Below are 63,471 nucleotides of genomic sequence, written 5' to 3'. Positions count from 1 at the left end.
AGGTCACGCAGGTACGTCATGGCCGGATAATGCACTAGGGACCCATGGACTCCTTTGGCTATTATTCATTACTGCTGACTGACCTTGACTTCCTGCATAGATGGGGATTATTGAGGCTGGCTAACTTTCATCATACCAGCCAACATCTGAGTACTTAACTTGTCCCCCATACTCTTCTCCATAGACCCTACCTGTGCTGACATACTGGGGCATAAATATCCCCCCGCAGAGCTTCCATATCTTGACCAAGGTCTACCCTGCGGGTGACTTGACCTAACGCCCTCCGTACTCTGTACTTAACCAAGTACCCCTTGAATGCAGTCAACCCCTCCAGGATATTTTTTCTCTCCTAGAGGAGCACATAAAAATCGGACCATCCGGGTACATCCACTGGACCTTGCGAAATAGTTCCCTGAGTGAGTGACATGCCCCCCTTCCCATACTGATTGACACTATTCAGGGCAATGCTCCCCTGGACCATCGGTGTACTAGCGACATTCGGGGAGAACTCATTGAGCAGGGTGGGAGCTTTCTCGTGCCAGTACTTACTGCGACACGGGACCTCGGTATACAATCTCATTCAAAGGACTAGTCTCCACGTCCCACAATGGGATTCGAGCCCGCGACGTAGGGATTGACTGCTTACTTCGCGACTTTAGAATAGACACTCTAACCACAGCGCCAGGCGGGCGACCCAAGTACAGTATAGTGAAAAAATTGTCAAAAGGTTAAAAATGTCGAATATTTTATATAGAATTATATAGATGACTATACAAATTTTCTTATTTAATTACCAAAGAAAACCTACGATTTCTTAATATTTCAGGGATTTATTATTATGTGATTTCAAATCAAAATCAGTAAACAAACATATATACCTATCCATGCATCAAATATTTGTTTGTGTTAAGTACCCTCAAGATAAAATGTTCTATCGTTGAAATAATAAAAACGTTCTGCGGACCCGGTTTAACGATAAATTGCGTTCCGTGTATTCACAATGAAGCAAAATAAACATGGGCGATAACTTTACTACGAACAATCCAAAGAGTTCGGAATGCACATCTGGCGTGTAAATTTGAAGCGAGAAAAAAAAGTAGAGAATATATTAATTGAATTTTCGTTTTTTTTTTATTTAATTAAAAGGTTGGTAATAATTAATATTAAAGTTATTTCCAGTGCAAATCCTTTTGTTTTCTTCAAAATCGTTTCGGTGCGATTCTTCAATTTTTTTCTACATTGCGAGTATATGGGTGGTATACTAACTATGGTGAGGGCTTGTCTCGAGAGACAGGTTTTCTTAGCTCCCATAACCCTAAATTTGATGTACGACTTGACAATTCTCATTTCCACTTATTCGGGCCATCATTAAAAAAATGTCACTAACGCGACCGACCCAATTAAATCACACACCGACTGAATTCTTTTTGCCAAGATTATTCAAATATTTTTTCAAAATGTTTATCAACTTTAACAAAATACAAACCGTTTTTATTAGAACGGCCGATTTTGTTCTGCTGAGATTCTCAAGCGCCCAGAACATGCGATCACGGAGTAATTTGTGCTATAAAACAACGGCAACGTATCAACCTTATGTCTTTAGATTATTAGAATTCTACATTCTTGAAACATTTCGTTGATAAAATATGTCATGGCTTATTTAAAGTTAAAAGTTTGTGGTTTTTATCAAATTGTCCTTTAAAATAAAGAAACGGGAGTAAGCATGGTTAGGCCTGTCTCATTAGCAGACAAGCTAGGGGCTGCATGCAACTCTATACCTATACCCAGCACTCAGGGCCATTGAGCACTGAGGAATCTTTTTTTGCCAACACCTTCTGCGACAAGGGACCTCGGTTTAAATCTCCACGTCCCGCAATGGATTCGAATATGGGGCCTCCTTTTTATGCGGTCTCATCCGAAGGTCCAGCAGTGGATTTTTACCCAAAACGTAAGGATCAGCTCCTTACTTCTCGACTTTTGAGCAGACGCTTTAATCTCTGCGCAACTCTGACGAACAGACGTCAAGTGTATTTTCCTCAATTTGGTTCTAGTAGATTTGTTGCTTCTTTAACATGTTAAAATTGCTTAAAACGTTTGAGAATTGCTGAGATGAAATTATTTGCCAGGTGAGAGGCTCCAAACCTAGACAAACAAGTACCTTGCAGTATTGCAGTATTTACATGTAACATTGAGCAGTGAGGGGTCTCTTTTGTGCCATCATATTGTTCAACACTGGACCCTGATTTTGGTCAAAGCATCCCTTTATAGAATTTTACAGTAAAATGATGTTTCAAAACCGCCTCCAAATATTGGTCAAAGCCCCCTCCCTGATTATGGTTAAAGCGTCCCTAATTTTAGTCAAAGTGCCCTCTGATTTTGATCAAAGCTTCTCCTAACCTTACATGAGTAAATTTTATCGGCAGTCAGAGTTCACGTTATACTTGAAAGCTGTGAAGACAAAACCCAAGTTCAATTCACCTCTAAATGTACATTGTAATTTTTCATTACATGTACGATAAAATATTATCATTGTGGATTTACTCAGATTTCGTGCATATTGCGAGGAACTGTGAGATATCCTCAGGTAGGTAAATGTAGCAATGCCCACTAATTTTTAAAGAGTAAAAAAATTGTCAGATTTTTATGTCCATTGTGTAAAGTACATGTATGACCCACTGATTCCATATCAGAAATCATTTCTTAAATCGGGTGAAAATTGAGCTTTTTATGAATGTTTAAAAAATGCAGAATTCTTAAAGAGTTATCCATCTTTCCAAGGAAAATGAAAAGTGTATATCAGCAGATTAAAAGCAGATAATGCAGGAATACTAAATCAAAACAATTTTAGAATATAACCTAGGTACCAGTTTGTTAATTTTATCTGAAATTTCATAATTTTCTCGTGCCACTGTTGAGACACAGAAGAAAACATGACACAGAATGTGAAATGCAAGAGTTGTCTTCCTTTGTTTTCCTTATTTATACAAAATAGCTTATGTCTCATTATTCGTATGCTGTGTTGTCATTTAAAGAAAAAAACTTATCAATAAAAATCAAAGTATGATTATAAATGAAGTTCCTCTGATGTTTCGGAGGTCCGTATTTGCTCTGCTCTTATTTTGTATATTGTTTAATGGACGTTGAGATTGAATACTGTTCGTTATTTCCATATCCTTCTTTCATTTGACTTTCACTGTTTTCTTCACCAAAGTAAGTCAATCTTGAAATTTATTCTTGTTCACTTTGAGATGAACCCTACTTTCGTTTCGCGCACGAAATAGCCTTTGAACGAAATTTCATTATTAAAATGCTTCAGTATAGTTCAAAAACAAGAATATAACATTGTATCAGCTTGACAATGAAATAAATAGACCACCAGACGTTCAATTCACTTTGTGTACATTTTTTCTACACACGTGTTGGCTGGCTGCTACAATCCGAATTTGCTCTAGTAGGCCTTAGAAAATTCGTGTGGCGAACAAGAACGGTTGAATACTTTTGTGATATGCATTTGTAGTGGTATATCAGAAGAAGCTATTTTTGCATCTTTGACACATTACTCGTCCGTATATGAAAATCAGAGATTTTTAAATTTTTCAATCTATTTTTTAAACGACTAATCGCGCCATACTTCAAACAATCAGGGTTGGTAATGCTAGGGGGCATCTCAAACTTCATAGAAAGGTCATCAAAACGTTTGAAAACACGAGGGAAAGTAGTGCATTAAGCCGTACTTTTCAAGCTCTTTTCTGATACGGAATCAAAACCAGGCTGAGGAAATCTGGAAAGTTATCTCCCCCTTGCTTGGGCATTGCTAGTAAATGAAACTTGTACATGGACCATTTGTGATATTTATGTTTCTGCTAGGTATTACGTAAGCCTGTTATGCTTCCCTTTCCAAAGAAAATGCTTTGATTTTTGATAAAATACAAAACGACCTTACCCCATTCCAATGCTTTTGTTAAAAAATTACTACGTAGTGCTGAAATAATCTATACACTTCATCTTATTTTAAACCCAACTACTGTAGATAACGTATCCATGATATACCCCCCAACCAAGACGCTATGCACTTTGATTTTTTATGCAATCTTTTGACTTCAAAAGTGTAATGGTCAAGGGGCATTTAAATAAACGCAGAGAAGACCCTAGTCAATGAATAATGGAATGACCTGAATACCCTTGGAATAAACCAGTCCAAGGGTATATAAAGCGATGCTTTAGGGAAGTCAGGCATTCAGAAGGTTACAGCAGAAGCAGAAGGCTGTACTGAGAAGATACTGATTTAATATCGGAGAAAATCAAGAAGTTAAGGGTAAAAACAGAAATAGCACCAGTGGTAGGTAATCTAGGGAATTGATGGTAAGTTCTGAGTGCAGTAAATCTAAAGAAAATTGATACACTCAGTTCTTTCCTATCAAGAGGAACCAAGTGTAGGAACACGGTGCAAAAACAATACCCAGTCCACGTCTCTAGATAACAACAATTTTAATACAGTTTGATTTTCCCTCAGATAGAGCAATCTAATTAAAATTAGATGTTAGATCCGCTTGCATACTCGCTACACTAACATCTAACAAGATGTGTTTGTAAAACACTGATGCCCCCGTATGGCAACATATCAAAGATAAAGCTTTTCTTAAATGCAAATTGAATTAATTGGTACCAAAAGTAGGGTATTCTCACTGGAAAATGATTGTGAAATTTGAAAGTAAGCTTATGTTAAATTTTTTTAATAAGTACAAAAATCTCCAAGGTCAAGGTCAAAAGGTCAATGTTATTAGTATCAAATGAAAGGTCTTGCCACATAAAATACTTATGTAGAGCTTGAAAGCCCTAGCCCTAACCGTTCAGAAGTTATGGTCAACGTTCAATTTCTTAAAAAGTAGGACAAACTCCAAGGTCAAAGGGTGAAAGTTATTGTTATCAAATGAAAGGTCTTGTCATAAGGATTAAATATGTAAGGTATGAAAGCACTAGCCCTTACTCTATAAAAGTTATGGTCAAGGTTTGCTTTTTTCAAAGTAGGTCAATCTCAAGGGTCAAGGTCAAAGTTCTTTGTATCTAATGAAGGGTCTTCTCACAAGGATTACATATATGAAGTATGAAAGCCCTATCCCTTACCGTGAAAAAAGTTTTGGCCAAGGTTAAAGTTTTTTCACAAGTACGGAAATCTACAAGGTCAAGGTCAAAGGGTCAAGGTGGTTGGTATCCAGTGAAAGGTCTTTTAACAAACATTACATATGTGAACTACAAATGTCCTGGTGTCTACTGTTTAAAAGATATGGCCAAAGTAAAATTTTAAAATTTTCATTTAAAAGTGGGTCAAACTCCAAGGTCAAAGGGTCAAAGTTATTGTTATCAAATGAAAGGTCTTGTCATAAGGATTAAATATGTAAAGTATGAAAGCACTAGCTCTAATCTTTAAAAGTCATGGTCAAGGTTTCCTTTTTTAAAGTAGATCAATCTCAAGGGTCAAGGTCAAAGTTCTTGGTATCTGATGAAGGGTCTTTTCACAAGAATTACATATATAAAGTATGAAAGCCCTATTCCTAATTGTTCAAAAGTTATGGCCAAGGTTAAAGTTTTTTCACTAGTACGGAAATCTACAAGGTCAAGGTCAAAGGGTCAAGGTTGTTGGTATCCAGTGAAAGGTCATTTAACAAACATTACATATGTGACGTATAAATGTCCTGGTGTCTATTGTTCAAAAGATTTGGCCAAAGTAAAATTTTCATGTAAAATTGGGTCAAACTCCAAGGTCAAAAGGTCAAATTTGGTGGTACTCGAAGAAAGGTTTTGTCACAAGAAATACACATATGAAATATGAAAGTTATAGCTCAACTAAATCAAAAGTTATGGGCAAGGTTAAAGTTTTAGCGGACAAACAGACAAACAGAGAGACAGACAGACAGACACGACAAAAACTATATGCCCCCGAAACTTCGTTTACGGGGGCATAACAACATCCCATAGAGGGTCACGTCAGAGGTCAAATTCTATCAACCAATCAAATTGTCGCTGGCAAAATCATCAGATATTTGTTGACGTTATCGAAGCGAATAAGTCTAGAGTTGTTCCGAATTTGACCTCTGACGTGACCCTCTATGGGATGTTGTTAGATGTTAGTGTAGCGAGTATGCGAGCGGATCAAACATCTAATTTTAATTAGATTGCAGATAGAGCGGCCCTACAATTATTACTCCTCTATGGCACCTGATCCCACCTCTGATGTTTCAGAGGCCCGTGTTTGCTCTGCTCTTATTTTGTATATTGTTTAATGGTCGTTGAGATTGAATACTGTTCGTTATCTCCATATCCTTCTTAGTCCAATCATTAACTCAGACAGAGTAAGATAAAAAAAACTATATTCATTTCTGTATGTATGTATCACTTGTAAGAACCCAGTCATACACGTTAAATTTGGGTAGCAGCAGGTCAAAGGATAAAGAACACGGCTTTTTCTGGTTAATTTATGACTTGTTAAATCTACTTTGTTAACATTTGTGATATTATTGACACCAGGTACATTGAAGAAGTTGTACCGGGTGCTTTAGTATAAGTATACTGACATCATTTGTTGCTCTGAACTGGGTACAGTGTCCAGCAGTGTTGTGAACGAAGTACTGATACCGGGTGCTATTGAAACCGGGAGCAAGGAACTCGGTTCAGTGTTACCAAGTGCTGTAAAGCAGAGTAGTGATACAAGATTTTGGGTACCAAATGCAGTGGTACCAGGTGCAGTATCACCGGGTTCTCTCTTTACCAGGTATATTATTCTTGAGTGCAGGGTCGTACGATTTATTGAAACTGAGCACTGTGTGTCAAGTGTTACAGCCTTAGGTCTTGTGAAAATTCAATGAGCAAATTAAGAAGCAGAACTGCAAAAGTGCAACAGATGCTAAGTTACTGAATACAAGTTATTTTATTTTTTTAGATCCAGAAAGATCAAGATGACGATGACAAACCCCTGAAACCGGGATTTTTGTGTTCAATTTGTTTACTTCGTCTTTCTTCTCAGGACGAGTGGCGTAACAATCTTTTGGCTTGTGGCCTGGCTGAAATCAAGAAAAGGAAGTTTAAGTGTGAGTTGAGTGAACAAGTTTTCGGCAAGTGCTCTACGGAAGTGAGGTTGAAACGGACGAGGAACCAAGAAGCAACACGGGAGTTGCTCACGAGGTGTCCTCTGAAATTCAGCATTGTCCTTGTTGCAAAGAAAAATGTGTGACAGCTGACTTCGCCACACAGACACAGGTTAAGAGTCATCAGAAAACAATGCGTGTTCTGAAAAGTAACAGAAGAATGGTGAATTAGTAGAGAAGCTAGAAGAAGGGTTTGACTGAACAATATTAAAGATGTGGGACTCTACGTATATACTGTTTGAAATTGTACATAATTCTGTGGTATGTTAAAAAAAGTTTGGTGGTTTGTTTAGCAACAATTATTATTTTTTATTAATTTATAAAGCGCAAAATCACATATAGTTTCGAAATATAGTTCGAAAAAGAGTAGGCTCATTGGGGGCCGCCAGAGAAACCAAAAACTTTACTTATCCATTAACCTTATAGTCCGCCGAAATATGGCTGAAAAATTGCCGACTCGGCGTTAAACAATATAAAATCAATCAATCACATTTATTTTCTATGCGCTGTACAGTGGTTTTGCTAATATTTAAAAACAATATAAATTAATAAAACCTATAAATCTGTTATGGAAAGTAAATAATCGATAAAACAAAGGGACCTTAAAATAAAACATGGTAGTAACAATGTTTCCTGAGTTTCAGATAGTTTCTGGGTTGAAAAAAAATAATATTGTAACTTAAAAAAAAAATTTTTCGTTTTGAATCAAATCACATGCAGTACGCTTGATATCAGAGGCGTTGGTAATGTAATGGTTAAAGGGCATTGAAGTAAACGCCGAGAAGATCCTAGTTAATGAATAATTGAATGACCTTACTGTAATAGTCCAGTCCAAGGGTATATAAAGCGATGCTTTAGGGAAGTCAGGCATTCAGGAGGTTACGACTGAAGCAGAAGGTTGAAGTAAGAAGAAGTCCTACAGTTGTATTCGAACCTGCGACGCAAGGATTGACTCCTTACTTCGCGACAATAGAGCAGACGCTCTAACCTCTGCGCCACGCGGGCGACTCTATGAACAGAAAAATTTGACTTAATGAAAAAGTGACAAGTTAAACACTACCCTGTCTATTACCCAAACACGAAAATCCTATTTCGTGGGGGGGGGGGGGGGGCTAGGTTCGAACTCCAGTACCAAAAATTTTCTTCCAAACACCAACACTTTTCCCAATTTTGACCTATACTTATCTGTGGAAAGTGGGGGGGCTAAACTTACGAAGATATGTTCAATGTCTATACAGGTATATATTTGGAAAAAAAAGTGGGGGGGCTCAGCCCCCCTAGCTCCCCCCCCCGGGTCCGACGCCTATGATTATTTTCTATCAGAATATTTTCGTAAAGTGATCTCTGAACAATTAAACGTGCTGCTAGAGTCATAAACTCTTATGATATAGAAATAATAATCCCAACCTTTCATTTGAAACTTTTATACCAAATTCTTAACGTATTGTACATGAAGTAAGAAAAATGCAACAATTCTGTTAACCATACGATTTTAGCAACACTTTGCAAAAACAATAGAATAGACAAAAAACTTTTAAAGTATGCTGCGTAATGTGGAACTTTTGAATTTTTTTTGTTACGAACGTCAGAGGAAACGCTGATCGGGAAGTTAATACACTGTCTGCTTTGTATAATACGAAGAAGTTTTAGAAATATATAAGCATACATTATTCATAAGCTTTATTCCCGAAATGATTACACATCATATTCATGCTTTTGGCTTTTAAACCCCGATTCATTGTATTTGTTTACATGGTATTCTCGCTACGTTTCACTCTGCTAATACTGATCAACAGTTATGACGTCATGGGTTTAGCATTTGACCCCCATGACAAATACATGCATAGGCGTCGGAAGCAAATTGAAAGTGATTGATTGTATACTGTTTATCGTCCCTCTCCAGAATATTATACTGATATGGAGACGTCACCATTGCCGGTGAAGGGCTGCAAATTTAGGCCTATGCTCGGCACTTATGGCCTTTTGGGACAGCTAATGAGATTAAGGATCAATAGGGAGCGGATTTCTTTGGAATTACCTTATTTTAAGCCTAAATAACGCTGTTAACGACAAAATAAAACATGGTATGATTTATTTTATCGATGTTTAGTGATACTATTTGTCATAATTTTTTTATAGACACCGACACCTACTCTATTAAGGCCTAGTTATTATAAATTTCAAGCGCAAGTCTCGGTACGTCACGCGTGAACTGTCATGGCTGTCGAAGATAAACACCAGATTTATTTTACATGGTTTTACATCGTTTAACTGGCTATGTTGCCGATAGTGAATGACAATCTCGTGGTATTAGAGATCAGTTGAATGTAAAAACTACCTTTTCTGCCTGCAGTCGCCCATATTTAAATCAAAGTACTCAGAAGTACAGAGAGCCGGGCTCATTTACAGAGTAAAATGGATTTCTTACATGAATCACAATTATATTCTGATGAAAAAAATATTTTAAATCTATCAATATAAATGATAAGACACTGACAGTGAGTTTGTCAATCCTAATACCACGGTCTGATTTTGTCAGAATCAGAATTAATCTGGTACCACAGCTGAATGTAAACAAACAAACCAATGCAATCTGGTTCCCTCTCCTGCTTTACCTTGTATGCGTAGAGAACTACGGTAACACTGATTATCAAAAATCCTTATGCTAATGAACTATAATCTTTGACTTATGAAGTTTTCAAAGTCATTACTACTAATGTTTATTTTATAAAGATAAAACTTCGTTTTATTTTTGTTGCTTCATTTAGCGTTTGTATTATCTCAAAAGAGTAAGAGTTGAGAGTAAGAACGATAAGTTTGCTCGTAACTTTAAAATGGCGACTATTGGGTCAACATCCTGCCTTGAACAGGATCACATAAGACGGCAATTGCTCTTGGAGCAATTAGCCCGGCTAAAAATATTTTTGCACCATTACAGAGATGCTGTGGAATTGTAGCCCTCTTCAGAAAACATCAGATAAAAAAATCGGAGAGGGTTACATTATTGCAGCTAGTTCTTAGAGTACGTAGGCCTATCTATTTAGTTTTTAGGGTCAACTGAGTAAACTCAGTAGACCTATTGCAATCCGTTTTCGTCCGTCGTCATGCGTCGTGTGTTAACATTTGAACATTTTCAGCTTCTTCTCTGCAACCACTGAACCAATTTCGACCAAATTTGGCACAAAGCATCTATGGGTAAAGGGGAGCAAAAATTCATGATTTCATGATCCCTGTCCGGCTGGGGCCTGAGAGGTGGGACCAAAAACCACTTAAATTAATGCAAACTTTATAAATCATTTTCTTTACTCCTGAACATCAAGCAGTCAAACTATTTACATGATTGTACTCAGCTTTGAGTCCTCTACCAAAATTGTGAAATTTATGGCCCTAGGGTCAGGGGTTCTAGTGCTAGGGTAGGGCTAAATAAGTATATAGTGAAAATGCATTATTTCTTTGAAAATCTTCTTTTCTGCTCCTGGGTATTATATAAACTAATAAATTCATAGTTATGATGAGTAAGAGTGCCTGTACCAAAATTGTGAATTTTATGGCCCCAGGGTCAGGGGTTCTGGTGTTAGGGTGGGGCTTTATTGATTTTATATAGTGAAAATACATGATCTCTTTGAAAATCTTCTTCTCTGCCCTAGGGTATTAAATATACAAACTTGGTACATAGTTATGATGAGCAAGAGTGCCTCTATCAAAATTGTGAATTTTATGGCCCCAGGGTCAAGGGTTCTGTTGTTGGGGGTGGGGCTCTATTGATTATATAGTGAAAATACATGAATTTTTTGAAAATTTTCTTCTCTGCTCCTAGGTATTAAATAAACAAACTAAGTGCATAGTTATGATGAGCAAGAGTGCCTCTACCAGAATTGTGAATTTTATTGCCCCAGGGTCAAGGATTCTGGTGTGGGGGGGGGGGGGGCTCTATTGATTATAAAGTGAAAATACATGAATTCTTTGAAAATCTTCTTCTCTGCTCCTGGGTATTAAATAAACAAACTAAGTGCATAGTTATAATGAGCAAGAGTGCCTCTACTAAAAGTGTGAATTTTATGGCCCCAGGGTCAAGGATTCTGTTTTTTTTTTTTTTTTTGGGAGGGGGGGGGGGCTCTATTGATTATAAAGTGAAAATACATGAATTCTCTGAAAATCTTCTACTCTGCTCCTGGGTATTAAATAAACTAACTAAGTGCATAGATATGATGAACAAGAGTGCCTCAATCAAAATTGTGAATTTTATGGCCCCAGGGTCAAGGGTTCTGTTGTTGGGGGTGGGGCTCTATTGATTATATGGTGAAAATACATGAATTCTTTGAAAATTTCCTTCTCTGCTCCTAGGTATTAAATTAACAAACTAAGTGCATAGTTATGATGAGCAAGAGTGCCTCAACCAAAATTGTGAATTTTATGGCCCCAGGGTCAAGTGTTCTGTTGTTGGGGGTGGGGCTCTATTGATTATATGGTGAAAATACATGAATTCTTTGATAATCTTCTTCTCTGCTCCTAGGTATTAAATAAAATAACTAAGTTCATAGTTATGATGAGCAAGAGTGCTTCAGCCAAAATTGTGAATTTTATGGTCCCAGGTTCAGGGATACTGGTGTTAGGGCGGGGCTCTATAGATTATATGGTAAAAATTCATGAATTTTTTGAAAATCTTCTTCTCTGTTCCTAGGAATTAAATAAACAAACAAGAATGCCTCTTCTAACATTATGAATTTTATGGCCCCAGGGTCTGGGGTTCTGGTGTTAGGGCAGGGCTCTATGATTATATAGTGAAAATACATTAAATGTTTGAAAAAATTCTACTCTGTCTCTTGGTATGAAGCAGATGAACTACCTATAGAGGTTTGATGAGCAAGGGCCCTAATCTTGCAGAATTGTGAATTTCAAGGTCCCAGGGTCAGGGCAGGGGGGCTCTACTTGTATACTGAAAATGAATTAATTGTTTGAAATCTGCTCCTTTGTATTTACCGGTATAAAACATAATTTGGGTTTGTCCGTCCGTCCGTCCGTCCGTCCGTCCGTCTGTCCGTCCGTCCGTCCGTCCGTCTTTCTGTCTGTCTGTAACGCTTTCGTTTCCACACGATATCTCGAGAACCCTTTGAGCTTTTGCAATGAAATTTAGCATAGCAACTCCCTATGGACTAAAGAAGACCCCTATTGATTTTGAGTTCAAAAGGTCAAAGGTCAAGGTCATAAATAAGCAAATTCTGTCTGTTAAAACACTTTCGTTTCCACACGATATCTCTAGAACCATTTGAGCTATTGCAGTGAAATTTTATATAACAAGTCCCTGTGGCCTAATAAAGACCCCTATTGATTTTGAGGTCAAAAGGTCAAAGTTCAAGGTCGTAAATTTATACATTCTGTCTGTGTGTAATACTATTATTTCCGGGCGATATTTCAAGAAGATTTTGAGCTTCTGCAATGTAATTTATATCAAAACTCCCTAGGACGTCTCTTGCCCCTCTCAAAGTGCCCCGCCCCGTTTGTTTTATTAGTATTTATAGTATTAATTACATGTCGCTATGTATAGCGCAGGGGCATGAGGAGAGTTATTGCGTATAAAACAGGTTCTCGGCGGACTTTATGTTCTTATTACATCTATTAGAACTGTTTAATAAAGGCTAAATAAATCAAACACCATGGATTGTGTAAAATTTTGAGAATACCGAACATGAAAACATGAATATATACATGTATGTGACTCCACTTCCGCATATACTTCACACCAGGTAAAGCGATTCCGTGGTCCAGTGGTTATGTCTCTCGCTTCAAATGTGAGAGGTCCCGGGATCGAATCTTTTTTTTTTTAATAAATGATAGTATTCAGCATGTGATATAAAACAAAAATTATGAGGTTATAAAATCATCATTACAGTGTTATAAAAATTCCATATAAAAAATCTTCTATGCACATAATGAAGAATAAGCATCTTTATATGCATATTGACATACATATATTTTATTTGCTTCAGTATACATGTATACATTTAATAATTCTACAAATTCAGTCAGGGGGAGCCGACTTTTTCCCTAAGCGGGGGACACGAATTCTCTGAATTAGCTTGTTTATTTTTTTGATAGGCAATTTTAAGGGTGCCTTTTTTGTGCTTTGTGTGGACCTAGGGTCAGGGGTTTATGTCACAGTGTTAGGGGCACTACTGATTATTGCTGAATAATACTGATTAGTTGGAGTGCATTTTTGTTCCCCTACCCTGTGTTACCAAGTAACCAAGCTAAGCAACTGCTAAGTGTATTGTGATAATTTTTCTCCAAAGTGTATTTACTCCCTGATTTTCAAATCAATGCAGATTTTGATTTTCAGCAAAATGATTGAAGAGTAATTTTATGTAGAAATGTTTTGACCTTTAATTTGAGCTTGTAATCGAAGTATGCGTTTTTGAAGAGGGAAAAAACTTCAAAGGTCAGTTCCTGCATTTATTTAAATAAATTTTGTAAAAACCAACAAGACATTTTGCTGAGATTGGGAAGCATTCTTTTTTGACAAGGAGGATTATACAATAGGTCAAGGTACACTGCACCACAGAGTCAGGGACACAGATAACTTTTCCTTCATTTAAGACATCGTATCAAGAGTAAAGTGAAAAGTTAATATGGCAAGTTGAGAGAGATGAAAAATTGGACCCGTAATAAAAAAAAGGCGTTATGCCTAGTGCATAGTCTTTCTATACAGAAATTAATTTTATTCTAAATCTCCGATTCTTCCTCCTGAAATGGGGATTGTCGTCGAAATTACTAGAATATTCCTGGTCACTAAAAGGCTTTTAAATCTGTACTTTGTTTTGAGAAAAATCAAACACTGTGTTAACCTCAATTCGTATTATTAAGGAAGTCGTACCTGTTTTCCTCAACTTGTTGTTCGCAGTACTTTCGTGGTGCAAGGCGTATTTTTATTTAAATACGCGTCCTTCTAAAGAGAATAACTTGTAGAGTACATGAAAGACTGATCGGTTCGCAAGATTTTCCTTCTTTTGGAAAGTTTGTTGGCATCGATTTAATTTTATACTATCATTTCAAAGTCGATTAGTTTCTGTTTTTCGTCGAAAAGAGGAGAGGAAGCCCCCCCCCCCCCCCCCATTCCATTTACATAAACTTGCTCACTCTCATGCGCTTTTTTGTAACTATTAGGGCCCACTCTCCTTTTCATCAATTTATCCCCTTTTTAATCAAAATATGCCGCAATAACTAATTCCTTGGCTATATTAATTTTCATATTTTATGAAACTGATTAGAATTGAGGCCTAGTCCATGAAAAAGAAATAAAAACAAAATAATACTTACCGGTATATTATCGTAACGATCATAATATTTGTGCACGATAATACATGTACAAACATTTTACTGAAATGTCCTTGTTAATTTAATTTGTAAAAGAAAAAAACAGTAATTAAAGCCCATACACGTATTAAACGTACACATAAAATCAAAACCTAATTTTTAGAATGTTTATGTGTTACCATGATAGCAGAATTATAAAAAAAAATTACAAAATGATATTTGCCAGACATATATTTTCCGGAATATTTTAGGATCTTGATGAAGTAATTCGGGAATTCTTTAGGATTGATTGTATACTATTTAACGTCTCCTCCAGAATATTTCAATGATATGGAGACGTCACCATTGCCGGTAAAAGGGTTGCAACTTTGGGCCTATGCTCGGCACTCAGGGCCATTGAGCAGGGAGGGATCTTTATCGTGCCACACTTGCTGTGACACGGGGCCTCGGTTTATACGGTCTCATCCGAAAGACCGCCCCATTTAGTCGACTTTTCTAACCCGGATCCCCACGGGACAATTCTTTCCGAGGTCGGAACATTAAGTCTGTGACGACACTGAGGCAGATAGTGAAGAGCCCCCTTTTTCTGAACCGATAGAACCAGAGAAGAAATGATCAGAAGACTTTCTTCAAACTTTTCACAGAGTGAAGAAGGGTCAGTTGTATTTGAGGAGAATCTTAGTTTGGACAATTTAGAAGACACATTTTCACTTGGTTGTTCTTCAATGGGAAATGTTTTGATCAACTTTAATATGAAGAAATTAAAGAACACATACTCACAATGTGCGAACTTTCACGTAATGAAAAAGATATGTATCGAATGTAAGGGTAGTGGAATCGAAACAACTGACAAACAAGAGGCCCATGGGCCACATTGCTCACCTGAGAAGCTTTGGTCATTCTTTACCAGATTCCCCACTTTTAATTCATATTGTGACCCCACCCTACCCTACTTATCATAATTTAAACAATTTGAAATCTACACTACCCCAGTATGCTTCCAAATAAGTTTCAGCTTTGATTTTAAGATTTTTTCTATATATTTCTATGTAAAACATTGATTCCCCATTGTGGCCCCGCCCAACCCCAAGGGGTCATGATTTGAACAATTTAGAATCTACACTACCCGAGGATGCTTCCAAATAAGTTTCAGCTTCTATGGCTCAGTAGCTCTTGAGAAGAAGATTTTCAAAGATTTTTCCTATATGTATTTCTGTGTAAAACTTTAAATCCCCATTGTGGCCCCGCCCTACCCCCGGGGTTATGATTTGAACAATTTAGAATGTAAACTACCCCAGGATGCTTCCACATAAATTTCAGCTTTTCTGGCCCAGTGGTTCCTGAGAAGAAAATTTTCAAAGATTTTTCCTAAATATTTCTAAGTAAAACATTGATTCCCCATTGTGGCCCCGCCCTAACCCCGGAGGTCATGATTTGAACAATTTAGAGTCTAACCTACCCCAGGATGCTTCCACATAAGTTTCAGCTTTACTGGCCCAGTGGTTCTTGAGAAGAAGATTTTTTAATGACCCAACCCCATTTTTGTCTTTTCTTGATTATCTCTCCTTGCGAGCGGATATGTCCCTTCATTTTAACAATTTAAATTCCCCTTCACCCAAGGATGCTATGTACCAAGTTTGGTTAAAATTGGCCCAGTGGTTCTTGAGAAGAAGTCGAAAATATAAAAATTTTCAGACGGACGGACGAACGACGGACAAAATTTGATCAGAAAAGCTCACTTGAGCCTTCGGCTCAGGTGAGCTAAAACCGGGAAATATACAACTATGGTGATAGGGAAGTGTGTAGAGAAGCTTTTCTAGTCATGCATGCTATCGGTGAGGAGTATCTTAAACTTTTGATTAAACACATGAAACTTAATGTACCAGTTCCAAGGTCCTATGGTAACAAGGGTAGAAAGCCAAACCTGTAATTATCTTTTCCGGACATAGAGTAGTCAATTTTTATTGTGCGTTTTAGTGAGGAGTGCGGGTTGTCCAGCCCCGCTGTGCCCCATGGCAATGATACTGTCCAAACTTCCATTCTCTTGCCAGCTTCCTCAACAAAAGGTTGACATTCACTTAATATCAATTCTCTGTAATTATCAAAATTGGTTGGCCACGCATAGAAAAGCATTTTGATTTTTTAACAATAATTTTAAACAACTATGTCATTGATTGTAAAATCTAAAGTGGGTTTATGAAATAGACCCTTGGTTGCCATAGAAACGGGGTGCAAAATCCTAAATTTCGTTAATTTTGAAAAGCGTGTAATTATCAGGAAAAACTGTGTCCAGAAATGAAAAGAGATAACTTAATATGTTTTCATTATTTAAATTTAATACTACAGATTAAAGTAATTATATATGTAGTTTTAATTTAATCTCTCAATAGTAAATGGCCATTTTACACATTATAACATATCAGATATGTGGTTGGTTTAGTGTAGTTTTTGGAGGCTAAAAACAAAAAAGGCACACTGATTACAAATTTAGTAATAATTAATTATGAAAGGCTGATATTTGATTATATCAAAATATGTAAAATATTGATGGGACACTCAAAGATGTAAAAGAAATTCAAAGGTAAAGATTACTTTTTTCTACATTTTGAAGCATTTTTTGCTTCCTAATTACTTCCCTTGAACTACTCTCTAACGTTTGGAGGTACAATGTGTATTTATAAACAGCAATGAACATTTTCTGGCGAAAGATCTCATCAAAGTTTTACAGTCTGGAAGAAGAAAAGAAGGCTAGACATCTTAAACAATGAAGACAGAAGGTAAATTTATGTATATACTGAGCATTACAAAAATTTCAAGATTAACCAATGCATATTTTCTTAATTTTATTTGTCTTACAATGCACAGTTGCTTTACCGGTAGTGGTCAGTGGTCCTTTTCAAATCAAGCGAACTATACCTTTTGACAGTTTGACTTTCTGACCAATGAGTTAATTATTTCTAATAATAAAAATGAATTTGAAGCATATAAACATTACTTGCTGATACAGCTGACCCCCCCCCCCCCGAAATATAAAAGTGAGATTGTATAAAATCTGTGCCATTCAGACATTCAGTAGGTTTACTTTTTATGATTTGCTGAGACTCAGAGAGACTTTTAAGTGAACATTATTTATCTCTATAATATAAATTTCCACTTCTGTCAGTTTTCATTCATTGTTTATCCTATTATTTCAATTCTTTCTTGGCATTAGGCACATATTTTACAGAATTGTGTTGTTAAAATATTAAACTAGAGCAAGTTTGTTTCTATAAAAAAAAAAAGTGCATCAAAGTTTATCAAGTGTGAGCACAAGCATAAAGTAGCTAAGTTTTTTTAAATACCGTAAATCTGGAAATTTTTGCTGTAGATAAATTTTTGGCAAATTTGCGAGTTCTTTGTATTCGTAAAAATATTTTTCTTAAAAATAAAATACCAATAAGAAAATGTAAACAAAGCAGTGGTAATTCGCAAAATTTTGAAACGTAAAAATTAATCAACACCATTTTGACCTGAATTCGCAAAAATAAAATCGACGTAAAAATTCCTAGATTTACAGTAGTATTCTATATTCTAGTGTCAGCAAAATATGGTCATGTGATGTTCATAAGCAGAAAATAGGAAAACAGCATGTTTGTTTTGATGTCATTGTTTTATTTAATAGCTTCTATCATTTAAACTTTAAATTTATCATATATATCCAAAACTGTACTAATAGTATTGACAAAGTAGATTTAGGTTAAGAATGCACTGGAAATATTTATTGAGTTATTTTTGTTTATATAGACTCTTTTATTCGTCTGTGAAGTACCGGTACTGTATAATCTATAGTTCAATTTTGTGCGAATAATATTAATCTTTTCAAATAGCAAACAGTAAAAAATATATATGTACACTTGTACATATGTATTAGTGTTAAAACAAAATTTAACTAGAGGTACCTTGAGCAATGAGCTCACTAAATGATACCCCCTGCCTCCCTTATGGTTATAACTGATGATGAAGTCCATGTTTTACTGTGGCCGGGAAACCCAAAATATGTGTTGGATCAAAAAGTGAAATAGGAGATGCACAATGGCAATATGTAATAAAGATTCTGTGAAAGGTTCATTAAATTTCACTTAGTGGTATAAGAGGAGTTGCGGATAATAAGAGATGGGACCCTAAAGCGTAACAGACGAACGGACTTACAGACAGATGGACGTACAGCTAGACGGACATACCGATTACAGTATACATGTACCCTCCCACTTTTCAAATGAAGGGTATAATAAAACTATATACGTGTACATGTAGAATTTGTTTTATACACACTGACCATGTTTTATAGTATTCTAAGCAAATTATTTGATACTCAGGCAAATATTCACTACTGGGAAGATGACCACATACATGAACATGTCTGTGTATGAATGAAATGAATTTTTCTTTTGATCATGTTCCTAGGAAAATAATTATTTTCATAATTTTTTCATCAAAGGATTTACCATATGGGATGAACAAAGAAAAAGTAAGACCAGTAAACCAAAACAGGACCAAATAGGCCATGACTGAAGTTCAAGTGCATTCTGCAAGAAAGTGGACAGCCTAGATTTTGTTCTTTTCAAGGTAACCATTCTTAAAATATGAAAGTAAATTAAGGAAAGATGATACAAACAAAAAATGGATGCCTGGATTGGTATATATTTTTTGGCATAATTTAATTGCAAATGATGCTATTAATAATAATAATAATATTTCACTGATTTAAACATGACCCAAGTTGTTATTTTCAAATTCTTTGACAAAAGGTTGTTTGTATCATCTGTCATTTCAGTTTATCTAAATTTAAACCTTGCTTATTTCTTTTTATAAACAAAATTTAATACCTGTCCAGTAACAGAACAATTCTTATACTAGAATAAAGAAAATAACTTTCTAAAGGATTACATACACATTTACTAGTAATTAGCTTGAAATCGGTGTATATTGGAAAGTGCAGAAATTATTTACCATTGCAGGTTGAGAAGGGATACCATATTTTAGGTTTGAAACCAGACAAGTGAAAGCTGAATTCCAACCTACTTCAACATACTTGCACCCACTGTCTTCAAGATATCAGTGTTTGAGATGTCAAAGTTCAAATATAATAGGAACATGTTTATCATACATATATTATGTATTATGTGAAGGCATCCTCAAATCTTATGCCGTATAACAAAATGTTTTAGAACTTATCAAGCTTTATCCTGTACCTTGCCAAAAAAACTCAACTCAGCATAATTCTCATTAACTAATTATCAGTTTTACTTGCATATGTCAATGTTGGTCATTACTGGTACATGCCTGACCAACAAAAACTCTAAAATTGAAAAATCATAGACAAGATTTTCAGAGCAGCAGAAACAGTAAAATTTGTCACGTAAATCTAATGATATGTACCGTAGTTGAGAATACAGTATAACACGGTTATAGCGAAGTCCTGGGGACCTGTTAATTTAATTCCCTATTTCCGTAATTTGTTATATCCGTATAACGAATTCGTATAACCATATATAGCGAATTTGCAATATGCATGTTTTCCTTCAAGTGTTACTATTAAATATGTTAGGGAAGCAAATATTACAAAACATATCTTCGATAACTAAGGTTTTATTATGAATTGAATTTTATATACAAATGCTGAGAGAAAATAAAGTCAGTTCAATTATTCAAATTTTGAAATCTTTTAAAGTTCGTTATAAAAGATGTAAAATTCATTATATTTAACCTCAACGGGACTCAAAATCAGTTCGCTATATCCGTAAATTCGTTATATCAGAGTTCGTTATAACCGTAAAATTTAACAAAGATTTGTAAAGAATTTTGCCGGGGACCCAGAAAAACTTCGTTATATCCGTGAATTCGCTATATCTGTGTTCGTACTAAACGTGTTTTACTGTACCTGTACTCTAAATGTTGCATATATACAAAAAATAAAAAAAGCGAAAAGTTCTGGTTTTCAGAATTTATATTTACATGTGAAAAAAAAGGATATAGTCGGTGTGATGAGATGTTGGCAGGAACCTAGTAAAATGAAAGGAAGAACTTCCTTAAAATGATAATTGTGGGGGACAGTGTCTCATGGGGGGGGTGGCATTGTTTCAACTGACTTTACAGAATACAAAAGATCCATTGCAAACCTAATTATTAATTATAAGCCAAACACTATGTTTACAGTTTTCCATTGTTGGATATTTATGTTTCAATCCAAGATAACTTACCCAAGAGGATGTGATTTTTTTTTTAAACCAATGTAATTTTTCTCAAGTTTAAAGCCTTGTTTCATAAGTTTTAAAAGAAAAAATCAGAAGAGTGGGGGGATGAATTGTTGACTTCATTCAAAGTATCTGTGGTTTGCAGTTGCCCATGAATTTAATAAATAAGTATACAAAGTAACAAGTTGAAATGAGTAAAATGTTATGAATGTCCTGCTTGTTTTAGTTTCATATCAGAATTTTTCAAGTTTGACCAAATCTTGAAAAAGGAAAAGCCACAAGGCTTTGCAATTATTTGACATAGCATTAAAAATGAATTATATTTTTGCAACATCATAAAGATGCAAATTTAAAATGCCAAAAAATTTAATTCACATTCACATTTAATTCATTACACAGGTTTTATAAGAGAGTATTTAAATAAGTGTAGTTTTGGGAATATTGTTAAACGCAGCCATTTTGGTTAAAATCTGGTATTCCTGTCTCCATGGTAACAAATTTTGCATTCCTGTTTCTATAGTAACAGAGAATGGATAGGGAAAATTTTATTTCATATTAGTTTCAATCTAAGAGTAGTTTCAGGAAACTTGAAACATGCCCTGGTTAGTCTACATGTACTTCAAAATTGTCAATTTTACGGAAGGGGGGGGCATTTTGTACAAGTTCTCCTATCTAAGAACATACATGTATAAATGCTCTTGGAAATGGGATGTGAGTATTTTTACATGACACTTCTCCTAGATTTGGATTAATTTTACTGTAAATGACATCAAAACAAGTAGAAAGAAACATTTCTTTTCTATATGAACTTAATGAAATGTGCATATGTTCCTTGAAATACAGTAATTTTGCAGATTTTGGGTAATTTTTCATCAGCTTTTTAAAAAAAAACATTTAAGTGTCCCATAAATATTTTAATGTGTTTAAACTAACTTATGTACCCTCTATACAATGCACTGTCTCATAAATTTCAAATCAGTGTGCAAAGTATTAAAAAATCGCTTTGAAAAAGGGTCTAAAATGGTAATTTTCTCAATTTGTTAAAATGCCAAAATCGCCAAAGATAAGCGTTGTTAAGCCACTATGTAGAATTACAGTTTTTAAAAAATTATGTTGTTATACTAAAGAGGAATAATGGTAGTTTTGAAACAAAAGTAGATTTTCCCATTCTCTTGTTTCTTTTAAGCTCATTTTTATTCAGTAAAACCTACAAAATCACGTGTTTTGGTCAAATTTTAGGAAGAATTTTCAGGGGAAACAATAGGTGCCGTTACCATGGCAACGAGGCATTTTTTGAAATAAAAAAATATAAAACCATTATTGATGTCACAATGTGAGTACACACAAAAAGTTTCATTAAAATTGAAAATGTAGCGTGGCCAAGCATTATTGATATTGTTTGATAATTACAGAGAATTGATATTAAAATACAAGTCCATCTGTGAGGAGACAAATGAAAGGTCTGTAATGTCCTCAATATTTAGTTGATTAAAATCAGACACGTGTTGTATTAAATTTTTGAATTTTAAAAATATCAATTTTAATTTGACTAATAACGGTTTCGTTATGTTTAAATGTGTATTATAATAGACAGTTAATATACACCATTAAAAAAAACAAAACTTAGTTCAGTGGAATTGTCAACATTTAAGAACATCTGGTTGCAGTGTGTTCCTCGTATCAAAATTGCGTCCCACAGATCGGATGTCTGCTCAAAATGTGAATTGCTGAGATGCCGCGCTATAAGTGCAGTCTCAGAGGAGGAAAAATTAATTGCCCTGCGTGTTTATAAGCAACATATTGCAATTTCTCGAGGTAATTACAAACTTTACATGTAAGTTTACCTGTTTTTCGTAAAATTTACTAAAGACTCTTTAGGAGGGGGGGGGGGGGTTTATAGTAACAACTCAAGATAGATGGTCTGTGAAATTCAAAAAAAGTTGTGTGATATAAGGCTAACAAGCAATGAGAAACTTTACAAACACACCCACAAAAAACAAAACACCCATCTCCGAATTTTTAGAGGGGGGGGGTCCTTCAAGTCTGAAATTCCTCCATATCCGTTTATACTTAACAATACTAAGTAAAATATTTTTTTAAGAACAACTCTGAAAATTCTGTGGGAATTATTTTCCACCCAACCCTATCATTAGAAATGCATAAGCACCAGAAAAAACAAACTTTTTGCTAAAGGGTAGGGGGGAGTATTTATCAATACATATCGTCACAGACGTGTAGATATAAATTCATAAGCAGGGATAGATTATTACTTTATATGAAATACATGTAAAGGTAGAATGATTTATAATATTCTTTTAAAGTATAATTATGTATTTGAATCATTCTGAGTCCTTCTACTGAAAATGATTTTGTACCTCTTCAGCTGAACATGTGGGCGTGGTTTACCGTCAATGTGTTGCTTGGCTAGAGAAGAACAAGAGACATTCGGGCACAGTCCATTGGGCTGTCCCACATGCTCAAATCAACTGTCTCAGGTTCATGAAATATATGACTTTGCCCAACAGCTATGCTCCCCCATCATTCTAGAGAAGAGGAGCCTCTGTATTTTACATCGCCCAGGAAAGTACAGCTTTTTGGGGTATGCATGGAAGGGGCAGGAGAACAGTACATTTATCTAATAGATGATAATTGTACCATTGGTGTGGATGGTTCACTACCCCACTGCCCAAACACTGTAATATCCATTTTACATCATGCATTTCAGCAGTTTGTACTAGGAGAGATGGCATGTCACATTCATAGTGATAACTGTGCAGGTCAAATTACAATTTTTCCCCAACAGTTAAATTAGAAAACGAAATTCACATTTTATACTATGTTATTTCATTCAATAACAAAAACTTGAGTTTGCTTACGCATCAAGATAATAGATAATATTAATAATTTTTCAGGTCAGAACAAAAATCTTGATGTTATGGCTTTTGCTGGCTTATTTTGGTTGGACTCCATAGAGAAATAACCGTTCGATTTCAGATACCTGGCCACACAAAATGTTTAGTGGATGCTGGATTCTGTTGCATCAAAAACTCTATCGACGGTAATACTGAGTTTTAAACTTTTGCCTGTCACTTTTATTTGCCTCTGACACAAAATTAGTAAGAATAAATAGAATTTTATAAAAATTATTTAGAACAGACAATGGCTCTTTCTCTGACCTGGTGCGGACAGTAGAAAGTCTTTAAGAACCAACCGAGCCGTCGTTGTGGACCAGGCATTCACATGGCTAGACTGGAAGTCTTTTCTTGCAGAGTTTAGTCCTCTGCCAGGTATTCAGAAGTACCGTTTCTTCCGTTTCAGCGCCCTTTATCCCGATGTTGTATTCGTTTAAGAGAAATCGGCGGATAATGAAAGGCCAGTCACCTTACTTAGTCCTTGCAGGAGACTTCCGCATACCTTGGATAAAGGTTCTTATTTAACTTAAGATGTAATAAAAAAAATAAATGTAATGACTTACATTCGTAGAACTTGAAACTTTTTTTTACAGGTTGACTTTCTTCGGAGAAAATACAATACCGTTACAAAAACTTGAGGCCTTTCTGTAAACGATCATTCAAAAGAGGCAACATGACCCACTCCCACCGAGGAATAATTGACTAAGACGATGCTGTCCATAACCTTTTATTTTATTCATTCTTGTATGTAATTATTGGTTGATTGTGAGTTACGTATTTAAACGTACATTTATACGTAGAATCATACGGAAATCTGAGTTTGCTCTGGAATGTAATTCATTTGATATTGCTGATCTTCTATGAACATATACAAGCACACAGATCTTACAGAAATAAATAAATATATAAATGTTTATGTCCCGGGATAGTGTATCAGCGTTTACATGCTTTTTCCTCGAGCGGTGCACTATCCGCATATTGTATTGGCTCAACTCTTTTTAACCAGCGAGCGATTTTATTTTGCGCGTTTTTGAAGTTTAGCAGCCAGACAAGACTGTGCTAACTGTAAACTCCCTGCTCAGTGGTAATGGTGGCATTGTGTAGTGAATTTAATCACAGCTGCACGGCCAGCAGCTTTTTACAAGTGTGACAGATCGGGCTAGGAATACCGGTGGAGATTACGTCAGTCGGACTTTATCCTAGTGCGATACGATAGCGGCCGAGTGTAGTCCGGATAATCAGTAGTATACCGTAGATAAGAGCGTTCTTGCTGAAAGCTGGCAGTTACCAGTCAGCTCACAAGAGACGGTCGTCCAATACGAAATACTAGAGGTTCTGCAGAGGCTTTAATACAGTGTACGGTGTCTAGTATACTGGGTTTATAGTTACTGTTAGTTTATCAGGTTAATAAAGTTGCAATTTCTTAAATTGGGAATTATAAGCAAGATCTGTCTGTGTATATGACAGAGACTTCGGGGGATCCTTGCGTACCTTAGATATATTTGGGACACAGACCTGTCCGAGTACAGGACCTATCCAGGATACAGACAAAGACCCATACCAATAATTGTTTATAAAGATTGATTGTTGCTTTTAAAGTTAAGGATAGGTAATCCTTCTATTATCTGTATATATTGACCCGTTTTTTTCCAGATATATGCTTTGTCACCTATCATTTCAAATCATTTGTTTTAATGAGTGATATATCTCTTGTTTTCATAATTATTTGTTTAATTCATTTGTTTGCTTAAGGATCTAAACCTAAATAAACGGACCCATACGCGCGACACAAGTAATACAATACCTGCGTTCTGCGGTTCGCACAGAGCCCCCATACTCTATAGTTCCTTTTCTCCCTCCCTGGATTTGACAAAGTTCCCCGCCTGCAGTATGCTCCGAGATATCGGTAGAGCTAGTACTGGGGATTTGTCATTATTCGGATGAGTAACGCGAAATCATTGTGCTGCCCTTCGCTCCACCGGAAATCGCTCAATAATGCTCAATAATGACGGAGCTGACAGAGACATGCCGTTGGGCTCTTTCTGGTAACTGCATAAAACAGAGACTCAACTCCGGAGAAATGAGGGATAAAGCTACGATAATAATTTGCAAAACCGAGGAAACACTTGACTCCCATACATCACACGGAACAGGCAATGTACGTACTGATTCAATATATTGATCAACCATCTCCACTGCGTGGAAACATAGACCGGGTATATTAAGTCTTACTCCCCGATACACAAACTCCGATTTCCAAGGTACTGGGCAATCGTGTCCGCCCCTAGAGTCAGGGCCCCTGGGTCAGGGGTTCTAGCGTTTAAGGGAGGGGGCTCTAAAGAATATTTAGAGAAATTGCATGAATTCTTTGAAAATCATTTCCTTTCATTCTGGGTATTATGCCAATGAATAAATATATATACATATTTATGAAGAAAATAACTCTTGGTTACTGCTATTCGGACAATTCAGCCGCACGTATCCCGGTTTTCTGCATTAATAAATTATTGTCCCTGAACTCTTTTATTATGTTCCCCAAACTTTATTCTTATTTTTCTTCTTCCTGGGTTCCTTTTTATCCGCGAGTGTTCTCGTAAAACTACTCATCCGATCTAGGGGAAACCTTTTAGCGTCACTTGGCAATTTATGTAGATTTGCGGAACGAAGGCCTTATTGCACACGTGTACGTTTTTCATATTTTATTAAATGCTTCGAAACTCATAATATTGGGATAGTAGTATTAAAGACATGTACTCCAGCATGCTAGAGGTTCACGGCGAGATACTTTTGACTTGGCGCCGCGTAACCTCTAGCATCCATTGTAAAAATTCTCGCCGCTGAAACCTCAAGTGGAAAAAAATTATTTTATTAAGAAATAAGGCTTTGTACATTAACGAATGGTACGAAATAATAAAATACTCAATATTTATAATAAAACTTACGCATAAAACACTGTTAGCCTCTCGTATTAGCAATAAATCCATTATTTTTTAAATCGAAGCAGAAATTGAAACAAGTCGTCTGTTTAAAATTCGGAAATGGAATTCAGAAAATCTGACGAAACGAAACTAGTGTAATGCAACGAAAATTTCGTTTTCTGACAAGCAATCCGCAAAATTAATGTGAAGTCAAATCGAAAGTACTTCTGGTGACAAATTGGAATAATGACAATTTTCATTAATTAACAATAACGCACACTGAATAAAATGGATTTGTGACTTTCATACCCCATGCTAACACGTAGGTACCTGAAAATTACTTGTTAACTGTTTATTTCACGCATAATACGTTCCGCCCAAAATCTCAGGCGGAACGAGCTCGTAAGAAAATGGCCTTCGGATGTAAGAGTCCGAGGTATATAAGGAGCGTAGGGACATTAACCGAGGCTCTTACTTGTAGGAGTATAAAGACATGATGACATATTCTAAATAGTATGAACTCAAGCGCATGCACGTACGCTTTGCTCTGTTTGGCTGTTAAAAGTCTCAATATCTTTCTCGTTTTATGACCAAATACTTGAAACATAGTCATATATTAGGAGGTTCTATAACATGCTATTTAAGAATTATCCTGAAAGTACGTGAATGCATGTGAGCTGCAACCTGATTGGCTAAAACTTAAATTGCCTAAAACTTTCTTTGTTCTAAAACCAGAAGTCTCTGTCGAGACTGTAGCTCTACTGGTATGTACTTATCAAAAACCATTGCACTATTTCATGTATCTTTTTGTAGTCTACTTGTGTGCCAACTTATTTTGAAATCAAACTAGAACTGTAGAAGGAGTAGCGTTTTTAAGGAATTTCACAGAAAATTCTATTTTTAGTAACCATGGTAACACCGTTCATCGAAATCAGAAACCAATGCACTATTCTATGTATCTTAGGGTAGTCTACTTGTGTGCCAAGTTATATTGAAATCAGACCAAAACTGTAGAAGGAGTAGCGTTTTTAAAGAATTTCACAGAAAATTCTATTTTTAGTAACCATGGCAACACCGTTCATCGAAATCAAAAACCAATGCCCTATTCTATGTATCTTAGTGTAGTCTACTTGTGTGCCAAGTTATATTGAAATCAGACCAAAACAGTAGAAGAAGAAGCGTTTTTAAGGAATTTCACAGAAAATTCTATTTTTAGTAACCATGGCAACATCTTTCATCGAAATTAAAAACCGATGCACTATTCTATGTATCTTTGTGTAGTCTACTTGTGTGCCAACTTATTTTGAAATCAAACTAGAACTGTAGAAGGAGTAGCGTTTTTAAGGAATTTCACAGAAAATTCTATTTATAGTAACCATGGCAACACCGTTCATCGAAATTAAAAACCGATGCACTATTCTATGTATCTTAGTGTAGCCTACTTGTGTGCCAAGTTATATTGAAATCAGACCAAAATTGTAGAAGGAGTAGCGTTTTAAAGGAATTTCACAGAAAATTCTATTTTTAGTAACCATGGCAACACCATTCATCGAAATCAAAAACCGATGCACTATTCTATGTATCTTAGTGTAGTCTACTAGTGTGCCAAGTTATATTGAAATCAGACCAAAACTGTGGAAGGAGTAGCGTTTTAAAGGAATTTCACAGAAAATTCTATTTTTAGTAACCATGGCAACACCGTTCATCGAAATTAAAAACCGATGCACTATTCTATGTATCTTAGTGTAGTCTACTTGTGTGCCAAAGTATATTGAAATCAGACCAAAACTGTGGAAGGAGTAGCGTTTTAAAGGAATTTCACAGAAAATTCTATTTTTAGTAACCATGGCAACACCGTTCATCGAAATTTAAAACCCATGCACTATTCTATGTATCTTAGTGTAGTCTACTTGTGTGCCAAGTTATATTGAAATCAGACTAAAATTGTAGGAGGAGTAGCGTTTTGAAAAATTGTTTACAGACAGACGGACAGACAGACAGACAGACGGACGGACGCCGGACGCATTACTATCGCATAAGCTCTTCTGGTCTCTGACCAGTAGAGCTAAAAAAAACCAGGATGAAATTTAGAATATAAATAGGTGTAATGAATTCCTAGATTATGCTGTTAATAAAATTGAATGCAAGGACGTACATGCACATGATTGTGCACACAATGCGTTAAACGACCAATATACTTGAGTTTTTGATGTTAACGAAGAATTTAAAACTTCTAAATGTCGAGACGTAAAGACATGTAACATACTGCAGTAAATCTTTTGAACCTTTACCATGAAAATTAAGTGAAGAACAAGGTCTTTGGTAACTTAAACAAATTTGATATTAGATTTTTTTTCCACCCAAATGACCTTGACCTTTGAACGCAACCTTGATCTTGGTCCAAGTATATAAAGAAAATGAAGTAATGTATCTAGAAACAGTTTTCATTGTTTATTTTGGTTGGCAGGAGAAAAGGTAAAGAGGAGGTGTTTTTTTAGTGGCCTTGACTTTTGATCCAATCAAGGTAACAATCAATCGTACGTTTAGGAGTAAGATAAAAGCTTCAACTCCAACGGTAAATAATTAGAAATATAATAACTCCCCTAAAAAAATCTAAATGAGAGGAACTTAGAGAATTTCTGTGAAACTCAACACCAGTTGATACATTCAGTATGTATTTTTTCACTTATACTTGTAAATGTTAAAATCATTCTGATTAAGTGTAAAAAATATTTGGCTGACAAGTTGATACAATTTCCATATCACCTTTACAAACATTGAATCAGGCGCCATCTTGTCAAGATGCCTGCAACAATATCCTACAAACAAACGTGTTGAGGTAAATGGTACATGCCATTTAAAAAGAATCTTTGGTCTAATATGTATCTGGTTATGAGTCCTGTCTCAGGTTACGCAACACGACATCTTCTGATGTTTTCAATTCCTCTTAAATCGACACATGTTCAGTGTATTCATAAACATCTCAAGTAAATCCCAGGAAGTAGTCTTCTATCAGTATGCACTGAAACAAAATCAATCGCAAGTTTTGGAGTAAGAGAAAAGACTCATCTCAATCGCTAATTAATAACCAGAAGTCTCTGTCGAGACTGAAGCTCTACTGGTTTGTGCTTATAGCAAAGGAAGAGAAAAGTTCTTAAGCAGTTTGGAATTGAAACTTTACCACAGCAATAAAAAGAAAACCAGAAGTCTCTGTCGAGACTGAAGCTCTACTGGTTTGTTCTTATAGCAAAGGAAAAGAAAAGTTCTTAAGCAGTTGGGAATTGAAACTTTACCACAGCAATAAAAAGAATAATGAGCTTTGATTAAGTCTCTTTATGTTCTTAGTGTAGTCTACTTGCATGCCACATTATATTATAATCAGACTTAAACTGTACTTGGAATAGCATTTTGAGAGTTTTTAACAGAAATTTCTATTTTTAGTTACCACGGCAACACCGTTCATCGAAATCAAAAACTGATACACAGAATTATGTATCTTAGTGTAGTCTACTTGTATGCCAAGTTTATGGAAATCAAACCAAAACTGTAGGAGGAGTAGTATTTTGAAAGAATTTCACAGAAATTTCTATTTTTAGTAACAACGGCAACACCGTTCATTGAAATCAAAAACCGATACACAGAATTATGTATCTTAGTGTTGTCTACTTGTGTGCCAAGTTATATTGAAATCAGACCAAAACTGTAGGAGGAGAAGCATTTTGAAAGAATTTTACAGAAATTTCTATTTTTAGTAACAACGGCAACACCGTTCATTGAAATCAAAAACCGATAAACAGAATTATGTATCTTAGTGTAGTCTACTTGTGTGCCAAGTTATATTGAAATCAGACTTAAACTGTTGGAGGAGTAGCATTTTGAAAGAATTTTACAGAAATTTCTATTTTTAGTAACAACAGCAACACCGTTCATTGAAATCAAAAACCGATACACAGAATTATGTATCTTAGTGTAGTCTACTTGTGTGCCAAGTTATATTGAAATCAGACCAAAACTGTAGGAGGAGTAGCATTTTGAAAGAATTTCACAGAAATTTCTATTTTTAGTAACAACGGCAACACCGTTCACTGAAATCAACAAGCTAATTCAGAGAATTCGTGTCCCCCGCTTAGGGAAAGAGTCGGCCCCCCTGACTGAATTTGTAGAATTATTAAATGTATACATGTATACTGAAGCAAATAAAATACATGTATGTCAATTTGCATATAAAAATTTGATTGCTTATTATTCATTATGTGTATAGAAGATTTCTTTACATAGAATTTTTATCACACTGTAATGATGATTTTATAACCTCGAAAATTTTTCATTTCACATGCTGAATACTTTCATTTAGTAAAAAAAAAGTATTTAAAAAAAAAAAGAAAGGTTCGACCGAGATTCGATCCCGGGACCTCTCACACTTGAAGCAAGAGACATAACCACTAGACCACGGAATCGCTTTACTCGGCGAGAAGTATATGCAGAAGTGAAATCACATACATGTATTTATTCATGTTTTCATGTTCGGTATTCTCAAAATTTTACACAACCCATGGTGTTTGATTTATTTAGCCTTTATTAAACAGTTCTAATAGATGTAATAAGAACATAAAGTCCGCCGAGAACCTGTTTTATACGCAATAACTCTCCTTATGCCCCTGCGCTAAAAATAGCGACATGTAATTCTATAAATACTAATAAAACAAACGGGGCGGGGCACTTTGAGAGGGGCGAGAGACGTCCTAGGGAGTTTTGATATAAAATTACATTGCATAAGCTCAAAATCTTCTTGAAATATTGCCCGGAAATAATAGTATTACACACAGACAGAATGTATAAATTTACGACCTTGAACTTTTACCTTTTGACCTCAAAATCAATAGGGGTCTTTATTAGGCCACAGGGAGTTGTTATATAAAATTTCATTGCAATAGCTCAAATGGTTCTAGAGATATCGTGTGGAAACGAAAGTGTTTTAACAGACAGAATTTGCTTATTTATGACCTTTGACCTTTTGACCTCAAAATCAATAGGGGTCTTCTTTAGTTCATAGGGAGTTGCTATGCTAAATTTCATTGCAAAAGCTCAAAGGGTTCTCAAGATATCGTGTGGAAACGAAAGCGTTACAGACAGACAGAAAGACGGACAGACGGACGGAGGGACGGACGGACAAACCCAAATTAATATCCCCCACTTTTCAAGCGGGGGACAAAAACCGATACACAAAATTATGTATCTAAGTGTAGTCTACTTGTATGCCAAGTTATATAAAAATCAGACTTAAACTGTAGGAGGAGTAGCATTTTGAAAGAATTTCACAGAAATTTCTATTTTTAGTAACAACGGCAACACCGTTCATTGAAATCAAAAACCGATACACAGAATTATGTATCTTAGTGTAGTCTACTTGTGTGCCAAGTTATATTGAAATCAGACCAAAACAGTAGGAGGAGTAGCATTTTGAAAGAATTTCACAGAAAATTCTATTTTTAGTAACCATGGCAACACCGTTGATTGAAATCAAAAACCAATGCACAGAATTATGTATCTTAGTGTAGTCTACTTGTGTGCCAAGTTATATTGAAATCAGACCAAAACTGTAGGAGGAGTAGCATTTTGAAAGAATTTTACAGAAATTTCTATTTTTAGTAACAACGGCAACACCGTTCATTTAAATCAAAAACCGATACACAGAATTATGTATCTTAGTGTAGTCTACTTGTGTGCCAAGTTATATTGAAATCAGACCAAAACTGTAGGAGGAGTAGCATTTTGAAAAAATTTTACAAAAATTTCTATTTTTAGTAACAACGGCAACACCGTTCATTGAAATCAAAAAGCGATACACAGAATTATGTATCTTAGTGTAGTCTACTTGTGTGCCAAGTTATATTGAAATCAGACCAAAACTGTAGGAGGAGTAGCATTTTGAAAAATTGTTTACAGACAGACGGACAGCTAGACAGACGGACAGACAGACGGACGGACGACGGACGCATTACTATCGCATAAGCTCTTCTGGTCTCTGACCAGTAGAGCTAAAAATAAATACCGTGTTGATAACATAATTGATCTTGATTTTTTAATTTTGTAAAGCAGAAAAGGAAATTATTCTCCCATGTATAAAACAAATAAAACACAAGCTGTCACTTACGACACTGATACCTTATGTACAACATCATCAGCTGAACTTTTGTCAGTGATCAATTGTTTGTAGAAATAAGCCTTAACACCATGTTTACTTATTAGATGCTCATTTTTAAGTATATATAGAGTCAGTTACATGTATTTATTAAACATGCATCAACCTACCATTTTGTCGTCTTTCTTTGTGTTGTTTTCAAAGAACATGAAATCCTGTAGTGAAAAAAAAAAAAATGGAAAAAAAAATTAAACAATTTGTCACTTTCAGTTATGTGGAAATTGGTTCCATTTAGATCATACACATTTCCAATGAATATGCTTTTAATATGTTCAGGTGAGTTAATAAGCAAGATTTACAATACAGAGATAAGCATGGTAAGGAATCTGACTTACCAAAAGGAAGACGGCTCCCAGGAGGGTGGCCTTGACATTGACATCCAGATCCAGAGGGAAGGAGATTCCAAAGTTGTCAGCATCAGTGAACAGCTCCTTACCCAGTCCAGACCACTGCTTAGTGACACGACCTACATACGTCTCCTCATCCGGGGCATAAACCTGACAAACAGAAAGTAAAGGTCATCAAAAAGAAAGTAAAGGTTGCCAAACAGAGAGTAAAGGTTGCTAAACAGAAAGTAAAGGTTGCCAAACAGAAAGTAAGGATTGGGAGACAGAATGGTTACCAAAAAGAAAGTAGTTACCAAACACAAAATCGAGATAAAAAACAGATTGAAAGTGAAATATGATTTAAAGAGGAAAATTAAATCAAATCTCAAAATATTTGCTTACATCAAACTCGATGTCTCCACAGATGTTGAGCTGACAACAGGGTCCTTTGATCCTCAGCATGGTCTCACCTTCAGCATTCTCAATCCTCATACGAGGTTTACACAAGCTCCAGGCCTGAGATACGTATCCCGCCACCTTTCCTGGAGGGGCCTCTACTGTTACTTTCTAAAATCAAGGACACATGGCTATAAGAAAATGCTTCAGTGTCAAATAATAATTATTTCATTTTCAATTAAAACCAGAAGTCTCTGTCGAGACTGAAGCTCTACTTATTTGTTCTTATAGCAATGGAAGGGAAAAGTTCTTAAGCAGTTGGGAATTGAAACTTTACTACAGCAATAAACAGAATAATGATCCTTGATTAAGTCTCTTTATGTTCTTAGTATAGTCTACTTGCATGCCACATTATATCATAATCAGACTTAAACTGCAGGAGGAGTAGCATTTTGAGAGTTTTAAACAGAAATTTCTATTTCTAGTTACCATGGCAACACTGTTCATCAAAATCAAAAACCAATATACAGAATAATGTATCTTAGCGTAGTCTACTTGTGTGCCAAGTTATATTGAAATCGGACAAAAACTGTAGGAGGAGTAGCATTTTGAAACAATTTCCCATAAATTTCTATTTTTAGAAACCATGGCAACACTTTTCATCAAAATCAAAAACCGATATACAGAATTATGTATCTTAGTGTAGTCTACTTGTGTGCCAAGTTATATTGAAATCAGACCAAAACTGTAGGAGAAGTAGCATTTTGAAAGAATTTCATAGAAATTTCTATTTTTAGTAACAACGGCAACACCATTCATCGAAATCAAAAACCGATACACAGAATTATGTAACTTAGTGTAGTCTACTTATGTGCCAAGTTATATTGAAATCAGACCAAAACTGTAGGAGAAGTAGCATTTTGAAAGAATTTCACAGAAATTTCTATTTTTAGTAATAACGGCAACATCGTTCATCGAAATCAAAAACCGATACAAAGAATTAAGAATCTTAGTGTAGTCTACTTGTGTGCCAAGTTATATTGAAATCAGACCAAAAATGTAGAAGGAGTAGTATTTTGAAAGAATTTCAAAGAAATTTCTATTTTTAGTAACCACGGCAACACCGTTCATCAAAATCAAAAACCGATACACAAAATTATGTATCTTAGTGTAGTCTACTTATGTGCCAAGTTATATTGAAATCAGACCAAAACTGTAGGAGAAGTAGCATTTTGAAAGAATTTCACAGAAATTTCTATTTTTAGTAACAACGGCAACACCGTTCATCGAAATCAAAAACCGATACACAGAATTATGTATCTTAGTGTAGTCTACTTGTGTGCCAAGTTATATTGAAATCAGACCAAAACTGTAGGAGGAGTAGCATTTTGAAAGATTGTTTACAGACAGACAGACAGACGGACGGACGACGGACGCATTACTATCGCATAAGCTCTTCTGGTCTCTGACCAGTAGAGCTAAAAAGATCCTTGATTAAGTCTCTTTATGTTCTTAGTATAGTCTTCTTGCATGCCACATTATATAATAATCAGATTTAAACTGCAGGAGGAGTAGCAATTTGAGAGTTTTTAACAGAAATTTCTATTTTTAGTTACCATGGCAACACCGTTCATCGAAATCAAAAACTGATGCACAGAATTATGTATCTCAGTGTAGTCTACTTGTATGCCAAGTTATATTGAAATTCAGACCAAAACTGTAGGAGGAGTAGCATTTTGAAAGAATATCATAGAAATTTCTATTTTTAGTAACAACGGCAACACCGTTAATCGAAATCAAAAACTGATACACAGAATTATGTATCTTAGCGTAGTCTACTAGTGTGCTAAGTTATATTGAAATCAGATCAAAACTGTAGGAGGAGTAGCATTTTGAGAGAATTTCACAGAAATTTCTATTTTTAGTAACAACGACAACCCGTTCATTGAAATCAAAAACCGATACACAGAATTATGTATCTTAGTGTAGTCTACTTGTGTGCCAAGTTATATTGTGTGCCAAGTTATAATGAAATCAGACCAAAACTGTAGGAGGAGTAGCATTTTGAAAGATTGTTTACAGACAGACAGACGGACGGACGACGGACGCATTACTATCGCATAAGCTCTTCTGGTCTCTTACCAGTAGAGCTAAAAATAAAATACCACCTCTCCTCCCAAAAAAAATCTAAATGATAGGAATTTAGAGAATCTCTATGAAACTCAACACCAGCTGATAAATTCAATATGTATTTTTCCACTAATACTTGTAAATGTTAAAACATTCTTATTAGTGCAAAAAATATTTGGCTGACATGTTTATGCAATAAACTGTTCATGAATTCAAAAGATAAGCAAACTATAATCAAAATTTCAATATCGCCTTTACAAACATTGTCACAGTAAGCGTTGGCACGATAATTTATATTTAAAACACTCTTGGCATTCATTTTTGCGTGACGCCAACTGACTGCAAACCCATATGCAAGACGGCCAGGATCTATATTACTCTGACAAGGAGCACACCTACCAGTAACAATGTCAGACAAGTTGTATTTTACAAAAAGACTAAAAAATCCTAACTGCACTTATAAAAGTGTGAGCCTGTGATCACCCCTACTATCATTGAACACAACCAAGATAGGGCGTTTCTGCTCTCAAATAGTTTGACTAATCTCGACCATTTGTCTTATAACTTGGTTGAAGAATTGTATTTTGTAAAGTTATATACATGTGACCATCATAGAACGATTCACCAATGTAATCATGTATCTGAATCTTGAATGCAACAGAAGGTGTTACCTTAATTTTGTACATACATGTGACCATCATAGAACGATTCACCAATGTAATCAGGTATCTGAATCTTGAATGCAAGAGAAGGTGTTACCTTAATTTTGTAGGTCGAAGTTAAAATTGGATGCAGGGTTTCCCCTTTGATGCATGTAATTTTGTCTCCGCGACGTTGATAGCGTCATTTTGATTGGCTTTCCGGGAGGCAATTTTAAAGGAATTGACATTGACCTATCACAGGAAAGTACATTTTGAAGATTTACATTGTTATTGTTGCCTCTTACAATGCAATATGCATAAATTTATGTATTATCGTTTCAAAGGAAAGAGGTCAATTTTACTATGGCAAGTAGTCGGAATATTTATATGCAACATAGACTATTAGAAAAATGAGAAAATTTCGCATCTGAATTTTGTGGTTCTATAATCATTTCGGAAAATTCACGCGGATTCAACTCAGAAGTCGTCACCCCGACGCAACTTTTGAACAGTTTTTTTTAGGTACCTTTAAATTCATGCATACTTATTATCGTTAACTACAAGAGAAAATGGAAAATGTGAGATTATAATGATATTAGACTTAATGGGAAAAAAATCTATGAAAACTATGGTCATTTCCTACTACATACATGTATAAAGAGGTACGTTTATACTATTGGTCTCTGACATAAATGTCAAATTTGAATCTGTAGCCAGGATTACCTATGAATTCTGAAATACTGTAGAATAACCCGATTTTCTAACGTGGTAAATGATAATGGAGAGGTTTCGAAAACCAACGTGTACGTGTACTTGTAACAGGGAAAAAATGTGTATTACGTCATCACATTTACTAATGATGATATTCTTCACGTATCCACGTACGTGTAGATCGCTTAGTACCCGTAAGTGCAAACTTGTAGTTTATTTTTTCTTAATTGCTTTTGTTTTCAATCAAAGTGTGTGTGATCCTTAAAGCTAAGGATTGAATGAAAGTACTGATATATGGAACTTAATGTTTTTACGGTAAATAATTCGGCTGTTAAGCAATAAAAACACTAATGTTGACTTTCAACACATGATTTAACAAACCAACGTTAAAAAAACCTATTTTTAATTTATTTTTAGCTCACCTGAGCCGAAGGCTCAAGTAAGCTTTTCTGATCAAAATTTGTCCGTCGTCTGTCCTTGTAGTTGTTGTAAACTTTTCACATTTTCATCTTCTCCTCAAAAACCACCGGGCCAATTTCAACCAAACTTGGCACAGAGTATTCTCGGGTGAAGGGGATTCGAGTTTGTTCAAATGAAGGGCAACGCCCTTTTCCAAGGGGAGATAATCATGAATTTGTTCAAAATTAATGGCATTTTTAAAAAATCTTCTCCAGAACTGCTGGGCCAGGAAAAATGAAACTCATGTGGAAGCATCCTCAGGTAGTGTAAATTCAAGTTTGTTAAAATCATGACCCCCGGGGCAAGGGTGGGGCCAAAATTGCCGACCCAAGTTTAACATAGGAATATATAGGAAAAATCTTTAAAAATGTTCTTCTCCAGAACCACTGGGCCAGGAAAGATGAAACTCATGTGGAATCATCCTCAGGTAGTGTAGATTCAAGTTTGTTCAAATCATGACCCCCGGGGCTAGGGTGGGGCCAAAATGGTCGACCAAGTTTTACATAGGTATTTATAGGGAAGCCTTTTAAAATCATCTTGTCAAGTACTTCAAAGCTATGATTAGTGATATTTATATGGAATCATCCTCAGGTAGTGTTTATTCTAATTTGTTCAAATGATGAACGCCTGGAAGGGGAGGGGGGATAAATTCAAGCCCGATGTGCTCAGGTGAGCGCTGTGGCCCCTGGGCCTCTGGTTTTAATTGACTTGTTCATTTTGGGCTCATGTATAAAGCTTGAGACATAGAATCTATTATATCCGTAAGAAAACGTTAACTACAGCTTAAAACTACTCATTAAAACTGAAAAATAAGAAACATCATCAAGTGTTAAAAACAGTTTTTACATTGCACAGAAGATAATGTAATTTCATTTGTCACTTTGGAATAATGACTGGACATGCATACAGTTAAAGATCAATTAATGAGTTTGGTGTGGGAAGTTGAACATTTCGGCATCTCATTATGAACCATATGTTATCTTCTGGGAATCGGGAACAAGAATTAGATATCTCTCTTCTCTTATTAGGTCACCTGAGTAATTCAGGTGACCTATTGCTATCTGTTTTCGTCCGTCGTCGTGCGTCTGTGCTTCGTCCATTAACATTTGAACATTTACAGCTTTTTCTCTGCAACCAGTGAACCAATTTCAACCAAATTTGGCACAAAGCATCTATTTGTGAAGGGGGACAAAAATTATGAATTTCACGATCCCTCCCCCCTGGGGCCTGAGGGGTGGGGCCAAAAGCACTAAAATTAGTGTAATCTTTGAAAATCTTCTTTACTCCTGGACATCAAGCAGTCAAACTGTTAGCATGATTGTAATCAGCATTGAGTCCTCCACCAAAATTGTGAAATTCATGGCCCTGGGGTCAAGGGTTCTAGTGCTAGGGCGGGGTTAAATAAATATATAGTAAAAATGCATTATTTCTTTGAAAATCTTCTACTCTGCTCCTGGGTATTAAATAAACCAACTAAGTGCATAGTTATAATGAGCAAGAGTGACTCTACCAAAATTGGGAATTTAATGGCCCCAGTTTCAGGGGTTCTGGTGTTAGGGTGGGGGTCTATAGATTATATAGTGAAAATACATAAATTCTTTGAAAATCTTCTTCTCTGTTCCTAGGTATTAAATAAAGTAAGTAAGTGCATAGTTATGATGAGCAAGAGTGCCTCTACAAAAATTGTGAATTTTATGGCCACATGGTCAGGGGTTCTGGTGTTAGGGTGGGGCTCTATAGATTATATAGTGAAAATACATGAATTCTTTGAAAATCTTCTTCTCTGTTCCTAGGTATTAAATAAATAAACTAAGTGCATAGTTATTATGAGCAATGGAGCCTCTACCAAAATTGTGAATTTCATGACCCCAGAGTCAGGGGTTCTGGTGTTAGGGCGGGGCTCTATAGATTACATAGAGAAAATACATGAATTCTTTGAAAATCTTCTTTTCTGCTCCTAGGTATTAATTAAATAAACTAAGTAAGTGCATAGTTATGATGAGCAAAAGTGCCTCTACAAAATCCGTGAATTTTATGGCCCCAGGGTCAGGGGTTCTGGTGTTAGGGCGGGGCTCTATTTATTATATAGTGAAAATACATGGATTCTTTGATTTTTTTTTCTCTGCTCCTAGGTATTAAATAAACTAACTAAGTATATAGTAATGATGAACAACAATGCCTCTTCCAAAATTGTGAATTTTATGGCCCCAGGGTCGGGTTTATGGTGTTTGGGCGGGGCTCTATTGATATTATAGTGATAATACATTAAATCTTTAAAAATTTTCCTTTTTGCTCCTAGGTATTACGCAGGTGAACATACCTATGTAGTTATGATGAGCAAGGGTCCTAATCATCCAGAATTGTGAATTTCAAGGCCCCTGGGTCAGGGATACCATAGACGTGGGGGGGGGGGAGATGGGGAGTGTTACTTATATAGTGAAAATGAATTAATTGTATGAAATCTGCTCATTGGTATTAATCAAATATTTTTGAAAAGCAAGGATGCCTTTTTATAAATTGTGCAAGGTGTGTATTTAGGCGTAAGGGTCAGGGGTTAATGTGTGAAAGGTGTGTGTGTGTGTGTATGTATAAAATTATAGTTTATATACCGAAAATTTGATATCACGTATTTTAAAGATCTATATAAATTTAAAATAAAGTTGTGGTGAATTTACGGTAGTAAATTCTTTTTTTACCAATCTTTGCCTGGCAGATTCAAAATTTTGACATCTTTCTTCTTTGCGATGTAGAGACAGAACTCTCGACTTTTAATGACCATATTTGATTAAGAACACTATTTTTATGAATTTTTAAGAAGTAATCAATTGTACAGAATTAATAAAATTTCATTTTTTATTCCTAGCTTGCGTGATTTTGTTAGCATTTTATCAAAAAGACTGTGTCGGACATTTTCACTATTTGCGGGCCATATTGGATATTTTGGCGCCAACTTAGATATTTTAAAGCTGGCGTGGAAACAGAAAATTAGGGCTTGCATAGATATTTCCGAAGATAAAATTAAGCTCTATCCTAAAAAAGTTACCTAGATTTAACGGACTTTTCTTCCTTTCATGTGTCATCATCTAGTACTCACATATAGTTTATTTTCTTACATAAAACTACAGTACTCATAAAATTGATAATTTAACATTGGAATTTTTTCACCAAGTTTTTATTATATTTCTTAATGTGTCCATGTTTGTGCAATATACGAGAGTTGATCCAAAAGTTCGTGGAATTTCTTTCTAAAATTTTATCGTGATTTGATAAAATCAATCAACTGGCATATTGATAATATAGAGTCATAATGCAACAATATTGGAAATTTTCACCGCATTCCAATTACCAATAAGGTCACACGAGCTTTCTGAAAATGGATAGTTGGGAAACACGGGGGAAAACTTCGACGTAACGTAAAGTTAAATATGTCACGTTATGTTATAGAAACATCTCGCCCAAATTCCAATATGAATACGTTATTCTACAAAATGCTGCCTTTTTTTCTTGAGAAAAGCCTGGGTATCCTCTCACACCAACTTATCTTCATATTTTACTCATATTTCAAAATACTTCCCATCTTTCCACATGATATTCCAATTTCAGTAGCATTGTCAAGAACAGTAGGCCAGCCGACAACGTCCATTAACGCTTTTAATTTGTCTAAGGGAATACGTACTTAACCCTTTAACTACCAGAGATTTTGCGTTTTTACTGCAAAACTGACTAAAAATTTTTCGATTAAAAAATTAGACATTTTCTTGTCACTTTTACATAATGCAACATATATATTTTCTGAAAGGTAAGATTCTAAAGTATTTAATTATGTAGAGTTAAATGACATTTCCGTTGCCATGGCAACGAATAAGACCCATATTTGCCAAAATTTGTGTTTTTCTTCTTTTTACTTCAAAGAAATACAAATAAATTTACAATTAACACTTCCATAACAGAAATTTAAGTAATGCTATTATAACAAAGCATATTTTCAATTAGTTTTAGGTTATACTGGTCAATTTGTTTTTGAAAGAGAGGGTTTGATAATTACGTAATGTTGTCTGTCACCTGTAAGCATGGTAAGGCCTTGTAGCACAGCTGCCTAATTGTTGTAACCAATTTTCAAATCGCTTTCCCTCTCTTAGTTTTTGATTGATTTCAATAAAATTTGGTACACATAGAAAGATACACAAATATTTATCAAAATACTTTTATTTCAATGGAAGGTGTTGCCATAGTAACAAAAATTGGAAATTTGAGAAGGGAGCATCTTAAGGATTGTTACTATTTCAACAAATCCTGGAAAACTATACCGCGTATTCAATACCATATACTGAACATAGAAATTACAAATATCGTTACAAAAATTGACTTTATAAAACATGGTCGAAGGGTGATGAGGAACAATATTGCAATGACGACTTTCTCATATTTGTTAGCTAAATGTTGATTTGATGTCATCAGAATTATGGGAGAAAATATTTCGCCTTAAATACCCCTTTTTCTCCTTGGAATAAAAGCCACACATCTGATAATGTGATTGATTGTGTGTTGTTTTACGTTCCATTCGAAAATTTTTCACTCGTGTAGAGACGTCAACATATACCGACGAAGGGCAACAAATTTTGAACTTTGATCTTGACTCTGCACTGATGGCTATCGAGCAGTGAGGAATCTTTATCGTGCCAAAGCCTGCCGTGACACGGAACCTCGATTTTTAGGTCTCATCCAAAGGATTCACAAATTTCACTTTCATTCAAGTAGGTAGCACGTGACGAAGAAACAGTTGCTATCAATTTTGTATCAACTTAGGTCAGTCGCGGCCAACATTCGAACCTATGACCTTCCTATCATGGAGCAATAGATGCTCTGAACGGTGCCACATTCTATACGCACACTGCCTTTTTAATACCCTGTTAGTGCAATAAAAATGAGAATTTGAATTTGCCATTATTTTTCATTGCAAACATGTGTTCACTAGTGATCAAAGTATTCATTGCTCTTAAATACAACTCTTTTTATTAGGGGACTAGAAGATGTTATCCATTGAAACGTCACCAGACTTTAAAATAGTACTCAGATTTCAAAATACTTATGGATATGGATAGATGATCTTTCATCTTTTCCTTATGTTTAACTAATCATGTAAAATTTTTAAAAAAATTCTGCAAAGCAAACCCCTTGTGAATAGACAAAAGATTTGGAAAGAATTTGTTGAATAATAATTTTTCTTTGATTTCTCATGTGAAAAGCACAAGTTTTACCTAAATTGTAGAGCTATACTAGGCATAATTTCCGGATACTTCTGATTAAACTTTTATTAACTTATATATTTACACAGTGTGTTGAAAAATAAAAAAGCGACCTCCATATTCAATAGTGCATTTTGCTATTTTCGCGCGATCACCTGGCAATTATTCGACATACTCGCTCGGTATATTTTATTTATTTTTTTGTAGCAGTATAATCAACTTTCTCAGCTTCCTCAATGCACATACATGTGATCCCGGCAAATCTGTAAAAGACTAAAAGGACTATCTATGAGGGTTTGTTTAGTTAATCCCAAGATTTTTTATTTGATCAAGTTTGATAAAGATTTGTTTTTAACTCTTTGTGGACAGAAAAATTTATTTAGATAAATAACAGTTCCTAGATGTATAGACAAAGATGTAATGTTATTCAGACTGTTTATTTACCCCCCCCCTCCCCGACCCACCCCCATCCCCAGGGAATTGGAAAAAAAGACTATCCCATAGTGTGAACTTTAATTTTAAAATATTGAACTTGGTAGCAAATATAAGCAAATATGCGTAAGTATAGCAAAATGTAATCTTTGTGCATCGTACGCGTGATTTAATTGCACATGTGTTATCACGAGTGTTTATGATGGGGGCTTTTCACTGGTCAAGTGAAATGAAAAAGGTTGAAGACAACGACCAGTCATTGACCAAAAAAAAAAAAAATTCTAAAATACAATACAAATAACAAGTATACAATATTTATTAAAATTATTTCTAAGTGCGTTAAATTTGGGACCAAATCAACGCACTCTGAAAAAATAAAATTTCTTTTCAAAGTGCGTTAATATGGTCAATATTAACGCACTTTGAAAAAAAAAGTGTATGGCTTGGTCGATATTCTTGCAAATCTTAGGTATGATAAATAATTGAAGCTGTTGGATAATAAGGTCACTTCAGGATGTGAAAGTTGGCGATTTTTATTTTTACCTACTTTAAAAATCCTTTCTCTCTGAAATGTTTTACTGTACTTAATTTTTTTGCAATGTTTTACTGTACTTAATTTTTTTGCAATTTGTGTGCATTAATTGTATGTAAACTAAAATTTATTGAAAGTTTTCAACGTCATACCAGTAAAGCAATTACATATATTTGGGTGTACCATAGACATCGGTACCGGAGGGCAAAGGCTTAGGCACATAAATGTTTTGCAAAGATATACATGTACATAATATAGGCATTGAAAATTGGGGCTTACCTTGGGGGGGGGGGGGTCCACAATCAATTAGCAAACGACGGCTATGCATGAAAAAAAAGACTTGGGCTGAGAGACCTTCAACTTGTATCGCCAACTTTCACATCCTGAAGTGACCTTATTATCGTACTTCTTGTTCTCAATGAGAGTAACCAATACATGTAAATTAAAAAAAGTTTTTTGAAAGATATATTTATTACAAATTGATATTCTCAATTACTAAAATTTTGTTTTATACACATTTTTTTCAAATTGCTTTAAATGTGAGTACTTTGTACTGATCATGTATAGACGACACACCCTTTAGTCAAACTTTTCAAATAAAGAATTGAAAACACCCCTTAGTCAAATTTAGTGCTAATTCAAAAGCTTAACTGGGCCTAAATACTAATTACACCTGCGTGCATTACATAATAGGAAATTATCAAACCTTTATGCTGTGGTAAATATCTGAAAATTACCATTTTTTATATAAAATTTTAGTATTGTACACATGATTTTAGATTTAGACAGATCACAACTTAAAATTTACTAAATAGACACCAAAAAGTATTTTCGTGTGACACCCCCCCCCCCAAGAAAAGAAAGTTGAAAATCTATCATATTTAGATTTCTTGGAATTTAGCTATATAAATACATGTAGACGATATGGAGAAGTGCAGTTACTATAGCTCAGCCTACTGCAATTTGATTGCATGGTGATTTAACGTATCCTGCTTATGCCAAGTTATCCGTTGTCAGGTACATGTTTTTATTTTTTTTTCAACTAATCAGCAACAACTCAAGAGAACACGGTCGATGAACGAAAATGTGAGAATAAGATCGGTGAAGGCAATTTCACCTATTTTTTAGGGACACACCGTATTTATGGCTATCTGCCGTAAAGTACATACACTTCAAAAATGTTGCTCAGGTGGCACACACTTCACTTTTTCTAGTGCAACACTAACCACGGCCTAAATGTAAGAATAAGATCAACTTTCATTCTATAAATTTAAGGCAAAAAATCTGGACTAGGGACCATGGCTTGAGAAATTAATTATTAAACACAGTACTTATACTTTCAGGACGAACGCATATGTTTATAGTTCATACATAAATGTGACATAAAATACACTAGCATGCAGGTGCATTATGTGTATGTATAAGTATATTTATAAAAGATACTGAAGCATAGATTCTAAGAACGCTTTACAGTTCTGTAAAAATAAAAATATACTGTGAAATTTAATAGGAAATATAATAAGAATACATTTGATTATTCGAGTTGGTGCCTTATCTGTCCCATTATGGTTTACAAAGACAAATGAGTTTCGTGTAACTCAGTGACGACATCTCTCTCTCTCTCTCTCTCTCTCTCTCTCTGATTGAAAACGGATTAATTTTTTTATTTCTTTTAGTCAAATTTGTGGTAGAAATGTCTGAATCTTAATCGCTTATCATTCTTACATGGACGTTCAAGCTCTGTTCTCCTCTGTGTACATAATAACTATGGTAACAGAAAGGGGAATAATTCTAGCGAAAGTTTCCCGATTTTTATTTTTGCCTCATTTCCATGTTATTGTGTAGGTAAAAAAAAATATATTCTTCATCAACAAGAAAAAATAAAACCTGCTAGTAGTCCCTATGATTTCGATATAATTATGGCTGCTTTTCATATATTTTCATTATTACATCATAAAAATAAAGGCAAACTGCGATATATATCCTTTAGCCTTTATAAAAATCAGTTCTCGTTCCTATGTAGGAATGACACTAATTCAACAAAGATTTCCATTTTTGAAACAATGGGTGCGCGCAATCGGGGCGCTGGGCCAATGACTATTACGACATTTACTTGTATATATTTCTTTCAAAGCCATGGAATTTTTTTGTGTTTATGGCTCAGATCATGTCGAACATTAACTCTTCTTTACAAATAAGTCATAAAAACATCTGTTCTAAGTACCGGTATCAAAAGAATAAGTTTTTTTTACATTGTGTTCATATACAATTTCACTGTACATGTAAAACGTCAAAATGACGTCATAGTACATTTTGTGCATTTTACTTGTAAAATATCCAATATTCAACAACAAATATCTCCATAGCAGATGCAGGTACCTTATAAAGTCCAACATAAAAAATGTAGGGAAGGTTCCTAGCTTTCGGGAAATGGCATTTATTTCTATTTTATTTTGTGTTGTAATTAAGATAAAGCCAACAGAAGGCAGCACAAAATCAGTCATTTATGCGTAGTTTTATCAACTACATGGTAGAATATGCAATATTCACTTCAAGTTTACGATAATTTCTTAACATCACATAAAAAAACTTTGTGTTGCAAAAATGTTCAGTTTTGTCTCTAGTTTAAGAAAATATCAATTGTTTTGTTGTATCCCAATCATTTACAAAACGCCAACAGTTTAATATCTGTGACGCTGAAAGTGCGTCCAAATGCGTCTCTGGGGGTTAAAGGGTTAAACAAGTCCTCTAAAAAGCGACCACACCTTTTATCAACGTCCATGGAAGTTCTATTTTCCTTAATTTTCTCATGCCATTGGAAAACCAGTAACTAAATGCATTTTCCCATGTCTATGTCAATAATATACGCGTTTAAGAAAGAGTAATCCCGAGATTTTCACAAAACGTGAATTGACCGAAATTTTACGTTGTCTAACAACTTAAGGATGAACAGTAAATCATCAACTTATAAACTAAATATCCAGTAAAATCAGTTAAACTCTCACACAAAGGTTTATAAGAGATCAAGCAATCGTAATAATGACATAATTTTGTTTTATATGCCACATAGGGCGGATTAATTCTTATTATATATATAGAGCCGAAAGCGAGGCTACTGTGTCGGCTGATTTACTCCGACGATATTCAACAGAAAACATGCATAAACATCCGCCACAAATAGTTCATGTCATTTTCTCTTGAATTGATCTAATTTCATAATTTGAAATGTAAGTAAATGTAATAAAGTAATCTTATTTTGAATATTAGATTTCGTTCAAAGTAAAACTAAATTATAAAGAACCTCAAAAGTTTCTCGTAATGGAACTCATTTTTTGTGTGGCGTAATACACTGAAAAACATACGATCGACAACTCTACATACTAACGACAAGCGGTAAATCTAGTCGTCCCGACGCCCGACGGTCCCGGATTTTAAGCAATTTCTTTTTTACCGCTGCACAGAATTTATTCAAACTTTTCATTAACATTTTCTTGGTTTAATTGAATTTATTAATGCACAAAAGCTTTAGGAAACATGCGTATTTATTACTAAATCAGCAGTATCACCTGCCCAAAGCGGTAAATCTAGTACTCTGTTATAAATGTTAAAACCAAAAAACGGACAATGATGTTTTCGTGAAATCATTTCGTAAAAACAACAAAATGAGGTGTTTTTTTTTCATAAAAGGAAAACCTCATTTACATACCAGATAACTCGTACGCACACAAACTCTCACATATACCACTGTTTTTATGTTTGGTCATTAAATATTTGTTTTAAACTTGGTATTGCTTTTTCCTTCACAGTATTAAAAAAGATTAAGTTCTGACGCACTCCATGTATAATGTTCGTGTAATTGAAATACATTTATATTCACAGAGAAGTTTTATATATCAAACCTGTTAGCTCTTAAAAGGATGCTGTGTTAAAATCCACATTTTATCAACATTGATATTATTCCTACGAAACTGAAATTTTCATAACACATGGATAAAGGTGCCAAGAAAAAATATCTTACTGTGAGCAGTGAATTATATAAATGATCAACCGCCTCTAATATGAATATAATGGCAGTGTCCATGCTTTGCAATGGGAAACCCAAAATATGCGTAGGATGGAAAAGTAATAGAAGTGCACAACGGCAATATGTAATAGAGATTCGATGAAAATTTCGTTCAGTGGTGTAAGAGGAGTTGAGGATAAGAGATGGGTATATCTAAAGCGTTACAAACAGATAGACGGAAATCCAGATTAATAAACACCCTCCCGCTTTTCAAGCAGGGGGTATAAAAAAAGGACTAATGTAGGCAGGCAACAATATAGCCCCGGCATTTTTATGCTATTCAATGTCTCTGAATGTCTTTCTCAAGATTTTTGCAACTCAAAAAAAAAACTGAAACAGTTGTCTGTATTTGAAATAATAATATTGTTCACTCACTTAACCTCCCGATCAAAGATTTTATTTAACACCACGTTCAACTCCCATGAGTGCTTTCAGTACTTTGATTTGCTATGGGATCCAGAAAATTTTCCCTAGGAGGCGGTGGCTCAAATCGCAAGGGTAGGGGTTCAAGGCACAGCTGTAGTAAATTAACTATGTCAGCTTAAATAAATTTTTAATTTTCCTGGGATCCGGAACACCTTTGAGCATACCAAAATTAACCAAAATTATTTCAGTTGGCCTACACACACACACCCTTTTTTCTCTCTCAATACACACGTATATATATATATATATATATATATATATATATATATATATATATATATATATATATATATATATATATATATATTTATTGAAAGTTTACCAAAAGCAAATAAAACATTTAGTGCTTTGGATTTTATAAACTCACCTTATGTATAACACGTATGTCCCCCAAGGATATGTCAAGTATTTTCAAAGGAAGATCCCAACCTCTGTGTTTACAAGATGGACAAAGAGAAATTGCACCAGAATTATATAGCGGAATATCTAGCAAGACAACAACTATCATGGCGCCCGAACAACTATCACGTAAAGAGATGGGGGAACGAATTTATATTCCAAAAATATCAGCAAATCTATGACTTCTACAGGGATAAAATCTGAAAAGGAGGGTCTACGAAACTCCGAAGGAGTACGCAAACCAGGATGTATTGGAGCAAATGCGTACCACCGAATGCAAGGGGATCTTACTACAGTGATAACCTGTGACGGCCAAATCTTCTACAGCTCTCACTTTTATGGAATTTGATTATTTTCAATTTTCCGGAGAGGAAACCCGGTTTATGTTTCAGTTTTCGTGATCAACGATACATATATTTTGAGGATTTTTCTAAGTCCAAGTTAATCAAGAGGAGAACCATTATTAATCAACTGACGGATCATATAGGAGTCGCACAAATAGAGCGAAAGGGGAGGGGGTCAATTCTCTTTGCAATGTGACAAAGTTATCATTCAACCAACGATGATCCACCGGCTGAGGAGGAGTGGGGCTTTGGATTTGAGAGAAGGTTCCACGTAATTAACATGAACTTAAAAATGCTTAAGTCTGTAATTGTTATAGGTGTATTACCCGATTTGTTGTTGAACGGAAATTCCAATTCAACTGAATAAAGCAATTCAGAGTTAAATTAGTTTTTGTCCCCCGCTTGAAAAGTGGGGGATATTAATTTGGGTTTGTCCGTCCGTCCGTCCGTCTTTCTGTCTGTCTGTAACGCTTTCGTTTCCACACGATATCTCGAGAACCCTTTGAGCTTTTGCAATGCAATTTAGCATAGCAACTCCCTATGGACTAAAGAAGACCCCTATTGATTTTGAGGTCAAAAGGTCAAAGGTCAAGGTAATAAATAAGCAAATTCTGTCTGTTAAAACACTTTCGTTTCCACACGATATCTCTAGAACCATTTGAGCTATTGCAATGAAATTTTATATAACAACTCCCTGTCGCCTAATGAAGACCCCTATTGATTTTGAGGTCAAAAGGTCAAAGTTCAAGGTCGTAAATTTATACATTGTTTGTGTGTAATACTATTATTTCCGGGCGATATTTCAAGAAGATTTTGAGCTTATGCAATGTAATTTTATATCAAAACTCCCTAGGACGTCTCTCGCCCCTCTCAAAGTGCCCCGCCCCGTTTGTTTTATTAGTATTTATAGAATTACATGTCGCTATTTTAAGCGCAGGGGCACGAGGAGAGTTTTTGTGTATAAAACAGGTTCTCGGCGGACTTTATGTTCTCATTACATCTATTAGAACTGTTTTATAAAGGCTAAATAAATCAAACACCATGGATTGTGTAAAATTTTGAGTATACCGAACATGAAATCATGAATGACTTCACTTCTGCATATACTTCACCCCAAACAAAGCGATTCCGTGGTCTAGCGGTTATGTCTCTCGTTTCTTGTGTGAGAGGTCCCGGGATCGAATCTCGGTCGAACCGTTCTTTTTTTTTTTAATCCCTTTTTTTTACTAAATGATAGTATTCAGCATGTGAAATGAAAAATTTATGAGGTTATAAAATCATCATTACAGTATGATAAAAATTCCATATAAAAAAATCTTATACATAATGAAGAATAAGCAATCAAATCTTTATATGCATATTGACATACATGTTTTTTATTTGCTTCACTATACATGTATACATTTAATAATTCTACAAATTCAGTCAGGGGGAGCCGACTTTTTCCCTAAGCGGGGGACACGAATTCTCTGAATTAGCTTGTTGATTCAGTCTTCATGCCATTCAAAACGTAACATAGTGTCAAAATGCATTCTTTTCTTAACACGTTCAAAACTTTTTTTTTCTTTCCTGGTTTGAAAAATACAAATATCCCAGGTTTTACTAGCACACATTTTACATGTAATTCGAAAAAAAATATTTCTTATAAAATTTGCTAACTTAGTGTAATCAAAAGTATTAAGATTTTCACAGTCACAAATGGGACAATGGAAAGTGTGAGAAAATATGCCATCTTCAGGAAGTTCATTTAAGATATTAAGGTCTTCCGCCACCTACAATGAAGAATTAAAGTGTTTGCAACTACTCAAATACAAACTGACACAGAAAAAAATGACAACAGAAAGGCAATCAGCAAAATTCAGAAACATTACAAATTACCCATTCCTGGAACCTTTCTACGGGGTAATATATCTGCAAAACGAGTAATGTTCCCAATGGCATCCCTTTCGGGGTCGAAAGGGAGGTCAAGGTGACAAATTGCATCGCTTGCAAAATGTACAATAATTACAACAAGAGGCCCATGGGCCTTATAGGTCACCTGAGCATTATGCAACAAGTTTCCAGTTATTGAATTTGATTCATGTTTTAAGCCAGATGCTATGGCATTCACAATTCTGAGATGCGCCATTGATAATTATAACAATACACTCAGCAGTTGCATAGTATGGTTACTTAATACCCATAGGCAGGGTAGGGGAACAAAAAATGCATTTCAACTAATCAGTAATATTAAGAAATAATTAATAGTGCCCTTACCACACATGTACCCCTGATCCTTAGGCCTAGATCCACACACTGCACAATTTTTGAAAAGGCATCCTTGCTTTAAATATTTGATAAATACCAAGGAGCAGATTTCAAACAATTCATTCATTTTCAGTACATAAGTACAGCCCCCCCTCCCCCCTCTATGGTACCCCTGACCAAAAAGCCTTGAAATTCACAATTCTGGAAGATTAGGGCCCTTGTTCATCATAACCATATAGGTAATTCATCTGCTTCATACCCAGAGATGGAGAATTTTTTTTCAAATATTCAGTGTAATTCTTCACTGCACAATCATTATAGAGCCTCACCCTAACACCAGAACCCTTGACCCTGGGGCCATTAAATTCACAATTTTGGAATAGGCATTCTTCCTTATCATAACTATGCACTTAGTTAGTTTATTAAATACCCAGGAGCAGAGAAAAAGATTTTCAAAGAATTCATGTATTTTCACTATATAATCTATAGAGCCCCGCCCTAACACCAGAACCCCTGACCCTGGGGCCATAAAATTCACAATTTTGGTAGAGGCACTCTTGCTTATCGTAATTATGCACTAAGTTAGTTTATTTAATACCCAGGAGCTGAGAAGAAGATTTTCAAAGAATTCATGTATTTTCACTATATAATCTATAGAGCCCCGCCCTAACACCAGAACTCCTGACCCTGGGGCCATAAAATTCACAATTTTGGTAGAGGCACTCTTGCTTATCATAACTATGCACTAAGTTAGTTTATTTGATACCCAGGAGCAGAGAAGAAGATTTTCAAAGAATTTGTGAATTTTCACTATATAATCAATAGAGCCCCGTCCTAACACCAGAACCCCTGACCCTGGGGCCATAAAATTCACAATTTTGGTAGAGTCACTCTTACTCATCATATCTTGCACTTAGTTAGTTTATTTGATACCCAGAAGCAGAGAAGATTTTCAAAGAATTTGTGTATTTTCACTATACAATCTATAGAGCCCCGCCCTTACACCGGAACCCCTGACCCTGGGGCCATAAAATTCACAATTTTGGTAGAGTCACTCTTACTTATCATAAATATGCACGTAAAGGTACTTGGACACAGATATGAAGTTCTTATTTTCTCTATAATATAACGACTCATATATTTTAATTGCATTTCACACAAAAATTAATTAAAAATCTTATTTCGTTTAAAAGATAGTGAAATTTCAAATTTTTCGGCGGGTTTGATTGACATATCCTTGCGCTCTCACAAATTTAATTTTATTCTTAATCCTTAGGAAAAGTGGCAATCTCGTTTTGTATTAATGAAAAATATAAATACTATAATCCAGAAAATTTAGAGTAGACACGTTCGAAAGCAAAACAAACACAACATATATTGTCAGTCCGTGCAGTTGTGGTAAGCAGACTGTGACGATTGAACGCACCCGGTGAAATCTAAATATAAACAATAACAGAACTCGAGCCCTGTTTACAAAAACTGTGTACATAACACGAGTGTGCTCGATTTGCTTAACTCTGTACGCATCTCTTAGTTCGGAATGACGTTACTTGTGAAGGTGTTTTGCTTTCTAACATTAATACTCTGAATAAAATTATTTTTCTTGATAAAAGTTTAATATTTCTCATTAAAACACATCAAAATTGCCACTTTTCCTAAGGATTAAGAATAAAGTTAAAATTTGAGAAAGTGCAAGGAAGTGTCAATCAAACCCGCCAAAAAATTTAAAGTTTTCATAACTTTTAAATGAAATAAGATTTTTAAATAATTTTTGTGTGAAATGTTATTAAGATATATAATTCGTGATATTATACAGAAACAATGAGAAAATATTAACTTCAGATCTGTGTCCAAGTACCTTTAATTAGTTTATTTAATACCCAGGAGCAGAGAAGAAGATTTTCAAAGAAATAATGCATTTTCAATATATACTTATTTAGCCCCGCCCTAGCACTAGAACCCCTGACCCTGGGGCCATGAATTTCAAAATTTTGGTAGAAGACTCAATGCTGATTACAATCATGCAAACAGTTTGACTACTTAATGTCCAGGAGTAAAGAAGAAGATTTTTAAAGATTGCATTAATTTTAGTGGTTTTGGCCCCACCCCTAAGGCCCTAGGGGGGCAGGGATCATGAAATTCACAATTTTTGTGCTTTGTGCCAAATTTGGTTGAAATTGGTTTAGTAGTTGCAGAGAAGAAGCTGAAAATGTTCAAATGTTAACGCACCACGGACGACGACGGACGCAAACAGATAGCAATCAGGTGACCTACAATTCTCTTAGCCTCAGGTAACCTTCGACCTCTACGTCTAACTAACCCCGTTTCAATACGTTTTTCTTTGAATTCTGATAGATAATACTCTAGGGAGGGGTTGTCCCGCAGGCACAACATTAAGTGCCACTAAATCTACATCAAATAATTCATCTACTACAGTGTTCGCATATTCATCAATCCTTGTTTTCCAGAAGGAATATAATGATTCCCTTGTTTGAACGCATTATCTGATAAGTTGGAAGTCAGGTGGAAATCATCCTTGTCCCTTAACCATATGGTAGCCTCAATTACAAATGTTTTTCTATTCCTGTTCTCAAATTTTACATTTGAAGTAGACACTAAATAAAAGAAACATTTACAAATTTATTAGATTAACTCATCTGGAAAACAACAATCAAGCACATCTTTACATTCATCATGTTATTTATCAGTCTGAAAAATTCCATGACATCCTCTCTGTACGAGGAAATCATCTAGGTCAATAAGGAGGGCGCACTGCACAAGTTTTTCATCATTGTAGACCATATGTAAGAATTCATGCACAATAGACTGGACCATCTTGCAGTAATGGTACGCACTATCTTCTGCGGAATACACATGACACAAGTTCCGGAGAATTTCCTTTGGTATGTCCATTTGAAAGAATCGCAATATGGTCCCGATATAGTCCATGTATCCGTCATGCAGAATGTACCTCAGGCACCCCAACATGCGTCAGAACCGGGGGGTGGTTAATGGGTAAATCCCCCACCCCCTTTTTTTAGCAGTGTAGTCTACAAACTGTATGTGGTATTACGTTAATTCCACATAATACTATAATAAGACCAAAACTATTTTTGAAGCAGCATATTTAAAGTATTCTCAACTTTAGTTCCAGGTTATATAGAAATTGAACAAAACTGGAGGAGAAGCAATTTGAAATGAACAGACAATTATTTATTAGTTAACACGGCAACACCGTGCATCGGAATCATAAACCGATATATAGATTCATGTATCTTAGTGAAGTCTACTGGTGTACCAAGTTATATTGAAATCAGTCCAAACCTGAAGGAGGAGTAGCATTTTAAAATTATTTCACAAAAAATTCTATTTTTAGTAACAACGAAGACACCGTTCATCAAAATCAAAAACCAATACACAGAATTATCTTAATGTTGTCTCATTGTGTGCAAAATTATATAGAAATAAGATCAAAACTGTAGGAGGAGTAGCATTATGAATGTATTTCACAGAATTTTCTGTTTTTAGTAACCACGGCAACACCAATCACTGAAATTTAAAAAAAATGTGTATCTTACTGGTGTCTACTTGTCAATCGCAACTTCTCGGGCATTTCCGCCTAGTGGAAAAACGCATCTCGAATGTATTTGGTATACACCATGACAGCCTTCCCCTTTCACGACCTCTGATATAAATGCATGGAGAACTTTTGTAATGTTTTTTGTGGGTTCGACCACGAATGAAGTTTTGATAAAGAATATTTAGCTGATTGGATTAAATATCAGAACAAACACAACCAATAATAATCAACAGCACTATGTTTTAAACTTATCGTCTATATAATTATTATTTTCCTCAAGTTTGTTATCTCTAAGCCCCTGGTCTGGCACTCTGTTTGAGCACTATAGCTCCCAGGCCTGTAGTTTCAAACACTGGGTTTTAAACACACGTCTATAAAATAGTCATTTACTCTTTTCTTAACCCGTAAGGATCTTTGTCACTAAAATGGTCCGTCTGCAGCAGATTGAGACACCGCAAATGAGAAAACACAAGTACCCAGTGGCGGATTTAAGGGGGGCGCACCCTAAAATTGTCAAAGTTAACGTAAATTACAGTTTTGACTAGAAAATGTAGATATGTTTACTTTGTAGACCTCATTTTTACCCTACAAAATTTCTAGAACCCAGGAGCTTCGCCCCCTGGGCCCTGAACAGGGCTTTCCAGACCCAGACCCCTTGCCTACTTCTGGCGCCCCCTCTAACTTCAATTCCTGGATCCGCGCCTGGTACCTCTTCTTATGACGGCTTCTCTACAATTGAACACCGGGACTTGAATGAGCCTACTTTTATAATACCCAAGATCTGCCGAGTCAGATCTTGATATTCTGAATGTTTGAAACATTGACTGGACTAATGGTATAACGATCGGAGTTCCTCGGATGACTCGTACCTTGCACATAACCTCGGACGTCAACGGTGATCTTCCATCTTGCTGATTCAGTCATGTGATCTTATCTAAATTTCATTCAAATATTAAACTGTTTAAATCCGAGTTACTTTTGTGCACGCCCAACACTGTGTTCTTGCTTTCAAAGAATAGTATAACATTTGGATGTAATTAAAGCTGAACACGACTCGTAAATAGGCATACGCCATTTTTGATAGCATTATCTTCGATACATCAATACTAGGGTATACTCGTCGCATTCGTTACACCTGACTGCTTTATTGTCACAGGTATCGGCGTGGAATGGTGACCCGTGTTCGTGCTGGTTATCTTGCATTACCTTTGTTTATATTTTATTGCAGTTACGTTTATCTATGTTGTTTGTATACTGTACTGACTTATATACCTATAATTGTAAATCTATTTGGTATCTTACTTCCCTGCATTAGACGAAGTATTACGTTATTATTCTTGCTACCAAGTCCTGTATAGCATACGTCCGTCTCCACCGGTCCGGTGTCGACTGATTAAACTGATCAGTCTCCAATTCTTGCCCTATTTATAGGGGTCTGCAGGGTAGCGAGTCTCGAGAACTAAAATGGCGGACACAATACTTTTATGAATCGTGTTCAGCTTTAACCCGAGAAATTACACAAATAAAGAAACCTTTTCTAAGAACTTAAGGCAGAGCGAAATATGAAATGAGTGACAAGGCAGTTTCCGGCGGAGAAATGTAGCAATCTGTTGCGTATTCCTCCACCTATCACATCTGAAGTTTGAATGGAGCGTAGTGGAGTCAGCCAAGGATTGTCGATTGATGGTATAACTTTTGATTGCTTAGGCTATTTGTAATTAACTCTGATTATATATAATTATTAACTCGATCAAAGGAATTTCACTACACTTTTATCTGTGGAATACGGAGTTTCACTTTATTCAATGTAATGATATTACATAGAATATACTATAAAAGGGACTTCTAAATACGTCAATCCTATATTTGAATAAACAGGAAAATGTATAAATTTTTAATATCCGATGATGTTAATACATTCGAGGTTGTTTTTCCGACCTCTGACGGAAAGATCCGAGATTAAGCGATTGGTATACTTGTGTGCCAAGTTATATTGAAATCAAATCAAAATTGTAGGAGTAGCATTTAGAAAAAAAGTGTTTGCAGTCTGACAGATAGACAGACAGACGGACGACGGACCAACTATCGCGTAAGCTCTTCTGGTCTCTAACCAGCAGAGGTAAAAATTGGTACTGAAGGAAGTTAAAACCCCCACGTAATAGGATTTTTGCGTTTGGTCAATAGACACATTTTCCCTTTTTTGTTTAAGATTTTTCAGGTAGATTTGTTTCATTCACTCCCCCCCCCCCCCCCCCCCCCCCCCCCCCGACAAAATTGGTAATAACCGAGCCGCTTAAGTGACGAAAGTATGACATCAAAAAAGCCCTGTTAGTTTGTTATTATAGAGCTTCCATATTATTATACCTCATTATAAATATTCTTAACAACGCGTTATCAGATTGGTTCTCAGTTTTCACGTCATCGGGCCGTAAAGCGTCATATTTCCCGGCCGTCGCCACGCTTTTCATCATATTCCACCAATCTCTCACCAGAGGGCGTTTTTTTCATGCTCCGCTTCAACACCTCTTATAGTCTAAATTACAAGAATCTTGTCAAACGAAAATAAATTATAGATTCCCACCAAATTGGTAATGAAATTAGAAATATCAATCTGTAGCAATTCCTTTGTTCGTTCAAAATTTAGATATACATTAAAATAGTTTCAATATATACGGCACTATTTTGTTTGGAATTTTTACATACATTTTTTTGAAATTTTTACATACATAACTTTTGAAATCAAGGAGACAGCGTTAGAAAATATTTACTACCAGAGAGCTTAAAACACGTAAAATCATTGACGAAACATACAAAACAATAAATGTGTATACGATTTTTGTTGACATTTACTAAATTTGGCAATCCGAACTACTTTTAAGACGACAACAGAGGTGTAAGCGGAGCGCGCCCTCTGGTGAGAGATTGCATATTCCACCTCTTCGGAACACCTAGTGTATTTTCCCGCAATATAGTTCTTGTTCATTGAACGAAAACTCCCGAGAGTAGTAGACGTCACAATAGCCTTGTTTACGTCGCAAAATTAATGATAATGTGCCGAATTTCAAAGTTAATGTTTATTTCAAATTAAAGGTTCTGCTTCTTTCGGTATAATAAACAATTTATTGCATGAATGTTTGGGAAACATGAAGACTTAATTAAGTTTTTCAAGCAAGCTATGTATAAGCTACCATTCACCGCAAAGGATTATCGGGATTTTGGAATTTTTCACGTGGACTCATTTAAATTTCTTGGAACAATGTACAGATTTCAATCCGAAATTCGCCTCCGTTCGTACACGTTGGTCTCTACAATTACCTTGTCAGCAAATATAATTTATCATTCAATCAAATGCTGACTGACATTTTTCATACAAATTGTAGGTCAATTATTTATACACTGAATTGACGACGGATTTTCGGTTATTTTCAGATCATGACAAAGAGCACATGGCGGGTGTTATCTGTCAGCAGGGGATACTCACTCCCCCATGGCACCTGATCCTACCTCTGATGTTTCAGAGGTCCATGTTTACTCTGTTCCTATTTTGTATTGTTTTATTGACTTTGATATTGGATACTAGCTGTTCGTTATATTGAATACTAGCTGTTCTTATCTCCATGTCCTTCGTTTGAGCTCGCTACGGTTATGTTGAGGAACCATATAATTCATTTCTCGGGAAAATTAGACTTTTTAAAGAAAACTAATTTTGATAATTTACCAAAACCTCTGATAAACGTGATTTATTATAAACTTTGGCATACAGATAACAGAAAAGTGTAACGCAAAGACGTGCGCACTTCCACCATGCATAACGTGACTTACATTAAAAGCGGAATTTTCCTTATAACAAAGCCAGCAGAAAAACATTACCAAATAATTTCTTTGATTATTTTATATTATATAGTTTTGCCTTAAAAGTGCTGCTAGAATCCAACTGTCCTGTCAGTAAAATAATTATTCCACACATTAACACGAAACTTAACCTTATGTTTTTAATTTTATGCATACGAACCGAGCTTTTTTCAATAACCATTCTTAACTCGGGACTCCATCAGCACTTTCCAAGTTTGTCATAAGGCAATCTTTTCATCTATAAAAATGATGTTATGAAATCTCCAGTTTATTGGTGTTCTGTTGCATTATTTTGTCACGAATGACAGAGGAAAGGCCGACAGGGATACATATATAGTTGATTGTCTTCGAAAGGGAATGTAATCGATGAAAATGAATTAGCATACCTGTTTACCGTATATACTCGCCTATAAGTCAGTATTTTGGGAGTTAATTTTTAGTCCAAAACTCTATGTCCGACTTAAAGGCGAGTCATAAAGATATTGGTATTTTTATGTAAAGTAAAATGTAGCATTCCATATCATATACCGGTAATTAACTGAAATCCATATACATTTCACAGAATATTCACCATAATTCCATTTTAACTCCATTTAACGCATCTTTGTACAAGCCACTGAGAACATTAAAAGACCTAATCAAGGATACTTTTTTTCTATTTATTGCTGTTGTAAAGTTCCCAAGTAAATTTCTCTTCCTTTGCTTTAAGTACAAACCAGTAGAGCTTCAGTCTCGACAGAGACTTCTGGTTTTAGCTCTACTAGTCAAAGTAAGGTGTTTGCCATCTGTTTGTCGGGAGGGGGGGGGGGGGGCGGCTGGCAAATTTTTTTTGAGACGGATTATTTATTTTCATGCCTTTCAAGGACAGATTATTTATTTTCCTCTTTATCTTACGTACCTTGATCGATTGATTCTAAAAGACTAATCATTTATATACCATAGGCGGATTCAGAAATGGGGGGGGGGGGGGGGGAGGCTTTATAAATTGGCACAGTATTTTTTTTTTTGGAATAAAAGGCAAGAGGTCTGGGACCGCCTTTAAGGCCCCCAGTGGGTCCTGGGCGAAGCACTGGTGGAGGCCACGGAAGGGAAATTCCCCAGAATCTCTTGAGTTTTCGGGTATTTAAGAATAAAACCAGGACAATTATACATGTAGTGGTATTGGTTATTATGTACCAAAGTATGACATAATAAGTCCCCTACGGGTGAAACCGGATAGGACAATAGGGTTCCTCTGCGTCTATCCGTCCGTCCGTCTGTCTGTCTGTCCCACTTGGTTTTCCGCACTTTTTTTCTAAACGCTCGCAGATATTGAGCTGATTTTTGGTACGTGGGTGTATCTTGATGATTGATTGATTGTATATTGTTTAACGTCCCTCTTGAGAATTTTTTTCTCATATGGAGACGTCACCGCATGCCGGTGAAGGGCTTCAAATTTAGACCTATACTCGGCACTCAGGGCCATTGAGCAGTGAGGGTTCTTTATCGTGCCAGCGCCTACCGTGACAAGAGACCTACGTTTTTTAAGGTCATATCCGAGAGACCCGTGACTTTCACTTCCAGTGCCGAGCGCTTGGCGAAGGAACAGTCACTACCTTTGTTTACGTCTTAGGTATGACGCGGCACCGCGAACGAGAATCGAACCCGGGCCTCCAGATCACGAAGCGAACGCGCTACCACTAGGCTACCGTGACCGGTTGTATCTTGATGAGTTACAGATCAAGTTTTAATATCATTGCGATTAAATCATTTTTTACGGAATTACGGCCTTTTCAATTTTTCAGGGGTTTCCGCACTTTTCTCCTAAACGCTTGCAGATATTGAGCTGGTTTAAAGTATAAGACTTTACCATAAGAAGTTATAGATCAAGTTTGCATTTCGTTCTGCTTAATTGAATTTTGAAAGAATTACAGTATTTTTATCTTTTTAATTTCATTTCATAATTTGTTTAAATATAGGGTTCGTGCTGCACTACATTTATGTCGTGATGCACTCAATTTATGTTCTAAAAGAGATTGTCATGAATTGAAACTTGCCCGATAGATTTCCTAAATTGATTAATTAAAGATAAGTTTGCATTTCGTTCTACTTCACCGATTTCTGAAGGAATTGTGGTTTTTTTTTAATAATTGGGTTCACAATAGAGTTGCGATGCACTTAATTAATGTCGTGATGCACTACTGGATCAATCGGCAATCCTCGGCTGACTCCGCTACGCTCCATTCAAATCATTCTGTGCGAGGTACGAGTCATCCGAGGAACTCCGAGTGCTACTGGATTAATGTATCATGATTTGAAACTTGCTGGATACCTTTATAGTGACAAATACATGTATAGATCAAGTTTGATTTTTTCTGGTATAAAATTTTTGTTCAACCATGTTAAATAAGCGGTTCTGATCAAAGCATTTGTGTGTGTGTCAAATGGCAATCAAAGATGTCACGAGTCTTTGTAAGACAGATCCAATATATTTCATTCATATTCAAGTAATAACTGAAATGACCATATTTAAGAAACAATTTTTCATACACAGGCTCTAATAAAATGACACACGAAAGAGAAAAGGGGAACATGTATTGCTTATGCAATACTCTCAGAATGCTTGTTAATATTGGTCATGTCATACTTTGAACGAAGGGGTCCAGGGGATGAAGCCCCCTGAAGCTCGTGGGTTTTTGTGTATTTTAAGAGGAAAACCAGGCACAACTATGTAGGAATTGGTTAGTTATGTTCCAAAATGTGACATAATTAATACTAGTCATATCATAATTTGAATGAAGGGGGCCCAGGGGGCGAAGCCCCCTGACGCTCTTGGGTTTTCGTGTATTTTAAGAGTAAAACTAGGCATAAAAATATTGGTATTGTACTAAAGTATGGTAATATTAATATTATTCTTATCATACTTTGAAAATTAGGGGAGGGGTCATTCACATGAACGCCTTCCTTAAATCTGCCACTGTATACTTTGTATTAATTTATTAGGAAATATACTTCTTCGAAATGTTTAAAGTGTGTGTGCTTGTATTTAAAGTGACTCATCAAATCTACTGAATGCACATTGCCATGCTGATCAACTGACTACAAGTATCCAGTCTGGTAATATGATTTTAAATACTATTTGGTTCTAAAATGGCGAGCGAAGCGAACCAAAAAAAAAATGCTGGATTGAAGATTCTGAGGTTAAATTACACGGAAATAAAAAGGTTTTTTCACAATATTTAAATATAATAAGTCAAGGTCAGATTATTTATTTTCTTTACAGAGGGGGACAGATTATTTATTTTCAATATTTCAGGGATAGATTATTTATTTCCAAAATCTGCCAGCCACCCCCCCCCCCTCCCCCTCAGAATCAAATGGTCGTCCCCTTAAGATACATATATTTTAGTGCATAGGTTTTTTTGATTTCGATGAACGGTGTTGCCGTGGTTACTAAAAATAGAAATTTCTGTAACGCTACTTCTCCAACAGTATTAGTCTGATGTCATTGTAACTTGGCACACAAGTAGACTACACTAAGGTACATAAGTTTGCATATCATTTTTTGATTTCAATGAACGGTGTTGCCATAGGTATTAAAAATAGAAATTTCTGTGATATATCTTTTAAACGCTACTCCTCTTACAGATTTGGTCTGTTGGCAATGGCTTTTTTCTATTCCTTTGTCATTAGTACAAACATAAGAGCTTCTGTCTCGACGGAGATTTTAATGTTTAAAAAAGTCGGTTCGTCGGATTCGTAAACAAACTTACAAAGTAATGTATTATTAAAATCCCCCTATACACCATTCTATCTGGTAAACTTTTAAGAGTTAGTGCCCTTTGTCTAAAGGTGGCGCTGTAAGCGGCAGCCATTACGGTGCTGATAACTTTCCTAGTGTAAACATGCCGTATGAGAAAGGCGGTGGAAGACACTGTGTGATTATAGGTTGTAACAACAAGTAGAGCTTTTTAAAAAAGCTCACCGTCTTAAGCAACAATCTTAAACAGTTAATTGATCTACAGCTATCAGGCCGTATTATTCTTTTGAATTTCTTGATTGTGTATTTCTACATTAGCTTTTTACTAGTATTAGCCCTACCACGGGTGTCGTTCGGTCATCTCCGTAAACTTTGACTGGCTGAGATCTTTCGGCAAACCTCGGCTGATTCCATTCCATTCTTCAAAAAAGAAGGGGTAAAGAATAATAACAAATTGTAAAATCTGCGAGCAATAATAATCAAATTTAATTTGAAATGAATTTATTTTGCAATAAAAATTGCAATAAAAAAATATCATATCATTAAGAATTAACTACTGCTGTTTGGTTGTTCGTTTTGTCATTTTTTTAAGATTGAAAATCTTGCAAAATTGTTAAGTCGTACGAAAATTAGATTATGAGAAAGTTATCTCCTTTGTCTTGAACAGCATTTCAACCAATGAAATAATTGAGAATTTTCTCATCATGCAATTTCTACCAATCACAAAACAGGGGAAGTGCATGGTCCGAAGACTGTGAAAACTTCAACTAAACGATACCGTCTACCAACGGAAATTATATCTTTGGAAGGTGGAAGTGTGTGTCGAACATGGCATAAAACATGAAGACTGCGCATGCATGCCTCCATTTCGATTGTTCTGCGTGCCGAGCCAAGAGGAGGCCAATATGCGATGGCTCAAGGCCATTTATAGGAAAAATTACACACCAGGGAAAAAGATCAAGTAATTTAATTTAAACACAATGTACATTGTATTTTTAAAAAAATATAATGTAATTAATTCTACAAAAGCGGTGAAACATTTTCACATTTAACTAAGTTACTGTCGTATGAATATAAAAGTAAATCATTTAATTTGACGGCTTTCTCAGTTCTGTGTATGTTTACAGGTGTGCTCGGTACATGTTATTGATGGCTGCCCCACTGTGCCGAGTCCTGACCCCCAGCTTTTTCTGGGATATGACAAAGAGGTGCATGTTTATTGTGAAAATT

The 63,471-nt window shown here is 35.4% G+C and overlaps 1 protein-coding gene, 1 long non-coding RNA gene and 1 pseudogene across 2 annotated transcripts; 2 read left to right on the top strand and 1 right to left on the bottom strand.

Moving 5' to 3' along the window:
- Positions 1 to 16,883: 16,883 nt before the first annotated feature.
- LOC134267305 (uncharacterized) lies at positions 16,884 to 19,591 on the top strand. Its single transcript, XR_009992132.1, has 3 exons — positions 16,884 to 17,230; positions 18,931 to 19,058; positions 19,451 to 19,591. It is a non-coding gene; the product is annotated as an uncharacterized LOC134267305 (long non-coding RNA).
- Positions 19,592 to 21,280: 1,689 nt separating this feature from the next.
- On the top strand, positions 21,281 to 23,889 carry LOC134267323 (uncharacterized; annotated as a pseudogene).
- Positions 23,890 to 32,784: 8,895 nt separating this feature from the next.
- LOC134267313 (phospholipid scramblase 2-like) lies at positions 32,785 to 34,827 on the bottom strand. Its single transcript, XM_062749539.1, has 5 exons — positions 34,811 to 34,827; positions 33,705 to 33,711; positions 33,447 to 33,611; positions 33,054 to 33,215; positions 32,785 to 32,873 (listed from the first exon to the last, which is right to left on the bottom strand). The coding sequence occupies exons 1-5, from the start codon at positions 34,825 to 34,827 to the stop codon at positions 32,820 to 32,822; spliced, it is 405 nt and encodes a 134-aa protein (XP_062605523.1). The 3' UTR covers positions 32,785 to 32,819.
- Positions 34,828 to 63,471: the final 28,644 nt, after the last annotated feature.

The sequence above is a fragment of the Saccostrea cucullata genome, unplaced genomic scaffold (genome assembly GCF_032062105.1).
Source record: "Saccostrea cucullata isolate Sc308-1 unplaced genomic scaffold, CSIRO_AGI_Scuc_v1 ctg893, whole genome shotgun sequence".
Lineage (NCBI taxonomy): Eukaryota > Metazoa > Mollusca > Bivalvia > Ostreida > Ostreidae > Saccostrea > Saccostrea cuccullata.
The sequence above is the reverse complement of the archived record's forward strand: the minus strand, read 5'-3'. Positions and strand labels throughout refer to the sequence as shown.

Coding starts and splice junctions, on each gene's coding strand:
- LOC134267313 (XM_062749539.1), bottom strand. Junction 33,216..33,446: donor GTGGAGACATCGAGTTTGAT/GTAAGCAAATAT, acceptor TCTGTTTGTCAG/GTTTATGCCCCGGATGAGGA. Junction 32,874..33,053: donor TGGGAGCCGTCTTCCTTTTG/GTAAGTCAGATT, acceptor TTTTCACTACAG/GATTTCATGTTCTTTGAAAA.